This window comes from Phasianus colchicus, chromosome 1, assembly GCF_987193195.1.
Source record: "Phasianus colchicus chromosome 1, bPhaCol1.hap1.1, whole genome shotgun sequence".
Lineage (NCBI taxonomy): Eukaryota > Metazoa > Chordata > Aves > Galliformes > Phasianidae > Phasianus > Phasianus colchicus.
In genome coordinates this window covers 10,171,152-10,243,240 of record NC_143436.1, presented here as the reverse complement: position 1 = coordinate 10,243,240, position 72,089 = coordinate 10,171,152, and positions in this window count along the sequence as shown.

Below are 72,089 nucleotides of genomic sequence, written 5' to 3'. Positions count from 1 at the left end.
TTTTATAAACCAAATGCATGGTGAAATGTGTGCTTGTGTGCATATATGAAAGAATGCCTAATGAGGCTCAACACAGCAAAGTGCAGGTTTTCCACTTCAGCCGGAGGAATCCCAGGCATTTACAGAGTGGAAGGAGCGGTCCTTGAGAATAGCCCTGCAAAGAAGGACATGGGGTTCTTGATGATGAAAAGCTTAACATGAGCAAGCAGTGTGCTCTTACAGCTTGGAAAGCAAATGGTATCCTGGGCTCCCTCAGAAGAGGGATGGACAGCAGGGACAGGGAGGTGATTGTCCCTCTCTACTCTGCTGTTGTGAGGCCCCATCAGGAATACTGCGTCCAGGTATGGAGCCCTCAGTTCAAGAAAGACAGGGAGCTGTTGGAGAGGGTCCAGAGGAGAGCCACAAAGATGATCAGGGGACTGGAGCACCTCCCCTATGAAGACAGACTGAGGGAGCTTGGCTTGTTCAGCCTGGAGAAAAGAAGGCTGCAGGTGACCTCATTGCAGCCTTTCAATACCTAAAAAGAGCCTATAAACAGGAGAGGAGTCAACTCTTTGAAACGGTAGATAACAGCAGGACAAGGGGAAATGGTTTTAAGTTGAGGGAGGGGAGATTTAAGTTGGATGCCAGGGGGAAGTTCTTTACAGAGAGAGTGGTGAGGTGCTGGAACAGGCTGCCCAGAGAGTTGTGGATGCCCTGACCCTAGAGGTGTTCAAGGCCAGGTTGGATGGGGCCCTGGCCAGCCTGTCTAGTATTAAATGTGGAGGTTGGTGGCCCTGCAGGGGAGTTGCAAATTCATGATCCTTGAGGTCCCTTCCAACCTGGGCCATTCTGTGATTCTGTAATTCTGTGAAAGACATACATAACTGTGTGTATAACATAAGTGTACATATGCATTCAGTATACATACAAGCACATGAACATAAATGCAAACACTGCTGTTTTCATGGTAATATATCATAAGAATGCATGATCATACAAAAACTGCCAACTATTTTGCCTGAATTTAATGCCAAGTTCTCTGCGTTTTGTTGTTTTATTTTGTTGTGTGGGTGTTGTTTTTTTTTTTCTTATTGTACACCTGGAGACCATTTTTTCACTTGGTGCTGAAAAAATTCTCTCTGAACTTAAAGAGCCCCAGGTTATTACCTTACACTTCAAGGACACACTTTCCTTGTATTTTACTAGAAATCTTTCAACTAAAGCTTTGAGGGCTTTTATATAAACTTTTCCGGATAATCACTGAAGTTTTAATGCTTGAAAATCTGCCAGTCCTAGACCTTAGTTGAACTGTTCAAGCTGATTATAGCAACACAGAGGAAATTTTGCTTAACTTGCTTTCCGCTACCTGATTGTAAAAGCAGCAAATCAGGTGCACAAAAAAGTATCAGCTGTTTTTCAGATTATGAGAATAAGGAATTGGAATCAGGATGCAAAAGGAGTAAAGTGATTTGCTTCTTTTACCAAGGCAGCTATCCAGTAAAGCAAAACACATAGAAGGTTGCCTTTTGTATGTATATAATCTGATTTAGGTGAGTATCCTTATTAAGGACACCACTTAAGTGTAACTGCCATCCTGATGCCATACTGATGGACAGCCCCAGAGTTGAACTCAGAACTCTATACTGAACTCAGATTAACTGATGATTTTATTACAGTTATTTCAGATATTCTCAATTCAATATGAAACAAATTCAGAGTCCAGCTGTGCCGTTAAACTAGACTACACCTTTGCTTTCACAGCAAGTAAGAAGCTGCATAGTATGCTTGGGTAGCGTAGGGAAACAGCAACTCACAGAAATCACTCTGAGTCATAAATCCTCCCTTGCTTCCTCCTTGTTCCCACTAGGTTTCCATTTACTCAAAGACTTTTCCAGAAATAAATTATTATACCAGCTTCATGCCAGCTCAGCTGTTTTAGCCAGCAACTGGAAGATTTGGACCATGCTGATTCCCTGTCTGCGTCTTGTTACCTGAGCTGGGCAGGCAATAGAACCAGCCTAAGGCTCCAGGCAGCCCATGGGAATCTAATGAAGGAATACAAACCTGTTCTGATTGTCTTGGTTGTACCATTTTGTTGGAACATTCAGCCCTTTTCTTAATTTAATTGTTCTCATTCAAGTCGGAGTTAGACAGCCCCAAAGAAACTCTAAGTTACACAGGGGTTTTGATGATTCAAGAAATAAAAACATTTCTGATATTTAAATAAATATAAATAACTAGCTACTGGTAGGAGATCTCCCTGGATCCAGCATTAGAATAATAGAAATACAGTCAAAAAAAAAAAAATTTTAAGTGTTCATGCATTGTTTGATTTAATGTATTTTTCTATTGTTTTTTTTTTTTTTTTCTTACTGGTCAACAGAAGCACACTTTTTTTTCCCTTTTCCTTTTCCTTTTCCTTTTTTTTCCTTTTCCTTTTCCTTTTCCTTTTCCTTTTCCTTTTCCTTTCCCTTTCCCTTTCCCTTTCCCTTTCCCTTTCCCTTTTCCTTTTTCTTTTTTTTTTTTTATTTTCTGAATAACCAAATCCCCAATCTGAATTGGTTGGCAGATACTCATAGAATTATAGAATAGCTTAGGTTGGAAGAGAACAATTTTTTATTCACCAAATAGTGCACTCTTTCAATTGGTCTCTCTCCAATTTAGAAATAAGGATGTGGTGTGGAACCATGTCAAAGAGACCTTTAGTATTTATCAAGTCCAACCCCCTAAAAAAGATTCTCTACAATAGGTCATACAGGTAGGCATTCAGGTGAGTCTTGAATAGCTCTAGAGAAGGAGACTCCAGAACCTCTCTCAGCAGCCTGTTCCAGTGCTGCATCACTCTCACAGTAAATAAGTTCTTCTTTGAAGTCTTCCAGTTTTGTTTTATTTAGATTATAGGGGGATCAGCATTTATCTTTTTCTATTGTTATCATTTTGACTCATATTATCCAGAGATTAAGATTAAAAGATTATCCAAAAGCTTTTTTTAGTCCAGGCTTCTCATGCTTGCTAGTCCTAAGGAAGCATTCATTCATGAAAGAGAGAACACAATACAACTGAAAATTCATCCTCTAATAACATTTCCAGTAACATTTATATGTAAAATTCTTGATAAAAACTTGCACGAAGATTATATACTTTAGTTTTGAATATCTCTTTGAGACAAAAAAGGAAATTAAATCTGAAGAACTCCAAGTGAATAGTTTTAAAATTACATCTCTTAGAACTAGCCAGTGACACCATAAAATGCCTCTTTCCAATATTTTTAATGCATTTATTAAAGATGCCTTTCTAACAAAGCCTGCATAGTTTTCAAACTGGAAATGGCCCAGTTTCAATGAATTTATATCCTCTACTGGAAATATTTCTATAATAAAAAACATACAATGTTAAATAAGTAAGTCTGAGAGCTCCTGGAGCTTGGAGATATTCATGGATTGGGAGTGGTATGGGGAAAAAATTGTTGGACTGCAAAAGCTGTTTAGCTAGGAAGGGAAGAGGATAGAAATACAAGATTTTCATTTTTCATGACTCTATAAATTAACACACATCTTTTTAGTAGTCAATCATATGGGTAACTTACACTGACTGACTTTTCAAAGTTGTGTGCATGATCACGTTGCCAGTCTAACCTCTGTCTTGAAAAGGCCAATAACAAAAATATAGAAATGCAGAATGCACATGCTGGTTTTCCAAATGAGTGAAACATGCAAATGGCTGATTAAATGAACAATGCTTTTAATGAGTGTTGTACGTTGTATAAAATACTCTGAGATCTCTAAGTGAAAAGTAAAGTCAAAATAAAAATAGTTGTGATATAGAAATTAATAATGAGAAAGTCTGATTAAATTACTATTCAAATAATCAGGTCCACAACTTAGCACTATGAAGTGTCAGATTTTAGTTCTAACCATAAGAATCTGTGTCATTTGACAATATTAAATTACTTTTCAATTTTTTTTTCTTGCACAAATAAGACATCACATGTATAATTTTAAATAATCATTTTATATCTTCACTTTTCATTCTGTCTGCATTTCCATTCCAGCTAGCTTTCAACCACAGCAAACAACAAACATTTTAAATCCTTTTTTTTTTTGGTGTCAAGTATTTTTCTCTCATTTTGCTTTCTAATCGGCAATATTTCTGTCAGAGATGGGCAATGGAACTTGAGATATTTTTCATTTAATAGACAAACTTCATTCCCTTCTGTATTTTTCATGTTCCTAACTGAACAGTATTACAATGTCTTGTGAAATGAATATTTAAAATAATCCTCCTCTTATTAGTCCCACATCACCATAAAAATACAGAGCACGTTTTAGCCTTTGTGAACTGAAATACAGGAAACATTCAGAACAGTACCTAAATCTAGTTAATTGATATACCTATTTCTCTGAAGAGAGTAGTTAATATAGTAAGTGTTCAATGGATTACATAGTGGGTGTCCAAGTAAGTTCTGACAAAAAACTATGAATTCTTCTCCCTTCTTTATCTTGTTTATTTCTTTCTTCTTATCCTCTCTCATCATTGCCAATATTTAACCAGGCTTCTGTGGAAGTCAAAGGCTGAAAGTAAAATTAAAGAGAGCCTCCAGAGCTAGAAAAGATTCCTGACAGATCTGACAGAAATATGAAAAATAAGTCAGAGAAAATAACTGTCTGTGACCTTTGTATGAGAAAGTTAAAAAACTTGAACTGAGTATGTGTGCAGTGATCTGAATATACAGCCTGTTTTCCTTATAATACCAAACAATAATGAACGCACAGGAGGAGTTGTACTCACAGTTATTTATTGAAATGGTGTCAGTAGCTGGAAAACTGAAACACAGGACACCCTGAGTTGAAAGGGACCCAAAAAGATCATCAAATCCAGCTACTTTTCTACATAGGACAACTCAAAATTCAAACTTTATTTCTGAAGGCATTCTTCAGTCACTTTTTGAAGTCCAACAGTCTTAGTTCCATGACCATTACACTGGGAAACCTGTTCCAGTGCTTGACCACCTTCTTTGTAAAGAACTTTCTTATAATATACAACTGACACATCCTTAACACAACTTGATACCAGCCCCTTGGGTCCTGTTGCTGTCACCAGAGTGCAGACATCAGTGTCTGGCCCTTCCTCATAATGAAGTTGTAGGCCACCATGAGGCCTCACCTCAGTATCCTCTTCTCTACACTGAACACCAAGTGACCAGAGCCATTCCTCATATATTTTCCCCTCTAAACTCTTCATCATCCTCATAGCATTCCTTTGGACACTTTCTAATAGTTTTATGTCCTTCTTATATTGTGGCACCCAAACCTGCACCCAGTGCTTGAGGTGAGTCCACACAGTCTCTGGAGAGACACGTGGGATACAGAGGACATATCTTTCTGCAAGGTGAAAGTGACAGAATGACAGCCTGCACACTCTTCTATGTGATCTGCCAGTTTTGTTGTGCCAGTCCCTGAATGCTATGCCATGCTGTTTGCCTCTCCAGGTAATCTGGGTGACTGTGATCAACAGAAGAGAGATTAGATTTTGGCAATCTTTCCAGTGTTGGTAGAAAAAAAAAAAATAGATGAATAATTCTCTAAACAGATTTTTAATACATGTCAATTATGGAGACATCTGAATTCAGATTATATGAATCTATTTTACTTCAAGGTTAAGCTTAAATGTTCATATACAAGGGCATCACTAAAAAAAGTGGACTCCACAGGCATGGATTTAGCATATATTAAAAAAAAAAAAAAAAAATCAAGAAGTTCACAAAAAGTTCCTTCACTACTATGAACAATTCATGAACAATTCATGATTCTCATTTGTGTGATGGAAAGAAGATGGTTAATGATGCAAACAAAACCCTCAGGCTTCATTTTTGTAAGCCATTATATTATAAGCATGTTAAAAGATTAAGAGAAAAAAAAAAAAAGTGCATACTATGTATATATATACAGATCCTCTTTTCACTTTCAGAGAATGGTTCTATTTCTTTTTTTAAATTATGTTTTGTTTTTCCTTCCTTCCTTCCTTCCTTCCTTCCTTCCTTCCTTCCTTCCTTCCTTCCTTCCTTCCTTCCTTCCTTCCTTCCTTCCTTCCTTCCTTCCTTCCTTCCTTCCATGTAATTTCTATGTACTTGTAGCCTTTGCTTTACAGTTTATCACACAAATATGAAGGGAATTGGAGAGTTAAGTACAATAATATAATCAGATCAATATAGTAAGTGATGCTAAAAATGTAAGATCTTCTTTCTTTTGTGTATTTTCTAGTTCCTAAGCTAATCCATTATTCTGTTGAAAACAGGGAAATAAAACTAAAACATGAGACTTTTAATTACAAAAAGTAGTGTTTTACGTGAGAATCCAAGAGAATAAGTCAACTTCTCTTGGAATCCTTATAGTAATTATATATGTTCAAATTGAGAGATTAACCTGCTAGCTTTGCTTCCATATTATTCTAGTATCCATAGATATTCAGGTAAATAATAACAATCACCAAATGGCTTTTCCACAAAACAGTAACACCATGATTAGAGGTTTCTAAGAACACATAGAATCATAGAATCTACCCCCTTTCAAGAATCCATCTCAATAGAGTGCACAAAAAAAAATGTTTCAAAATGCTTCTAAGTAAATTGATGTGATAGGATAGAAATTTTGAAAGAATTCTCATAATCATAGAAAACAAGGAGTACTCCCTAGTAAACCATATCTACTGATGTTTAAAACTATGAAGATCAAGTTGTCTAGATTCTTTGAGGATTTTATGGCTCTGCAAGATACCTAAGGGCAAAAAGAATTAAAATTCTCAAAGCACAGTTCAGTGTACTGTATCTTCTTATCATGATCTGTATGGAAGCATGAGCAATTTAATTTGAAGGATTGTCACTAAAACCCTGTTAGTTGGCTAGAGGATGGGTTAAAATACTGTAGAATCATAGAACAGTTGAGATTAGAAAGGATTTACTACCTTGTCCTTATAGCAATGTCAATATGACAAGATACTTGAAGACAAGTATATTTCAAAGGACTACATTATATATCATTTGAGAAGTACATGGGTATTTTCAGAAATTATTCATTAAGAGAATTCAATAGTTAATGGTAGCATTTCAAATAGATTTAAGTGGATTAGATAAAAGCTTGGTCACTGAAATCCCAGTCTTCCCTGAAAATGTCAGCAAACAAACATTTCAATAAAAAAGTCACGCATACGCAGTCACTAAGTTATTCTAATTTGATTTAAAATACTCCAGCCAGATGAGAATCTGAGCATCTGAACAGAAACTTCTATAAAAATGCAAGTCACCAATAGGAGATGTGGTTTAAAGCTTAACTACAAATACAATGGAAAGTTAAAGAAAATTAAATTATAAATCCAGGTTGGAGTTTACTGAAAAGAAACATGTTAATTCAGTTTCGTTGTGGAAAATGCATCCAAGATTTTTTATGAAGTAAAAAAATTCTGTGAAAAATTCTTGAGTACTGCCATCAGCAAATCCTTTCCACAAATAATTGCAAAATCAGTTGACACTGGATTTAGTTTTTATGATGCAGAAAATCAGTAAGGGTAACTCTGCTAACAACAAGTGCAAACAGATGGAGTGGAATCTCCTGTTAAAATCTCATTTATTCTAGATATGACATGATAGCCTTAGTCTGTATCTTAAATATTACACTTTCAGTAAAGTAAGACTTTAGTTTAAAAGGAAATTGGAAATGGTGCAAAGAGCGTTATAGCATAGCTGAATGGACCCCAGAAAGTTCTTCAGTTATTATTTCAAATATCAAGTCACATTAATACTTTTACAAAAATTGAATATATGCAGAGTCCCTTGATGTATCTAAACTCCTGAAGTAATTGCTGCTTATCTAAATTTAAAACAAATTCCTTATTATTAAATATTTTTTAGTATGTTAATTAAGCACACTTACATATGTTTCTGAATATTCTTGTAGTCTCTTTTCAAAGAAAGAAACACTGCAGAAACAATTTGGTCTCTTGTCTTTAAGACAGTCTTTTAATAAAAGCAATGTGATGTGATTTTAGTTGTTAGTGTCTAGAGTTTTCCATTTCCAATGATTTTTAAAATAGTGAAACCCATTAAAGTCAGAGAAGACATTATACTATATATAACAGGGTATCCTTTTCAACCAAATTATTTTTTTCCCAAGGATGGAAAAAATATGCTGTGGTTAAACAGGAAAAAACTTCCTACAATTTCAATCTTTTTAAATTAAGGTATGCAGTAGCAGCTAAGGTGCCATATTTCATATGTTTGCTCAAAGTCCAATGAAAAGAATATGTGCCTTAGATGAAAACTAAACATTAATGATGAGAGAGTATCAGAACTGTCTGTATAAACTAAAAGTATATTGACAGTGAAACTGTACCAAGCCTGTGTATGCCTGTGCATTCAACAAAGCTGGACACAATTATGCCAAATAAGAAATGCCCCAGAAATTTGAAGGATGTAAGAGATCATTATAATAATCTGTTTTGACCATATGCAAAGTATAGCCTCTATACTATCAACAGAGACAGAAATAGATTCTTTCTTGTACTAGAAATATTCTCATAGGAAATTCGTATTAGTGGTAGTCCTAGATAAATAAATATTTGTATTTAGATATAGAAGTTTATTGAGAATTCTTTAATATTATTTAACTAATATACACTGAGCAATAATAATGAGAATCCAAACAAAGAATTATGTTCTCATACTAGCTAAGACTGACAATTTACAGCTAAATAGACGTTTCTTTCCATATGTATCAATTAGTGAGCTTGATTATCAACATATCTATTGACAGGCATGTAAAATTAGACATCAATCCCCACTTAGACAACTTGAAAACTTAGGTTATGAAATTTTTAACATATCTTCAGAAGCTGTGAAAAAAGTTTCCAGGTAGGAGGTATAAGCTCATGATTTCCAACCTGATAGACACTTCAATCTAAACTGAGAGACAGATGGTTTTACAAAATTATCTTTTCTCATTTATTTTTATTGATATTATTTTAATACTAGTTTGTTATTATTTTAATACTTGTTTGTATTAGCAGAATAAAAAGTTTATATGCACTTTATATGTACTCAACTTATTACTAAACATAGTGAACGAATAAATCACTCCCTCCTGGATGCATGGCAGAGGTCAAAGAATTGCATGGAGATAATAGTCATAGAACTGCACTTAGTGGTCTGGTTTGATGACTGCCTCAGTATAGGACAGTCTGAAAATATCAAGCAGATGTCAGCCTATAGGAAAGGTTGCTCCTGGTGAAACACAAGGTTTTTAAACTTACAGGCCAGTCTAGAGTTGCAGTACTGTATACCCACTACCTTGCTAGCTTGCAGCCCTCTGACTGGAATAAAACACTTAGCTGGACTCAAGAAAAAAAGATATTAATCCTTATTGGCTCATGTAGCCTAACTTGCTTTACTGCAGACCTTCCTGTTCATTTGTGTTCTGAAGTTAGTGACTAGAACTTTCTCTAGGAATTGAATCTGAATTGAATTAATGTGCATGGAAACATACCTCGTGGGTTCTTCTCCCAGCCGATCTTCTAAAAGTTTTATCTTCCCTAGGATAACGGACAATTTTTTAGGGACTATGATCACTTTGGTAAATGAAAATATTTGTTACACTCAGTTTCAGTTAGTAGTGATTTCAATAACTCCCTTTGAAAACAAAATGCTATGATGTTTTGGTTATATCTGGGAAATGACCTTCCACTTACGTATCATCAATCACTACACATCTGGGTAACTCAGTACATCTGTAAATCTAAGGAAACAATAGGTATATGGAATCTACACTGTTATTCACTGCAGTCAGGAATGCCTTGTCAGTTGCCATGGAAAGGTAACACAAATTGCAATGGAAATACAGTTTGAGTGCAATTTAAATTGTATTGAGAAAATGGAAGATAATCTGATTATACTTAAATCAAATATTTAAAAAAAAAAAAAGTGGCAGTAGAAAATTACGTTCATTCAGCATAAAAAGGAAAAAAAAATCATCAACTTATCATCTCAAATTTTTAAACTTTGTTCTTTTAGAAAAACGTGAAATGAAGTAAATCGAAATATTTGCTTCATGAATAGCAGTCACTTCTAGAAACAAGGTGTTTGAAATACGATGATTGAGATGCCAGGTGTACATTTGGATCATTTTACATTAGAATATTTATTAAGGAATAGAAGGATTTTCATCACCAGTCTTGATTCTTACTGTACTGCTACTGCTTTACATTGACTTATCACACAGAAGTTGTGAAACTATGTTTGTATCGATAATTAGAACAAATATGTAAGCCAGATCACAGAATTTCTCTCAGACAATTTAGGTTTCTCTGAAGTAGAAATGTTATAGAAACAGCCAGGTGTGGACAAAATTTGCTCAGGGCTTATTGTTGCACTTTTGCCCAAACAACTTTTTATAATCAATCATTTCATGGTGTGCAGGTTGAGACAAGACACATTCTTAGTGGAAAAATCACTGCTGAAAACTAGTTGTTCAATGTTCTAAGCAAATCCTTCCAATGCTAATACTGACTTTCTGCTTTGGAGGCCTCAATTTTTTATTACCTTTTTGGAGAATGCAGGCATTACAAATCCTTCTGGTAAAACACAGTTATCTAGTTCATGGAATACAGTGAGTAAGAGAAAGGAAAAGTGGACAGCCTTTTTAAACTGTGAACATCACGTTCTCTCTCAGTAAGTGCAGCTACTTATCACTGCAGGCGAACAGCAGTACTTCCTGCTGATGAAAGACATATGTTATTTCAATATATAGGGTGAAAAAATATTGCTCCTTGAGATGTGGACAGATGTGTTTTTTGGATCTGTAAGATAAGCTGTTTAAGTGATCCATAGTGAAGGAGAAAACTCCATCCTTCCTTGACTAAAATAACAGTCCAGGAAACTGGCTATAGTCCGTGGATCTATTCCCTGGTAAACTGAAACACCACGATTCTCTGCTTCTCAATTATGTGTAGTGAGCAGCAATTGTTACACTTGCTGCAAGATTTCAGTCCCACAGGCTACTCAGTTTTGAAGTTTTGAAGAGAAAATTGAATACATGAGATTTGTAGCTTAAATAATAGAGTAGTCTGCAGCATCCTTCAGAAGTTTGAATCTCCTGATGAAAGAATGACAATGCAGTTAATGGCTCTTCTTGCCACGATGAGCTACAAAAGTTGTTCAGCTATGATATATAACCTTCATATTATAACAGTCCATTTTCCACACAGTCTGATAGGTTTAAAGAAGTTGTCTTTAGGACTTCGTGTGGTATTGTAATGGCAACAAAGCCTTCATAAATTGTATGAATCTTTACTAATGACTAGTTCTGAAATAAGCCAATCAATTTCATTTTAGAGTTGTTGTTTTGTAGAATGCAGGTACTAAGGAAAATTGAAAGGTCTCATTTTCTAACAGTTGAAAAAGATGGAAGAAGCAACAAGCTTTCAGATAAGGTTGTGTTTTGTTGTTGTTGTTTTTTTTTTTTTCCACAGATCTCTCAGATGTTACATTTCCACCTCAAATAGAGAATTATGATCCCACAGAACAACAGTTAGCATTATAATCGTATTAAAATTATCCTGATGAGGATAACCCACCTGTTTTGAAAGACCTCAATTTCTTCATGATGGGAGATAATTTAAAAATACAATTAGTACAGGTTGAAATTATCTATGTGATTGCTACTGATCCATTTGGATAACACTGTTCAATCACTGTTTTCTGCCTTTCTGTTATGATGAACTGGACCCTACAAAGAATGAAAAGACTGAGGATTTTCATAGCAAGATATGAATAATATCATGATTTGAGCTGTAGCATGAAGATGGTTAATAATTCTAGGAAAGAAAGAAATGTGACACAGAGATGTAGCTTCACTCAGTCCCAACATATCTTGATCTGTACCATCTTGAACCCAAATCTAGTGGAATTTTGTGGAGGGGAGAGGGATTCTGACTTTCTTTTCTTCTGCCCCCTAAAGTTTTAAGAGAGGATGTTCATAAACTATTCATTTTCTAGTATAAAAGCAGCCATAGTCCTAAGTGCACATAACTGTTGGTATTGGTCATATGTAGGGGCTTGAAGAACCATACAGAGCCAGAAATAGGGTGTGAATTCACAAAACTACTGAAAAATTACTTAGTCATACTATTTTATGAATCAGAAGGGAATACTCTCCATGAATATGGTCAGTAACCACAAGATTCTAAACTTAGCTGTACTTCCCAAGCAGTACAAATTCATCAGCATGCTTCTAAAACCTCAGGGACGTTTATTCAGCTATAAACAAAAAGAGAGAAGTAGCATTTGAAAGGATCACATGTCTTCACTGCACTGTTAATTTGGGCTTTTACTCAGTTCTCATTCATAGACGAAACTTTAGTCTAAGTTTATAACTTCAAAGTGGAAATTCTGGCCTGGCCTGTGATATGTGAGCTAGTTCTGTCCAAATTTTTCAGTGAGGATGTAGTGAAAAAAACCTACTTGAGCTTCTCAAAGCACAAATGCCATCAAAATCTGGAAATGATCAGAAGAGACACAGCGAAATGAAGCACTGAAGTCAGAGGATACGTTCACAGAAGCTCAGAGGTTACAGTGAACATGAGCTTCACCATGCAACATATAGCTCAAATCTTGTTCAACTCTTCTTAATGCATACAAAAAAAAAAAAAAAAAAAAAAAAACATTATAAAATATGTGTAAGCAAGGAGGTCTTATTCTTTCTCTTCTCCTTTCCCTACAGTGTAAATATACAGAACTATTTGGTCATGCTGACGAGAGAAAAAACAAGTTAATCTTGAAATGACATATAATACAATGAATTATTCTTCAAATATTTACTGAATTCATTATGCACTGTTTCTTACAACTCAGAACAAATATTCTTACACCATCAGTCATCACTTTAAAGTCCTAAAAGGAATGTAAACTTTTAGCATGGAGACAGATACAAAAGGATATTCAATTAAGAAATGCGTGTCTTGGGAAAAGCAAAACATGGCACTTATTCAGTAGTCATGATCCATTATTCTGTTTGACTAGGTCACTCTCATCCTAGATTTTCCAAGGACATAAGAAAGTTTGCATTTGCTGAAAAACTCAGGATAACCTGAATAATACATCAGAATTACAGCCCATTGATAAAGCCATATAAATTTCACCTAGTAATTTACTGCACATTGAGAGATTACGTTTGTCATAAATCACCAGTTTAATAATTTTAACTGATTATTCAGTAGGTCTTTGTACATGTCTTAGAGTTAGCACACAACTGACAATGTAGAGATAAGGATATTGTGCTAGACCACATCAAAGGCCTTGCACAAATCCAGGTGGACAACATAGTTGCCCTTCCTTGGTCTACCAATGCCATCATTCCACCATATAAAACCTCCAGATTGATGAGGCATAATCTGCCCTTGATGAAGCTGTGCTGGCTGTCTTGAATCACCTCCTCATCTTGCATGTGCCTTAGCATCTCTTCAAGGAGCATCTGCTCCATGGTCTTCCCAGACACACACATTTTAATGTAAGCTAAGTTCTCAGGATCCATCTCTACCCTTGGTACTCTCAGTACACTTTTGAAATTCTGAAAACATTCCAGAAGTGGCTGAATACTATCAGCATTATTGTAATCCCCAGGAAAGCAACGGAAAAGCTCCAAAATGCTTACAGAAATGTATTATTATCCTGTTCTACTTTAATGCATTAACAACCAGGAGATCAGGATTCAGGTGAATACAATAATAGCTAAGCTCTGCTATCAGAATTATAGTTTCTGGAAGAGTACACCTTACAGAGTGAAGGACCAAAAAGTAAAACCACTGTGACAGCATTTGCACAGAAATTCACAGAAATCTGTAAAAACATACCATCTAATTGTGGACAGTTGAAGATGGAAGTCACACCACAGCAAACAGCTGTAGCAAGACTATCAGTCCAGGACCACTAGACACACAATGTATATATGTACTAGTCATATTATATATTACTAATTCAAAAAAACTCTGAGGTACGTTTTCACCATAGTTTAAAATAAATCTACTTGTGTGTATGTTAGCTTGTTATTTTCACCATTTATATTACAAAGAATGCTGAGATTTGACAACTAGCTCAGCTATTCCCTTTGGATCCCAGAAATAGTATCACGTAGAAGTACAAATCAATACTTCTGTTACCTTTCAACCTGCTATGTGAGTTAGAGCATGTCTGTGCTGTTACCACAGTACACTCTAGGAGCTATTTCACAAGAAGTTATAAACATTGGTGCTATTTTCAAATCTCCATACTAGGAGTTTTTGTTTTATTTTACTTTAAAAGTATAAGAAGTTTTCAAAAACTCAGAATTTTACAGCTCAAGGATTTTAATGGCATCACACATTATGCAGTTGAGTAAAAAAAAAAAAATCTAATCTATTAACTTGATTTTATGAAGTAATATGTTTCATTTTCTAATGAAGGGGTGGTTTCATTAAAAAAAATGACAGAGACAATAGAGCACTTGAAATATCCAGTTCACAGTTCTAAATAATAAATACATGCACATATTACAGTACTGTATAAAATCCACATAGATGCATTTTACAAAAATACTACTTTTCATACAAAAAAAAGAGCATGGAAAAATGTAAGTTTCAAGCATTTTCATAAGTGTTTTAACCAAACAACAAAACAGAAAGTTAAATTATACACATAAATCAAAATAGTCAGAGTTTAGTGTTGCTTTGTAATGCCTGGGGTACAGAAAAATAGAACAACTTTTGTTATTATTGATTTTAATCAGTTACACTACAGGACACAAAGAATCTGGGCCTTAGACTTTTATCTTGCAAACAACACCAGCTCATGTGGAGCTGGAAGCATTTGTATGATTAAAGGTACACAGATGATTAAGTATTTATGGAATCAAATTTTTAGAGTATGGTCTATAATGCCACTTTGTTTGCAGCAGAAATAAATGCTGTTGGTCCTTGCAAGAGAGTAGCTGTGCTCTGGCAGGAAACTATGAGATGTTCACCTATTTCAATGTGAGGTGTACAAGCTTAACTCAGGGTGCTCTGAAACCTACTTAACTTAAGTCAGTGAGTCTATTGTGCCCAGAAGCAGACACAGAACACATCTGAGCCAGTGGTTCAGAGAGCTGTGTTCAACAGATACCATTGTTGCTTAAGTTGCTCAAATTGCTGCTCTAGTGACTATACCTTTGTCTTCATCTTCCAGGCCATTAATAGATCAAACACACATTTATTAGGAATAATATCTTCACTTAATACTGTATCAAGACAATTGTGTTGCAGAGTGTTAATTGTAGTAAGTCACTCTCAGAAGGGTTTTATTCTCAGATGTGTAACATCCTAGACCTATCATCAAACATTCATCCCAAATCCATCTCACCTACTTTTATCTGAGTGTTATATCAGGCTTCTGGTTTAAGCTAACAATTTTATCCTTCTGTGCTCAGGACAGACAGAAGTGCATGGCTAGGATAAGTGCAATAATCAAATGAACCTCTTTCAGAAAATAAGGTCAGGAACAAGGAAAGACCCTGTCAACTCTTTAGTCACAGAAATTTGCAGGATGTTTATCATTGTCTTTAGTAACAGTGAAACGAGGTCTCCATTCTGTTTTGGTATCAGAGGCTTAGCGTAGTCAGTGGTACATTTAAAGGAAAGGATGCTACATTCAAAGCAGTTTTTGGAGAACCACTCTTTACTGTAACTGTTTTTTATTTTCTGAATGTGAGGCATTTTATCAGAAAGAATTCAAGTATTTCAGAAATAAAATAACACACTGCACTGTTTTGCTGCCACCCCCACAGAAGCAATAAGGAATCCCAATAAGGAATTCTTTGCAATCATTGTAGAACATGGGAGTATTTACAGCCTGTTCCAGAGCTACAAGTAATGCTCAACCTGCTGAATACTTTAACACCTACTCAACCGTGTGTTTAGAAACAGCTAACCCAGGTGCTTGTGTAACCTGAAAATATGCTGAAGGATGTGGCCAAGCCTAAGATGAGCAGAGAAGAGAAAATAATGACTTACTGCATGTAAACACAGAAACATAAAGACTTTTTTTTATTTATTTATTTTTTCCCCAGCAATAATTTTAAGATCTCAAAGTCAGCCTGAGTGCTTCTGGGCTCCAAGACAACACATATTTTCAAGCTTTGTATCATACCACTCTCAGTCAACTGAGATGAAATATTTAACGCATGAAGGAATGGGCTTATTTTCCTTTATTCTTGGATTTTACCACACACCCACAGGAAAGCACTTCGCTTAATCATAAATAAAGGGATGCAGGAGCTCATGGAATTAAGTGACACTTGCTAACCTTTAGCTTTCTGGCTGAAAAATGACCTTCAGTGATGACCTGAGTGAATAGTGCTATTTGGAATAATTCCTTTGCATCAAACAACCTATTATTTTACTATTATTAAGGTTTGGTAACACTGCAGGGAGAAACCATCTGTTAAAAAAGAAACAAGGTACTGACCCTTAGATCTTTGGTGACTTGTTTTCTGCAATCAGTTTAAGGTACTTTTCATTCATTTTGTACAATTTCCTTTCACCAGTCTCAGGAAGATCAGAATAAGAAAAGGCCAACATCCCTGTGTTTATTACACATCAACAAATAAAAGATATATTTACAGCTGCATTCACCATTTTACTAGGTCTATTAAACAAATGTGTTGTAAGAAGAAGCCTATGAAACAAACTTAGCAACAGTAAAAGGCCCATTGTTTGACTCCTACTGAAGCATCAATTGATTCACAGTATGAAGTCAGGAATCCTTTAGATAAAAATAAACACAGAAGAAGTAGAGGATAGATACATTAAGAGGAGTGACATCTTCTTTCTCTGAAAGGCCTGTCCTCCAACCATAGGTTACTTGGTTTAAATAATTATTTTGCAATTACTTCAGCAAAAAATCCATCGTGATGATAAAGGATCCAGTCAGGAATCTTTAAAATTTTTAAATAAATATATTTGAGGGGATTTAAAATAAAAGAAACAAAGAAGATAGAATTCACATGTTTCACTGAAAGAATGAGCTTCCTAAAACCTGGAATTCTTCAGTACTGACAAAGTAGAAATTTTAGCAAAATGATTTCACAAGGATCATAAACAATTTTTTTTTAGTTGTTGCTGCCAAATCACAGTCTAAAGAGGACTATATGTGGCCTGCCATCAAAGTTTTATAAATAATGAATGCCTTCTGCCTAGGCTAAAGGGATTTGTGAAGAAATTAGTGACTTTTTTTCCTCCTGTTTGGCTAACAGGCTTTGTTTGGATTTCTTTCTTTCTTTTTCTTTTTTTTTTCCCATTTCTTTTTTCTTCCCCCTATGAATGATTTTTTTTTTTTTTTTTTTTTTTTACCTTTTATTTCTTCTTTACTTGGATATTTAATGTTCTTAGTGATACTTTGAACTATATTGTAACAGACCACAGAAAGCACAAAAATCTAATTTCTGTCATACAACCTTCTCTGACTGAGTGGAAAGATATCCTTTGTACTTATGTTTCTGAAATGAAAGCTCATTTCAGGCAAATTTGATTAAGAACGGTAATGTGGTTTTTGAAACTAAATGTTGCATGTCTATGACAAATTAATCTTTACCATTAGACTATTCCATCATTTCCTTTGTACTAACTTTTTAATTTGCAGAAACACTGTAAGATCCAATTTTGATTAATTTCCTTGATACTGAAGACGTAAGTATTAGAAGTCAACCAATGGCAGCCACATGAGTTACAGAATGTGCTCTTGCACCGTTTTTCCATGGAGTGTAATAGGACAGAGTATCCTGGTATATTTTTACTAATCTGTGAAGTTCATAAGATAAATTAGTGACACTTCCACCAAACAAATGAGATTTCAGTTTGAAACACTGCACTCTTTCAAGGATAAGTTTTAAGTCATTTGATGTAACTGAAGACTCTTTTTGACTTTGCTAAGAATTGAGCACTCTAATTGACAGAACAGATAATAAAGCATGGCAAGTACAATATTGAGACAGAGTAGCATGACATGACAAAAGCAACTACCAATTATCTGCTTTTTCCTGAAACTAATAACAAGTAAATTGAAGATGGGATTCAACTTCTATTCCGTCAAAATTTTTTTTAGCTACATGAGTGATCCAAGTTTTGCAGCTATTGGCTACACACTGTCTGCACATCATGCCAGGGCCAGGATGTTTGGCAAGCATTTCTTTGCTGACATCTTTGTGGTTACAGACCTCCTGCTCATACTTGCATAGAAACTGTAAATTGAACCTTTTACAGTCTGTTATATTCCAGAGCACCTACAAATTACAGGTAATGTAAGAATGAGAGTAGACTTAGAAATAAAGACACATTGCTAAGATGTTATATTCACCTACAGCACTGTGGCCAAAGAGTGCATTCAGAGATGCCTGATTGCAATGTGCTTAAGTTCACAAATGCAAAGTCTAGCATCAAGAAATATCAGGAAAAAAACTGAAAAAAAAAAAAAAAAAAAAAACAGAACAAAACAAAATAAAACAAAAACCCAGAAAAATCCTTTTTTTTTTTTTTTTCATGTTTGTAATGTTGTTTCTTGCCTAGCTGATTTTCGTAAACATCATGAGGTATGAAAAAAGTTGAACAAAAATGTTACAGTTCTGCTTTACATGTTTTGAAACAAAAAATAAGACTTTAGAGAGTTATAAAACCACCTGACAAAGGGATGTACCATGGGCAAAAGCATATCTATTAGTAGCTTCATCAGAACTAGCAGAAGATGCTTAAAGGAGAAACACAGTTACAATAGTCTTCAGTTGAATCAGTTAACGAAGTGAAATATCTTTTCCAGAATCAGAGTTGTAGACTTCAGGAAGATCAGAAGAAACAAGATGATGGAAAAAGGAAGTAGGTTCAGTGTGAGATGACAAAAAAGAATAGGCTGGTAACATTCATTTTTGAAACCACTCCCTGAGAGTATCAATGTTTTTATTTGCTTTTATGTATGTAGTAAATTCAATCAGTTTCTCAAACAGAACCTTGGTGTTGACAGTTTGTAATTTTCACTAACTTAAAGATGGAATTTATTAAAAAACTACTCAAGTACTGTTTCTTCAAAGCTATTTAACATCCTTTCTTCACAAGAGTTTGGAATTAATTCTAAACTACATTACAGATTTTTTATAATACATTATTTTCATATATTTTTTTTCCTTTAACATTTTCTTTCATGTATAGTCACGAATCCTTAAATGATTATGTAAGTGCCAAACGTTAACTAACCAACACAAAACATGTAAAATAGTATACTTACATTAAGAGAGTTTTAACTGTAAAACAAAGATTATTATCTTTATCCCTACAGGGTTTGAATTTCTTTAAGAAATAAAGTTTATTTCTAATTAATGTTGACTACATCTAATTAATGTTCACTACATGTTGGCTTCATTATATCTGCCTAATTGCATGAAGAAGACCAAGACAGCAGTTCTAATAATATTTAGTATACCTATTGCAGAGTTTTGGAATATTTTTTGACCCAAAATTTCTCAAAAGGTCTCAAACAGATGCTCACCCTTTCACAGCATACTGTAAATCATACAAACAATGTTAAGCTTGTGTTCATCTAAGTAAAATAAAACACTGCTAGTGAAATAATAAGTATAATTCTCTGATGAAGAGTTTGAAATAGCAGATGGTGTTATCACTTTGAAAGCAAGGAGGTAGCTGTGTTGAAGCAGTAGCATACAGAATATTCTGGTCTTGTAGCTTCAGATGGCACTTAGTTCTTTAAAGCAAAAACAGGAAAGTGATTGATGTTACACAGCAAACAGTCTGCTTCTTACATCCCCAGTGGCAGTGCTTATCACTTTGGAGTTCTGCTAAAGTAAAACTTACAGAAGCCTTTGTCAACAAACTGCAGTTATGAAAGGAACTGTCATGATTTCTTTGCCAAAAAATTCCAGTCTTTGTGAACAAGTCAATCTAGGATTACTTGGAAACACTCCTGAACTTGCTGCCAGTCACCTCTTGGAATATGGATAAATAATAAATCTGGGGCAAGGTTTGTTGTTTGACCAAAGGGAGAAAGGGAATAAAAGCACTCCTCTCTTCCCCAAAGGTTCATCTGAGATATCTATATATCCTTCTTTAAAACATTTCTGTACTGACACTGAGTTCTCAAGAATTCGGTTAAAAAGAGACTGTGTTTCCAAACACTTGTAATATCAGCCCTTATACTTAAAGAGATTTGTATACCTTCAGATAAAATGCAAGTCTTTAGTTCCTAAGCCCTCAGAGTTATACTGTTACTTATTTCACCATAAGGAAAATCCAAACATCTATCTGTTATTTACATACACATATTTTATAGATACATATATTTATGTATACACAAATATACATATTCATACATATATATTTATACATATAGATATTTATACATTGACATACGTATTCATAAATATATACAAACAAATAACATATTTTTTTTTAATAGAGACTTCTCTGGACTACAGGTAAGCGCCGATAATCCAGGTCCTTATTTTGATAGATTCACATTGATTTATATACAGTATAAATGAATATCTTAATCACATTTTAACATTTCTTGGTAGGAGAGCTAGTCTTTCATAATAATTTCAAACCAAAATTCTACTACCATGAAGACTATTAAAACAGAAAAAAAAATTACACATGAAACTGAATCAGCCATGATTCAGTTATCAGTTATGCGGTTAGTTATTAATTAGCCATGTTTTCTGTGGACAGGTGATGACTAACTGAAAATACTATATATGCATTTAATGTATTTACCTACTTCAGCATCCACAAATGCTTGTCTAAATTTTTTCTAAATTTTTATTATTCATATTTTTCATTAGTCCCTGGATAAATTTTGCTGCCACCTAGCTAGAGAATTGACACAGTAAAAAATCCTGAAGATGTATACTTATAAGACCAGAGTAATGAATAGCAAGACATTGCTATAATAATTTCCAAACCAGTTTCTGAAATCAAATTTCTTTTTGCAAGTCTATGACTAGATAAACTAAATTACAACCAATAAAATTTGCAGAAATATCTTAATCTAGTTTAAGTATAGTGAAGTAAAAATGACTATTATCACGAAAGTTAAAGTAGGCACATTGAAAGTCCAGCTCCTGCAAATGGCAACGAAATATTTTCCCTCTGCAGCAGACCTCAGCAGTCCTCAAAGACTATTTGCCAGGCCTAACAAACCATAATTCTTATAGATGGCTTCATGTCACGCATCCTATATTTTAAAATCTGTATATGAACACAGAAAGTATCACTTCTGCAAAATTTTATCTGTCCCTTCAGTCTCTTCTTCTTCTACCTTTTTGAAATGTTTTATCTTCAGAATAAAATTTCTAAGTCCAGATTCTTCCCTTCTCAGTTCAGTCTGATCCTTCTGCCTGTTGCAACTTCACTACCTCAAGTAGCAAGCACTGCTCACAGCAAGCAAGGTGGAGATGTTAGGACTGGAAATGCTACTTAATCACACCCTTTCCAGGAAAGAACAGTGTCCAGTGCACAGCTACACAACCTGAACTTGGACAATGCCAAAATGCCTCAAGTCATTCAAGAGCAGTATAAACAGGTAAAATAGGTAAAATTTCTCAATATCTGCACAGAGCCCACTTTATCATATCCTATTCCTGGTACAAAATTGTGGAGACACCACAACAGCTCAACAACTCACTTTCATACTGTTACCTTTGCTCTTTAACCTATCCACAAACCAGAAAAGAACACTTAGGAACATACTGCATACCATGTGTAGGGCTTGAATTATACAATTACGTCCTTCATGGGCTCTTCAGGCCTACATGCTTTTAATCTAGTTCTACTAGGCTTATATAAATGTATCCCTCCTGCTCTCTGGAAAGAAACCAAATCCATTTCAACCTGTAATGTAAATAGTTTCTTTTCTTCACACGTCTTCACACGTACAGCGTGTGCTGATTTCACCTTAATTATATATTTCCCATTGTGAGAACTCAAACTGTGGGACACTGGAAAAGAATGTAACCCACAGCCTATAAAGCATGGGGGCTGAATCTTGGCCTCCATTAACACCTCATTAAGAAATGCCTGTACTGTACTTAAAATCAGCTAATGATTTTTAAATGTATTTATCAACCTACAACTTAATAATGTAGAAACAATATTTTTCTCTAATACTGAATGAGCAATAATACATTTTAATCTCCACAAATCAACATGAAACATTAGAGGTACATTATTATCTCAAGCAAAATCTCTGCTGGTCATTGTCAAATGCAACCTTCAACATGACCATACCACTAATACCACAAATGGTGTTAATTGCAATATAAATTTTCTTACGAGCAAAAGCTGATGGACTGAGGAAAACACCTTCAATTCCTGGGCTTGTATACAGTTCAAGTTACTAAGTTAAAACCATAAAATTAATTCAACCCCAAATAAAGGAATGGCAAAATTCTCACGTTTGAGTTTAATGTGAGTGAAGACAATCCTCTGTGTTACCAAAAAACACCATTGCAGCTTACACTGAACTGACAGGTTTAACAGTAGTTCAGGAATGCAGGATTTTGATTAAGTCCCACTGAAGCTGAGTAAATGGCCATAGCATCAAACAGAGGTTTCACAGTATATCCTTTAATTGGCAAGGGGATTGTGGTATTCCTATCCATCAGGCGACCCTTCTGGGCAAGGGTTAGGACTTGAGCTTGTTGCAGTGAGTTGGGAAGCATGTGTGCTCTGCAGGTGAAGCCTGGTTTGTAGAGAGCAAAAAGCTCTCATTCATTCTCAGTTCACTTTACTTTCACTGAACATCACTTTTGAAGGAGAAAAAGGAAAGGAAAATTTGTAAAAATCAGTGCATCTAATTTGTGGATGCCTTCTCCTAGCTCTGTAAGGTAATAAGCTTTTAAAGTAGATTAGGTATAAATACTCCTCCCATTGAAAAAAAAAATCTCATGTCCTTAAAGCTCATCATACTCATCACAGAAGTTTTTACTTATCTGTCAGTACTAGCCTAGCGTGCAGTGGCCTAAATGCTAATTAACCTCCAACATTCCCAGTTGCAAAGGGAGGCATTAAGTAGGTATGTCTGCTTTCATGTTTCAGGATATCTGTGATTAAAGTTATTGCTGAATTTACAACTGAAAATATACGCAAATGGATTTCACTGCCTGTACTAAAATGGTCCAACCACCACTTGGTAACTGCCTATGCCCAGCTGGTACCCATAGCAGCATCCCTCTGGAGTAAGTGCAATTCAAATGAGGGGATCTTCCTGCTGTTGCTGTTTGATTAGTGAATGCAGCAACATTTACTCATGGACTTCATACTTGGATGCTAAATTCTTTTGGATGGGAGAGTTGTGAGTGCTGTTCCCAGGGTGCTACAAGGGATGCCACGTACAACCTTTGACTTTGGTTATGTAGTCAGGCATTCACTGACTGCAACACAGTTTGCAAAATCAGTCACATTTCATAAGTGTGGCAGGTTACTCTATGAGGTGAAATATAAGATGGAGATATGTGTGCTAATGGTAGAGAATTTGCTTGGAAAAGATCTTTCTGTGTCATTGGATCTGGGAAAACTGACATCAGGCAGGGGAGGTTTGGCCCTCAGTGAGAAACGGATGTTTTAAAATTTCCTTGAAAATATCAGTGCCCAAATTACTGGCTCCCTGCTGAAAGTGAAAGTAGTATGCAGTGAAATGTACAGTGATTCCTACCAGCGGAAAAACAATTACTCCTACAAGTGAGCACAGAAGCAGTTAGTAGTTGCAGAACCATAGTGGGGAGCTTGCCAAAACTGGCAGCTAAACCCTGAACCAACATAACAGTAGGTCTACTTGTCTCATTTACTCTGCTTTTCTCATCTCCCTAACTCCATTGCAAGCAAATAAAGATCAATAATAACAATAGCCTTAGTGATTACACCTAGAAATAAATCAACAGTAAAATACATTTTCAACAAAGGAGATGTGAGGGAATTATATAATCAGCATTTATCACTCATTTCTACTGATTTACATATTGAAAGGAATTTATTGCATTGATAGCAATCAATCGTTTACTTACAAGAAAGCTTTTCATGACAAGTCTCTCTTTCTAAAACATGCTTCATTGCCATAATAAAAACAAAACTGACTTCATAGAGCTTCCTAGCAAGGTATACAGACCAATTATCCTATTCAGATTCTTTCTTTATAATTGTTAATTTAGCTTGCTACATAAAACATAATTAAACCTTGTTTAGACTGAAGCTATGTGGAGTTCTAGCTGATGCTAGATTTTAAATCCTAGCCATACTTAAAATACATATTTTAATATACTTCACACTGATGCTGCATAGTTATCACTTCCATAGCCACAGAAATGTACTTCAGTAAATTAGCATTTTCTCACTCCCAACTATGTCAGCAAAAAGGTATTTTCTTTTCATCTTTGCACAAAAGGTAATATCTAAACATAGCTGATTGGCTTAACATCAATTTACCTTGCACGCTTGCATATTTTTTCCATCTCCACTAATAACTGGAGGCTAATAATAACTTATAAGGCTAATAACTGCCTGACATATATGTATGACATCTACAAATGTATATACTACTACAGAGGACTGAAACGTCATGGCTGTGTACAGGTACCTATAGATATACATAGGATGAGAACCGAACCATAAGGAAGAGTTTAAATCACATGCAATCTAGAACAAGGGGGCACTTTGAAGGAGCTAAGGGAGAAGGGGTTAGGTTTCTGGGAGACTAAAACTGAAGAAAAAAGTTGTAAGTAATGTACACAAATATGAGAGAAAGTAATATTTTTCTTTGAGTAGCAACTAAACTGGAAGCAGACTTACATTGGCAGTTAGTCATTTTAATTACAGTGTGATGACACTTGCTAGTTTAGAAAATGAATCATATGGTTACACAGGAATGCAGCCTTTTTGCCTTAGCTATATTTGTAGATAAATAAAATTCTAAAAGTGAAACAGACATTCAATTGCTTAAGGGTTACTTTATGTATGAGCATATTTATTCAGTAGTAATTTCAGGGTATCTTCTCATGACTTTCCTTATTATTAAAGATCAGACATCCTTCTTACATCACAGAGGACAACACAGAATGACAAGAAAACCTAATGCTCTTTCAGGTATAAGAATATTGAAACAGCCTAAAATCAATCACTACAAGTTCCTGAAATTATTCTAATCACAGATACAGTTTAGTACAAGGACATAATTTACAGCATTTCTGAAGAGGAATATTTTACTCTGTCAAAAGACCGCAGTTTAACCCCACTGCAACACTTTCAGTGAAGTCAATGAACTTGCATTAGCATAAAGGCTTTAAAAACCTGACACACTGACCTACCTTTATGTGACAGACGTAACCTTGGCTGTCTCGTATCTGTTGCATGACATCCAGCCGGTAACTCTAGTAACAAGCCACATAGTGCCACAATTAAAAGGTCCTGGGCAGATGCCATCATGCCCAACATCGAAATCTTGCTCTCTTCACTTAACTGCTGCTCTTTGTTTGTTATTTTTTTAAGGCTCCAAGTTCCACTTCTACTTTTCCAGTACAGTCAGATATCTCTCTTTGGTCAGTTTGTGGGGTATCTCTATGTGAAAAATCAATGTTCGTCAGAAGAGCACACAGCCTCAGCTTGCCATTTGTCAAGCTGTGCAAATGTCATGTAAAAATATTCCCTCCCCAGTACAATTGTTTATAAAGTGCGAGGACATTCCAAGGCGTTACTCTGCAGTGTTGTGTCTTGAGCTCTCTAGTAACTCTGCCCGTGGATTCAGGAAGAAGCTGTATTTTCAGTCCCTCCTGCAAGGCAATTCATTAAACGAAGGAGGGAAAAAAAGAAAAATAAAAAAAAAATAAAAAAGAAAGCACCCTCCTCCTTGGTGCTCTTCGGAACTCAGCCCCTTGCTCTGACTTGCTAAACAGCCAGTTTTAATTCACCTTTCACCTTTCCTAATTAAAAACAAGAAGTGCCATTCCCTCCTGGAGTTGCAGGATCCACCCAGCGGGGAAGCCGGGCTGTCAGGCTGCCGTATTTACTGAGAAAGTTCAGCGAGGGTTGAGGCGATGTACAGTACGAGCTGCTTCTAGGAAGCGATTTAATCCACGTGCTGTGCGCTGATTCCTCAATTGCTTCATGCTTTCACGTTGTAAAGCATCAGGAGAAGGGTCAGAATTCTTCCTGCCCCTCCCTTCTGAAAAGTCATTTCAGGTTTTTTTTCCCAGCTCCATGTTAGAAGAGGATTAACCCTTGAATTAACAGTTTAAGTGCATTATCACTTAGAGTCATTAAACAGCATGCTACTAAGTGGATCAGCAGTCTGTTTTAAAAAGGGTTTGGTTTTATGATGTTGTTTTTGGTTGGTTTTTTTTTTTTTTTGGGGGGGGGGGGGGTTGTTTGTTATTTTAGTTTGTTTTTTCCAAATGTGGTTCTACACACATCTTAATGAGAGCATGATAAACAGCATCAGATTTACTAGTGTCAAGCAGCTACTTCTTACACTGCAACTAACAAATACCAAATAACTCCATTCTTTTTTTTTTAATTATTTCTAATTAAACATCATTAAAATTCACATCATTAAAATTCTACCTGTGGCAAAAATTTTTATTTAAAAAGTCTATAGGTTCATGTCTGAAATACAGAAATGTAGGATTAAAATGCTCTGTAGCTCAGATCTCATGCATATTTTAGCATTTTGTGAGGTGCATTTTAGTTGTTAACAATTGTAGGGTTTTTTAAATTTGTTTTTGTGTTTGTTAATGAAGGTGTTAATATCATCTCAGGTCTTTGCAAAAATGAAACACGAAAACTAATATACTCATACAGAGATAATGCACTCAAACACATCTGGCAGCCTACAAAAGAGAATGATATCTGGAGAGAAAAAATTAATAAGAAATTTCTGTATGCCAGCAAACTGAAAAGAACCTAGCACAATAACATTGTGAAATGCTAAGAATTGTAATGACAGGATAAATAGATGGGAGAAGACAGATCTGCAGATCTGTTCAAGGAGAATGAAAAATACGAATTACTAGGATGGAAAAAAAGAAAAAAAAAAACAGGGAGCAACTTTGGGAGAAAAGACAAAAGTAAATCAATGAGGGTGCCCAAGGACTCCTGGCTGTATAATTAGAAGTGAGGAGGTCATGTCTACCTGTTAGTTCTCCAACAGCAGGTCACGTACACATACCTGGGCTAACCTTAAATCAGTTGGAAACTGTGCCATCAGCAGTCAAACCACAGGAGCAAAGCTGAGCAAGAGCTAAATCACATAGCTCTTTGTTCCATTTCGTGCACACACATTGCAGGTTGCACTGAATTGTATATTGATGCAGGGCTGTGGGGCCAGCTGTCTGGCAGTCACTCAGTATGTGTGCTAGAGACATTGTCTGTGAAAACAATACTGGCTCTGCCTCAAAGAACTGATCTCAGCACAGACAAGTTTATCATCTACCTGATGGAGATTTTATTATTGGCACCTTTCTGTCGTACTAGGCGTATCAATGTGCTGCATTTGATCACTCAAAGCTGCTGTAAAGAGCACGATCTGTTGAGGCCTCCCTGAAAATTTACATTTGTCTTTCGATGCGATTCTGTGAGCTCTTATTGAAATATTCACATTTTATTCCTAAATAAAGATAGAATTAATAGAATTCTAGAAGACTCATTCTTTCTTAAATGTAAACCTTAAAAATTTAAACAATTCAGTTTCTGAAGTAACCCAAATGTTCTTTTTGCTTTTAAGAATCTTGATATAGAAAATTCAATAGCCTTTCTAATTTAACCTATACATTTTCAAAAAGGCTACAGAAATCCAAATGCAAGCTCAAGTATGAATACTGAAAAAATATTTAGTGAGTAAACCGAACATTGATGCAAACCCTCAAATTCTGCCCCTCTCTGGAGCTGTTATTCAAACTACAGTAGGAGGTTAGTTGTTGATATTCTCAGGATGCAGCTAATTCCATAGATGCTGAACCTAATTAGTTAAGACTTTGGGTATCCTGAGGTGGTACTACCACAATAGTGTAACAAGCTTAAGACGGTTTCCCCAGCTTTAAATTCCTTAAATTCTAGTTTCATTTTCCTGGAAGGTGAGAGAGAAGGGAGCTGCTGGAAACAATGGGCCTTATTTTGTTCTTAGGTAAGAGAAAAGGTGCAGCACATCTACTCAGACAAGCTCTGTGTAAAAATAAGGGCAACTCCCTTCTGATGAGAGCTTACCTGCACACTCAGTCGCATTTCAAAAACCCATGCATCCCCAGCCATTACGTAGCTCTTGGCTCCCTACAAACACAACGTGACCCAGAGCAGGGGCTTCAGTAGTGTCAGAAATACCCAGGAAGCTGATTTTCATATTTGTGCCCAAGGACAAAGTTTTTCTGTCTGAAATCTGATTCTTGAGTTAAGTGGGCCGTGTGGATGCCTCAGGCTACTTCCCGGGCCTGCCAAAGAGCAGGGCTCCAGAAGCTGGAGTTGCTGTTGGATGGGGAGGCTTCAGCTGAAAGCAAGAGATGCTGGCATGCACATGCAGGGAATGGCTGCTGAACACGAAGAAAGATGGCTGCACTGGAAAGAGGTCCAACAAGATGGAAGGGAAAGGGAAAATGCACATATTGGTGTAAGCAGGAGACTCACTTCTTTCCTAGAAGAAAAAAAAAAAAAAGAATGTTCTTAACAGATATATCCTTGCTTCATTTTTTCTCAAATCGTTGTGTAAGATATATAAGCCTTACAGCACCTTACCAAAATAAATAAATAAATAAATAAATGAAAATAAAAATTGATGAAAAGTGAGTAGTGGAAAGGTACACACAATTTCAAGGCAGAAATGTGTGGCCTCCGGCAAGGCAGACAAGCTCTTTGCCTCAGCAACTTTTCAATTAAACAGACATGTGGTCTTGCCTCAAGGGGTGTTTTGAGAGACTTGTTCCTGAAGGATTTTAAACAGTACGTACAAGGATAGCAACTAAGATGTTCAAATATTAGGATTCTGTCTTAGATGAGTATAAACACAGATGCCAAGGGCTGCAGAGCCCACATGCAATACCTTGCTGGGTTTCTGAAGAGTAAACATGGTGGGCTTACTGTATATTTTCTGTTAATAAGGCAAATAGAACAGATCTCTGTTGAACCTGAATTTTTTTCAGTAGCAAAATGTCTGTTTAAGTGAATGCTGACAGGTAAGTAGAAATTCATACCTAGAAGTCTTCAGGTATTTAAAATTGAAATGCAAACCTGGTATTTGACTGCTGGGATAAAGTTTATATAATTGCTCTCAGCTAAAAAATACTAGAGGTTTTCTTAATAGAAAAGATAAAAATAAAGATGCTGTGTACACTTGCATTCTGTATGCATAGTAAAAAAACTAGTAAAAGAACTCCAAATTAATTGTGAATTGCTTTGTAAAGTCTGTAAGTCACGGTTTGATCTGCTGCAGCAACTGTTGCACAGATGCACAGCAGTTCTAATGAAGCCAGTGAGCCTGTAAATCTAAACACTCTAACATAAAATGCTTCTGACATACTGTGTGAACTCGTTTAACTGAGAGAGTAAATGTAAATGTAGGAGCATGATATAAATAAGGAGATCTGCTATTAGCTACTAGCAGCAGTAACAAATTCTAAACATTATAACTATAAAGCAAAATGAAGTGTTTAGAAATGTTAAAGCTAGGGTGGTCCAAAGATTGCTATAACCATGACTCAAAACCAGTTTGAAAGTTACAAGACTGCCTCCTTGTAAAGACAATACACTGAGCCATGGCAGAAAATCTCTTTCAGACTGTTTGCAGATCAAAAGAAGGTGTGCAGTCCAAGGAAGAGCTGTGTGGCCTTCAATGAAAGTTAATGATGCCTGCATCTTCATTAGTCCTGTAACCTGTGGTAAGTGTATTGTAACGGTAATCAGAACTTCATTTATTTAACAGACAAATCTTTAAACAAAACTTAAATGAATCTTTCTCTTAAAGTATTTTACTTGCAAAGCTTTCATTTGTCACTATTTATCCAGTGAACATTGCAATTAGTATTGACATTTCAGCTTTCAAATACTATTATAGAGAACTACTTAGAGTAGATAGGGGAGATGAAGGAAAAGCTTGTATTACATGTATATCTTTGCCTTTGAGGTGGGAATTCATGCCTGCTCCAGCCTCTGTTAGGAACTGGTAACTGGCTCTTGCTTCAGCCCTACAGAAAAATGCTTGTCATTGCAGTGGTGCAATGATGCAGCCTCTTAACTCCTAATCAACCAACAAAAATTCTGTGGACACACTAAGCAAGAGTTCTGACAAGACACAACAAGAACATGGAAAAATAGATCCAACAGGTGAGTAAATTGCTCAATAGTATCTTCTTAGATCTCTCCAAGAAAGGAGCAGAAAACCACTTGAATGACCCCACTGACCCTAGGGAGGATGTGTTAACTGATAGCAAAAGAATGCTGCCAGATCCTGTTTGATAAAAGGTAATAACAAGAAATTATAACAAAACTTAGTCATCATATAGAATTTTCAGTCTATAGATGATTCTCACAATTGCTTTTGTCTGCTGGAGTTGGATCCTAGTCCTGTGTGAAAGCTGATGTGTTTATATACAATGTCTTAGGACAGAGAAATGTTATTTCTCTTGTTTCATACACAGTATATTCTCTCTTTGATCCAAGATCAAATTTGGACAATATTCATTAAGCAAAAGAGTTTGACTGAACATGAGCTTGCACTTCAAGCTCGCCGCAAAATTATCCCATAAATTAGTGCTCCGGAGGAAAAAATAATTCTCAACTAAATTACTTTTCTCTTGATTTCAGAGAGACTGGGTTTTGTCAGGTAAATATTGAAACTCACTGTCCTTGGGACATTGTTGTTTGCAGTAGTGTCACTTCTATGACTAATTATAGGTGAATGTCAATACTACTTGGGCCATAGATCACATAGTTTCGTTAACCTATATACAACAGGTGGAGTAAATGCTTCTTTCTTCAAATGCAGTTCTCTTCAGTGTATCTTTATGAGTTGCACTAAAAAAAATAGAGTATCAGTATCTTAGCTCTGAAATCAAGTACATGAGCTTGACATACGATTAGCACATGGGTCACAGCAATCTGTATGGTTAGTTATGGATGAAAATCAAATTACTGATTTCTCTAGAGGAATGTATTTTTGATGATATTTTTCCTACTAAATAATTGCAGAAGTCTGTCTAAACAAAAGTAAAAATGGAACAGCTTGACTTTTGTTGATGATTAAATATGGCATGTTGTATTTTCCATTGATCACTGAGAAGAAGATAAAAATGTATTCAGAAGTCTAGTATTAAGTAATTATGGGTATCAGACATTTCCTATTAATTCATAATGAGAATTATTTTTTTTAACTCGATGTTCTTTGTAGTACTAGATGAATAATATGAACACTGTAATTCTCTCTTTAAAAGATCTTACAATTGATCGTTTGTTAATTCTTCATTATGTTTAAAAAAATGCACACTAATTATATAAAAACACAATCTTACACCTTAAAGGTGTAATTTGTTGTTTCAGTTCATAGGTGTCAATCTGCTACATAATGAAGTGTTTTGGTCATTGACAGAGACAGCTTTAAACAATGTTTACTTTTCTTAATCAGACACATGAAGATATAACCTACAAATTTTCTGTTTGAAGCCTACAGCCACCTTCTAATATAATTATTTCTCAAAGGTGAAATGGAAAGTGTAAACTGAAAAGCATTTTGACCACAAATCAATTGTAGGTTTTAGAGATGCAAATGTATTTTGATGCAAAATATTTGAAAATGAATTCCAGTTTTATTGACTGATAATAGTTTCCACACATCTGCTTTAGCAAGGTGATGTCATCATCAGGATGGACGTGTATCCTGAACAAAATTTAGTTCATATTTTTACTTACACTTATTACTGGAAGTCATATATGATGACAGATCCCAAAAGCAAAGAGCAAATTGGTATATGCTCTGATTTGCCTCGGCAGTATATAATCTACTTCCAGAATGAATTAGATTTCTTATGACAGCATCATAGTCCAAAATCCTTTCCTTTGAAAGACAAAGGAAATCTAAAGAATCAGTTTCAAACATTTAATAGGGAACATGCTGGGTAGAGAGTTGACAATATTTGACTGCAATACAGAAAGAAGCTTAGTTGAGATGCTTTTGGGTCATAGTGTTAAAGCATTAAGTCCCTCCATGGTTTATTGAGATTCAGAGGTGTATATACTTCTATGAATCTCTTCACAAGTGTCACTGAACTAACATTTAGGTATTGAAATGCTGAGTACTGAAGCAGACAAATCTCTGGTATTTTATGTCACCCCTTAGTACATAGTGGCTGTTCTCTCTGCAGCCACAGACAGCTTTGCAGATGTGAGAGGTGTCGAACCTTTATGATTCTGGACTGAATATGTAATAGGAATTGAAAAATGTATATCCTTAAGGGCTTTTGAAATCACAGCATTAATAAGATCATTATTTTCACAAAAACAAAACAAAACAAAAAATCCATTACTACCTTTTAACTGCTACGACACACAGATACACCCATGCTTTCTCTTAGCCAAGAATAAATCCATGTGAGACAGCATCTTGACTGACTGAATTGCTGTCCTTTTCTGTGCACTAGTTGAAACAAAGACTTTGTCTTTGTGTGGTGACTTGGGTGTGCCTTACACCATTAGCATTTCTTTTTTTGCCATCTGCTGTATTATTATGAAGAAAGTCATTATCATTGGATTTCACTTTTGACATCAGTCTAGACAGACATTTAATTGAAACACGAACATACACTTAAAGAACAAAACAAAACAAAACAAAAAAAAAACGAGAGGCTTTAACACATTTTCTTTATTGAAGAGCCAACAACTTCAGCTTTTAAGTCTCTGGAAAAGGTATCAAACAGCACTGAATTAATCCTTAAATTGCAATCTTGAGGAAATGGAAGAGCAGTGACAGTCTATTTTTCAACTAGATATGTGATTACCTTATCTCAGGGAAATCTGTTGTCTGTTTGCCAAGATCATTTATATCATTTTAAAGTGTGGATGAAATTGTATTACTGTCATCTACTAAGACCACAGAATCACAGAGCTGAAGGGTCCAGATGGATCTCCATAGAAATTGACTCCAAAACCTCTCTGGGCAGCCTGTTCCAGTGCTCAGTCACTCTGACAATAAAGAATTTCTTCCTTATGTTAGTATGGAACTTCCTGTGTTCCAGTTTCTCTTATCTATACACTGTCTTAATAGTTATTCAGCAGTATTCCAGTGTATAACATCAGTTGTTAGTTATTAGAATAACTAGTCAGCAATCCAGTATTACAGCTGTGCAAAAAAAGTACAGTAGTATTGTCAAATGTGAGAAAAATATTAACAATTAAAAATTATGACAGTGCCGGATAATACAGAAATGTAATATACACTAATTTCTCCAGTTTCTAAATCAAGCATAGAGATAGAAACATTAACAGAAAGCAAGTGATTGTATCAATATGGAAGGCTCTCCTTTGGGCAAGGGAGGGTCACTCTCCCAACCATAGCTAAGCTGAATTGAAAGTGAGAGGCTGGAGATCTGTGAAGGAGAATATGAAGAAAAATTTTTAAAAAAAGTGCTGTGGCAGTAGGATGAGCTAGACAGCAAACTAGCTGGCTCGGGATGTGGTTAAAACCATGTTATTTGGGTCATTTTTAACTAGACTACTCTATCCTTCAGGGGAGGTGTACCGGATGATGTATTACTTGTTTTCCACCCCTAGATGTTATGATCTTATGAATGTTGTGGCTCAGAACTATGTCTATTTTGAATTAACAAAACCAGTTTGTATGTAATGGGCAAGGCAAGGATTAGGGAGTTGCTTAAATAAACAGTACAAGACTATTTATATGGTGACTTCATGAAGGTACAGTGAAAACCACACTTCTCTGGCTAATCCCTCTGTAGGGATTCTCTGAGTCATAATTTGTTTTTATACAAGTGACCATCTTCCTCCAACAATAAAGGAAGGAATGACCCAAAAGAAAAAGTCATTACAGACTGTAGTTTAGTCTTGTGTGTCTTCCCTGCTCAAACACCAAGTACATGTGTATTCTCAAAAATAGAAAAGTTAAAGTAGGCAAAACCAGAAGAGCATAAAAATTATGACTGTCTGAGGGAAGACCTGATTTATAGTATGACAAGTAATATGGTCTGGTGTTGCTGTGCTATCTGGTGCTCAGCATAATTGCTTTAGCAGGTAATGTGATATAGCTTTAATAATGATAACAATTAAAATATTATGTAATTGTTAAATCATCTGCAATCCAGAGTGGGGTGTAAAATGCAGAACTTTCTCATTTTTGTCCCCATGTGTCACTTCTGCAGTCTGTGTACTTCTTCAGTTATATTTTCAGAGCCAAATTCTTGCATCACCAAAACTGCCGGAAAATAGATGACCTCATTTACTGGTTGTGTAAAATGATTTGATTCAATTTCTATTAATAAAGATAGCTAAGAGTACCAAATATTCTGAAATTATAAATTTATTCTTGAGAAATGGGAATTTGCTAAAAAAGCTCATTCAATAAAATCTGTTTTATGGGTTAAATTTCTCTAACTGGATTTTTTAATCTTACAACAATTTAGTTGCAGCACTATTCACAAGAACTGATTATACAAAACAAAACAAAAACAAAAATAAAAAAGGGATTCCAGGTAATCCTTCAGACTTATCCTTCAGACTACAAGCACTGATTTCAAAACAGATATTCATAGACTCATAGAATCACAAGGTTGGAAACGACCTATAAGATCATCTAGTCCAACCATCTTCATGTTCCTAAGCATGCAGTTACAAGATTTATTGGGTCAGGTTTCAAAATCCTGATTTTTCAGCAAGAGAAATCTAGGAAATACAAAACAAACAAACAAACAAAAACAAACAAACAAACAAAAATACATCCTGGAGACAATGTTAGAAAATAACTATTCCTTTGCTTTATATTTGCTTTGCCTTCTCAGTAATTCTCTCAAAACAAATAAATATTTGTGTGAAACAGATTCAAGATAGAGATCTCTATTTGGAGAGAGGCTTGTGGGGTTTTCTAAGGATGGAAAACCTATTGAAATAGTACTGGACAATTGGGTCAGACTACTTAGGTGGACTCCCTGGATTGGATTATCTCTTGGGCTGGAGAAAGCTGATTGGAACAATACTAAAATGAGTTAGGGAGCAAATGAGATATTAATGAGTCCTGTGATATCTCAATGAAAGGATATTGAGGCTTACTTCAAGAGATTTTAGAGGGTCTGGAATGAAGGCAAGGACCTTCCTCTTTGTTTTTTCTTTTCTCCTCTAGGACGAGAGCCATTTCTTCCTCCCCTTATTTGCAGATACCTCTGCCTTCCCTGATGTACCTTCTGGCTACAGCACTGTGCTTTCACTGGAGGGCAAACACTCTTTCCTGTGTTCTTACTACTGACATGTTTCCTATACATTTTTCTCCATATCTTGGGCTGACATGAAGATGGAGCTGCTTTTAAATGAAACAAAGATAGATCATCTTCCTTCTCTTTCTAAGGTCAGGATCAGCAGAGTCCAGAAAACTATGCTGAGTAAAAAGTGTTCCTGCCTCTCCCAGCTTATGCACGGATAGATAAAATTAAAACTCTGAGGCTGCAAGAGTCATCTGCTTAGCTTTACACAGAGGGACCTCTCTTTTGTCTCTTTCAGGAGGCACTCGTAGACAACTGCCTATCTATGTTTATGTTGTGCAAGTTGTGCAAGTTTTTATCATTCAGATTATAACTAATGCCTATTAGTTGTTCCACTTTATTATAAGTAATTATTTAGGAGGCTAGGGTAGTAACTTCTTCCATTACACAGATTAGGATATTCTTCAGTCTCTGAACAAATCTTTGTAATCTGTATAGTTTCTTTGAAGTTTCTTGAATATTTTGTGTTCAATCAACTTTTCCATACTTTCTCCAAATGTGGCAATGGAAACAGAACACCTTTTTCTATTTGAAATTACTGCTTTCTTCTTCGCTGAAGTTTGGGACTTATTTGATCCACTTCTTATTTGTGCTCAGTATCATAATAGGCATTCACTGTAGGTCATTTCTGTTCTCAACGCCAAAGGATGCTCAAGTTTAAGAAGAAGCAGGATAAGCCTGCTAGAAAGAAATTGTTATAAATCCAAAGAAAAAAGAGTGTCACAAATGACTTGTTATAGAAGAAAAGAAAGCAAACAGTGCAACCTGAAGAATTTACACTGTTTCGATTGTGCTAACACTTTGCCTGGTAAGTGACAGAATAATAGACAAATGTTACCTCTGTCTACATGAGCACTTCTCTTAGATCCAACTAATGTTGAACTGAATGTTCTGACACACACACTACACTTCGGCTAGCATTAGAGAGTAATGAGAGGATGTAAATTGGATTCTTTTGTAATGAATCTAAACTGGAAGATGCATTCCAGGACTGGACTCAACATGTTCCTACTGTTATTGGGCACCTGTCCAAGGAATCAGACTAGAACTAATCCAAAATAAAATTCCTGGAATTCATACAGCATAAATGTCTGGTCTTGTTAATGGTATGTGAACTGATGAAAATGACTAAATGATCTCCTGGAAGTTCAAGTTCATAGAATCATAGAACCATAGAATCACAGAATAGTTTGGATTTGAAGAAATGTTAAGAATAATCTAGTTCCAAACTTCCTGCCATGGTCAGTGATGCTTCCTATTAAATCAGGTTTCTTTTTTTAATGAGGCAACATTGAAGTGTGGTCCTGTATTTCTGCATGTCCACCTCAAGCTAGAAGGCTATTTGACATAGACCTACTTGAACCTTCATTCTGTATGTAATTTTTCACTGAATAGATAAAGATTTTTCATGCAGAAAAATAATTTCACATTTTATTCAGCCTGAAACTTTTAAAGTTCTGAAATACAGTTATTCACAAAGCACTGTTCACAGGACCTCGAGAGATCTTGCACTTATTTCCCATGTTCAGTTCATCAGACTGAAACACTCAGCAGAATGGAAACCTGTCTGAGAAAGATTACTATTACTTGTCATTTTTGTGGAAATTTGCCATTTTCTTCTATAAAAGGGATGTTTGATCAAGAAAGCCTGCCAACTCAAAGTATATATTTATAAAAACATAAATCTTGATCGACCATAGCTGGGAGATTATTACTTTGTGAGCTGAACACCCAACACATGACCAATTGATTTGACTGTTTGAATAGCTGTAAGATGGGAGGAATTATTTTGTACTGAGGTTATTTTTTATTTATTTCAGTTGAAGAGGCAGTAATTTTCCACAGCTAATATCCTGTTTTTAAAATATCTTTAAATGATCCTCCTAAAAATAAAATCACATACTCACACGTCTTTCACTGACACTTAAGTTTTGGAAAGACTTAGTTCTAAACTTGCATCATTACATTTCTTTCCACAAATGTTCTCAGGAATTTGCCTTTGGATAAAGACTTCTTTGAATATTTTGCATAGCATGCTTTCAGAATCTAAAGTTATTCTCTTATAAATTCTATAGATGAGTAACAATCTCAACTTAAAAAAAAAAAAACAAACAAACTCAGAAATATAGCAATTGGCTGTATTTTCTATATTCAGTAAATTCAGAATTTTAATGGACAATTATCTACCGGCATCACCATTATTTTTGTGTGAAATTAATATTTATGAAAAGTGCTATCTTGTTTAAATGAAATAAGAAATACAAATAAAGCACACCAGAAATTAATCTTTTTTTTTTTTTTTTTTTTTCTTTTTTAATACGACAGAGGAAACTAGTGAACCTTTCCACTAAAAACTGTATGTCAAAAGGTTACAAATGCAAAGTGCTGAAGAATGATGCATAGTGAAATTGAGAAATATAATTTCAGATTATTGTGTTTTTAGGATAGGATGTGAGAAAAGTGAAAGCAAAAGTATAGAAGGAGGCTTCAAAGTAGCCAGAAAGAACATGGAAACTGCCATATTGAAATAGGAAGGTGCTAATGACTATGCCTATGGAAATGATGGCTGATGTTTAGACACAATTCCAACTTTACATCCACAGTCACATCTGAAGCGGAAATAATTAGTTTATGAAGTAGTCTGTCCATCATCTGTTGAGCCTAAGGATCTTCATTTAGCTCTAGAATTGACATTACACTGAAAGGCACCTGTATGTTTTGGTGATCAAGTTTATCTCAGTATTAATGAGAGGAAAAACAAACTATCAGTCCTATTCATACCAAGCAATTTTACACAATAATATATATATTTTTTTCCTGCTGATACTGCCAAGAGATTATCACAAATGTTAAACCTAGCTGAAAAGAGGACTCAGCCCAAATATTTTACACTGAGCACCGGACAATATAATTATAAATTAGCCTACTGGAGCTGTTAATGTTCTGGACTGGATTTGGCCTGGAACAAATTTTTGAACTGCTGACATTTTGCAAGTTGTGGATATGAATCCCAATTTTTATTTTGTAAACTATAGTAATTCTGGAACTATATTCTTCATGAATTTATAGTTTTTCTCTCCGCTATTTGGAACACAGACAATAAAAGATATTTCTGAAGAATAAAAAATAATGATCAGCAGCAGTTTTGAGAACTATTTTCAATTTGGATCTTGTCAGCTCAGGCTGCCCTTTATCCCCGTGGAATTTCCACAGACATCCACATCTAATTGACTCCTTGGTAGCAAAAAGATAATTTAATTTTCTTGATCTTTTGTCTACTGCAAAAGCTCATAGAAGCATTTGCAATGCTCAAAATGATCAAAATACTACTAAAATACAACTTCTTTTCTGACTGATATTCCTTATATCTTTTCACCTCATAAGTAACATATAACATTTTTGTCTGAATTCTTTCTACTATAGAAAAAAAATTATTAACACCAGATAGTGAAAAAATTATTTCAGCTGCCACTGGATATTTTGGATTAAAAATCCTTAACTGTTTGGATTAAGTAATTATCCGTTAGATCTTCTCCTTCATTTTCTTCCCTTTATCTGAACTTTATTTGTATAGCTTTTTATTATTATTATTATTATTTTTTAAGATTTTTTCTAAAAAAGATATTTTCTGTTTTGGAGAACTGCCTTAGGCTTATGATTTTCAGTCTTTGGTGTGGAGATGCTGCAATATTGATGCCAAACAAAACAACAACATGAACTGCTTTTAAATTTTACAGGAGCTGGTATAAAAACACTGGGTACATCCAGAAACTTGGTGAAATTATATAAGAACAAAGTTCTTATGCACTATTATATAGTCCACAAAGAGTTAATTTTCCCAACAAAAAAAGGTTTTGCAAACCTTGTTTAGCAAATAATGTTATTTTTTTACACAGGGAATAACAGAACACACTTAGATATGGAGAGTGACAATATTATCCATAACTATAGCTGCTCTACAGTTTCTGTGGAGATGTAGTTCTATTTAAAATAACAACTTCTTTGACGTAATGCATGCAAATGAAGTTATCTCTCAGATCTATTCATTTGTCCTTTCCATTTTTCACCTCTTTTCTCAACTCAGTGACATCTCTCTTTAGTGGGTTTCTTTCCTCTCTGGATTTCTTGGAATGTATCTGATCTCTTGGTCATGAGGCTTTAAGCAGGCCTTCCGTGAATCTGAGTTAGGTTCTGTTCACCCTAATATTAGTCATCTGTTAGTGTTCAGTCTCAAAAGCCTGTCTTAGGAGACACTGAAGGTATATCTCTTTGTTAACAGAAGAGGAAGTTTAAATATCTGCGCTTTATAGTATAGTTTAAAAGTATATACATACTTAAAGTAATAAACTTAAGTGAGACAGACCTGAGTTACTCTGGTTTACAGAGAATGCCATTGCTCTCCCTAAAATATTGACAATATATATTGCATTTGTTACAAAAAATTGCATTTCCTAATGCAATTTCTTCCAGTTTGCAGTCAATAGTTAGCATGATGAACTCTTTTTTCTTATTTGATCAGCAGTCTATATAAGTTAGTTTCAAAGTCCAGAAGGATGTAATTTACTTGAATAAAACTATACACTTACTTGTTTTCACAATTGATGAGGTGAATATACAGCTTTTTGCTGCTTTCTAAACCACACAATTGCTTTATTGAGAGATAAAAAAGCAAGTTCAGGGTGACAAATCAAAGATGCATATAATTTCTCTCCTAAATGCTAATTCAGCAATTAAATTACTTTAAAAAACACTCAGGAGATGTCAAGTATTTGTTTTTGCAAATTTGTTCAGGTGCCTTCATTTTCACTTCATTTCTTTGAGACTCAGTTTCTCCAAGAAAAAAAGAACAAAGATATCGCTGTGTCATGTCAAAGGTATGCAGAAAAGATATTTCTTTGAATATTTATGTGGTCTGCAAATATAAAGCCCAAAATACAAATACCTCCTAGGAAGGCAATCATCTTAAAATAATTGATAAGTTTAACTTCAAAATATTTTACACATTGTACCGTAAGGCTTATTCTTCCTATTAATTCATTTCCTACTTAAATAATAGCAACACAGAACTAAAATGTTTAAAATTTTCCCTGGGAGTCATATGCAAACTGGACAATTTGGGTTTAAGTAACATTGTTTGCCATGTAAGGGAGGCAGATGTTATTAATCATCATAGGAAAGATGGTGCTCACACTGCACTAAAGCATAAAAATCATAGTAGAACTATAAGTGAGCAATAAAACCATAATGTATTAGTTTTGTTAGAGGTAATAAAACTCAATAAGAAGGAATGTGGGTTTTCATCTGAAAGGAAATAATACAGGAGAAATCTCTATACAGCTTCATATGTCAGTTGATCTGAAAGTCTTTTTCTTTTGCATTGTCTTCTTTTACAGTGGTACAAAACCAATGAAGTTTCCACTGGAACAGTGTGATTGATTGTGGTCTAGTCCAAAAAATCAGTGAGCTATAGTTCTGCTCCAGTGGCCTCTTCTGTGAATTTTGAAGTCTTTTTGATTTTTTCTTTTTCCTTCCTCCTCTTTCTCAGTTTTTAACTGTTTGACAGAACATCTTTCATGGCACACCTGAGTGTAGACTAGTATTATGGGCCCCAATCTCAAACACTGGAATATAAATTGATAGAAACTACTTTTTCTTGCTTTCTGTTTGTTTTCTTGCTTTTCTGTTTGCAGAATTGCCTACAGGAATATGATGTATTGAAATCAAATTGTGTGTTCAAATTGTCTCCTATTTCTGAGACCAGCCTGTATTCCTTTACCCTTACAGTCCTTTACACATTATGTAATAAATTTGACTTCAAATATGTTTTTCTATCAATGGTTTTTAGTACAGTGGTGCTACAAGGTTTAAATTACTGTAGATAGAATAATAGTTATAACAAATTTTAAATTTCAGAGTAGTGTAGTTTTTCTTTATTAATTTTTATGGAAATACAAATAATTTCCATATACAGAAACCACAAAAGCAGCTAAATACTAGAGCATTAATCAAATTAATACAACTTCTTATTGCTGATAGTGTCATTGATTTGTAACAGAATTCACTTTCCAAAATTGTCAATTTTCACTTTTTAGCTGAGAATTACTCATATTAGGAATAACAGCATATGTTTTAGTTTTTCCCAATCATTCTCTCAAACTGCTACTTATATTTTTTTCTACAAATTCAAAGCTGATCTTCAGTATTTGATATTAAAGAGTGAAATTAAAGTTACTGTATGAGAAATTGCTTTATTCCGAAAGTTTAGATTTCAAAAATTATCTATTCAAATGTTTTACTGAAGTTAGACATTACTATTAATTAGAAATCACTGAAGTAATGTGGAGACAGAATACAGATTCAGAATATAATAATCCCATCAAATTCTGGGGGTACATTGGTAAAATTGCAAAGGTTTCAAACACATTACTCAAAATATAAAAAAAAAAAAAAAAAAAACACTTTTCACCATTTATGTTTTCTCCACAGATATGAAACTTTCCTTTTCACGGTTACATAGATAGACCAATGTTCTTTGTAATTGCATTAAACATAACATGAAGCATTAAAATCACATTAAAAAATATATCTGAAATAACATTTTATTTGTGATTCTCCAAAGATATATAAATGTTGATTATTCTTAAATACTCCTTTTACAGGAAACAGTAGCATGAAAAGGAGAAAATCTTTACCGTACCAAGAATAATTAACTATGTAGGGACAAATCTATCTGAATTGTCTTGTACTGGGCTCTTCTCTCATGGAAGTCATTCAGCCTGCTAAAACTGGTGGCTGCCTAAGTAGGGCTTATGGGGACCTGAATAATTTTAAAGTGCTTCTGAAAGTTTCTTTGCTATGGAGATTATAGTGTGTTATCAGTGTGTCTTGCGGTGCTTCAACCAGCAATATCCCTGTTTGTCAAAACTGCTGTCTCTTTGTCATAAACTGTCTGTAGTGTGCAGACTGACATGTGACAAACTTGTTTCCATAAAAGTCTTGTGCATTATCTTTCCTTATACTGTGCCAAAGTAGATATCCTTCTACCTAGGGAGAAAGCATGAAATCACCGAAAAAAGACAAATTAAAACAAACAGAAAAAAAAAAAAAAAACACCCTATGAATCAAGTAAAAAAAAAAATAGGTTTTCCTTGATTATGGACAAGTGTTGAGTACAGTAAGCAAATAAACATGCTTCTTTTATTTCTGTTCATTTTCATACTTAGAAAGCTGAAAACACAAGTTCTAAGCAGGCAAAAGAATTTCCACGTGCTCAGTTGAGATTTCTCAGCATTCATGTCCATGCGTCTAAAAACAGAATCCTTTGTTTCATTTGTGTCTCTCAGTACTCTATCCCAGATAGACTCCAGATTTTGGTCTATGTGTGCTAACTCTTTTGCTAACTCATTTATGTGAAACTCAAGTCCAATATTTTTTTAGACTACTGTAATACATTAAACAAAATGTTTTTTGGCTTATGTTCAATATTTAATTCTTGTACTTTTACATAAATGGCACTGTGCTCTTTATTCAACATAACATTTCAGTTTCTGAGTTCTGCTTCATCAGCATCATTTAATCACTTGGAATGTTTCAGTTTCTATACAATGTAAATCACTAACAGCAATGCCCTGTTGCCTTCCCTACATCAGCTTGTGGTAGCAATTTAATCAATAACATAGAAGAAGGGTTGTTTCATGAAGTACTTGCCAATGGAGAGGGATGTTTCATTTGAAAAACAGATACCCTTGCCTTCTCAATCACCTCTCTGAGAAACTATGAAGAGCTGATATGTATGCAAGAGAGTGAAGCATAAAGAAGAATGTCTATTTGTTGCTGGTACTTACTGGGCAATTAGAGGCAATAGAGTTTTGATTTGCCAAAATCTTCCACTCCATCTTAGTAAATAAGCAATTATTAATTTAGAAGCTACAGTCTAGCAGCTAGACATTATAGAAAATTGCTCAGAAAGAAAGAGCTGAGATTTTGTGAAGTTAATGTACTGAGTATTATAATGAATCTAAGTATTAAGTAAGAACCTGTATACCATACCCAACCTCTGACACTTGTTAGATATTTAGAAAATAAATATTCAGTTTTTAAATTATTTTTAATAACATAAAATACGCTCAATGTATGGCTGGGTACCTTGGACATTCAGGACAGGCCAATCTTCTGTTTTAGGTAAAGAAGAAGATAAATTTTAAAGAAAGACTAGAACAGACTCAGAATCACACACAGTAAAGGTGTCCCTTGAGGACACAGTGATGAGATTCTTGTCCTTCTGAATTACAGGTAATTTTTGATGAAATGATTGTGTAGATTCCTCAACTTACATGGGAATAAATACATATGGAAGAGCATAACTATGTAAGAACATGAACATTTTTATTTTCAATGACAAATGTACTTCCTAAAGAATGTTTATTATAGTGAATCACATTTAACAGATGTAGAAGACTTTTATCTACTGGGGGGGAAGGCAGATAATTCTGAGAAAGGTACAAGAAAAGTAGTGTGAAATATGGAGTAACTTTTCAGAGAACTAAATTCTTGGAACCTTAGGGGATGAGAGTTACTAGGCAGAATAAAAAGATACTTGAAATCTATATTCTCATATTAATAGGGAAAATCAGTCAGAAAGTAATGGTCTTTTCTATGTTACTTATAACCAAAAGATTAAAATTTCTTTTGCCTTACAGTGCATTGTCTGATAGCTCAAATCCACTAAAATCTCCTTATTCTACCAAGATCTGAAAAGAAACATCTCAGAGTGCAGAGGAAAACTGAATTAATTGCTGACAAGAAAGATCTTTTCAGCTGTTTTAATTATAATTGTGATTTTACTTGACCATGAGTTTACATTCCTGGGCAGAATTCATGCCTGTTGATCAGTCTTAAAAAAGACTGTGCAATCTTTGGAAGATGACAGAGAGAACTTTTTAAACTTCCCTGAAAACAGTCCAGAAATATACTGCCTGCTAAAACTGGAAGAGTAAGTATCAAGCTCTTACCTCATGCTGCCCTGAATTAGATCCTTAGTTCACAAGTAGTCTCCTTTATTTCCCCTACACTATTTTGGGACACAGGTGAAATTCAGTCTAATTAAAGGCATTATCATTTTTCAGAAAATCTGTATAGAGTTTGAAATGGTATCTTATGCCTGAAAACAGATCCTGAAAAGAGTGCTGTTGACTCCTTCAGTTCTTACACTTGTACAGGAGACGCTGATTCAAGTGCTGTTAATGCTAAGAGATTTGCTCTGATACTGCCAAAGTTAGGGTGTTGGTGAAGATTATGTATTTCGGTAACACCATCATAGGTAACAAGTGGAAACAAGTCAACAGATTCACATAAGTTAAGAGTGTTTATCAGTAGGATTTCCAGTGTTATTAATAAGCTTTGGCATAATGAGAACAAAAATATCAAAAATGCTTCAATCTTGTGAAAAATACAGTGATAATCCATGAAAATAGATTTGACAGACACACTTAAACATAACTAAGGTCCTTATTCTTAACACAATTATGTTACAAATTAAGAGGACATTTTGTACTCCCCATATATAAATCCTCAAAAAACAAACAAACAAACTATGTTTTGGAAGCTAAACTTTAGTTACGTGGAGTTATTATATACCATATAAGGAAACTACATTGATATTGAATTACATCTGAATTGTATAGATTCTGAATTATGCAGGTCATTCTATATAAGTTAATGACATTTAAGGAGTTTATGAATGACATTCTCATCAGAGAACTGTAACACAGTCTGACATAGCATATGCTTGCTCTCTTCTAAGATATCAATACTTACCAAGCTGGAGGCAGAGCTTTATGAATAGATGTTGATCTCAGACCTTCTGGCATTTTCCAGAAAGTTAAATCTCTGTGATGATGCCTATGAGATACAAATCAAATATAAAATTCTTATATTTTTTTCCTTAATTACCACTGAGGATTTCAGCTAAGACTCTGCTGTGACCATTATGCAGTGCGGCATTCCTGATGTTTGCTATGACAGCTGACTTTGACTTGTCTAACATAGTCTTTCATTGTTATAGCTACTTTCCAGTATACTTGGGTGCACTTGGCAAGCGTTGTGCATTATAACTGTGAGATCCCATAGAAACATTTGTAGAGGCACTGGGGACAGGCTGGCACTTCCTTATGTGTGACTGGGAAAAGCTGTTTGTTGCCTAATGGATAACATACCCCAGTACAGAGTACAGCTATAATGGCTTTTTTAATAAGACTGATTTATGTAAGAACTGATTTATGTAACAGCCAGTCATCCTTCTGAGAAACTTAACTTCCAAAGGGATTGTGGAATACAAAGCCATTCTTTGGCTTTAAGGTTGCCACCAGCAACATGTAAGAATAGACTGTAAGTCAGATGGAAATTAGGGAAAAAAATGATTTCATACACAAGGCAAATCTCTACTTCAGACAAAAGTTTTTTCTTTCTTTCTTTCTTTTATTCTCTTCTCTCTCTTTCTTTTTGTGCTAAAGATCCTAATTGACATTAATCCAAATGATTTTAAAACTATGAATCGTGTTATAATTGTAAACTGAGAACAAACACACTGTATTAGGACCTAAAAACACAAAATGTACAGCAGTGTATAACCAAACAGACAGCATTCAAAATGTTCATTGATTTATTTTTAGGACTATGCATACTGAATATCAATCACAAAGTTGCCAGTGTTGTGGCAGTTGAAAGCCAGATTTTTTTCCCCTTGTAAGTACACTGGTATATCAGATTTTTCTTACTTGCTTCCTCAAGCTGCTGTAGTACATTTCAGTAGTTTCTGTAAAAGCTTTCTCGAAGTCTAGAAATAAAAACCTTTTGTGACTCTTGCAATTTGATGTAAGTCCAATCAAACCAGTGCATAACCGTTTTCTGTGGAAGTCTCCCCAGTGTCCCTGTTCAGTGTCAGTTAGATTGCTTTCAATATGGAAAAAGTTTTGGTAGGAAAGCATTAAAACAACATTCTAAAGAGTGCCATGCAGCCTTTTCCTCTTTTGTTTATACGACTTGGTTTTGTTCAGTTCAAAGTCTCTGTTAAAAGAATTAAGTGAAATCTTTATGCACTAATGCTAGCTCAAAAATGAGAGCCAAATAATGAGTTGTGTACTAGTACAATAACCAAGTTAAAGCTATGATTACATCGTCAAGGCTACTTATGCTAGTAAACAGTTGAAAACATTTTGCTCAGTATTTAACAAAATAAATCTTTGGTCTAAGAATACAAGCTTAGCATTAAGACTGTGATTTACTGATTGGGTTCATTCAAGTTATTCTTGGCTGTTGAAATTAGTTAAGAACTGGCTAAAGTTCTTGGCATGGGAAGATATTAGCTGTGTTGCAGTATAATCTTTCAATGAAAAAAAAAAAAAAGAATGAAGGGAATTAGAGTACCAAGATCCATAAATATTATATAATAAAGCCTGTTCATTTATACTTTGTAAAACTGTTACAAAATAATTAAGCTCTGGATCTGGGAAAGAAATGCTGCATCACACAATAAATGTGCCCTTTGTTTCCACTTAATCTGGACTCCCTTATTATTTTAGAGCATTGACTTCTGCTTGTCAGTGTTAATTCCCAATTGTTCCTATCTTAAAAGCTATCTGATTAAACTTCTTTCTCTATCAAACTCAAACTCTGGATTGATTCAATACATTCATCCAAAGAAGACGAGAGAGGCCATGATTTGAGGACAAATCACAGATGTTTTTCCTTTTATTTCAGAAAGACACAGCAAGTAAGGTTTGTTGGATAACTTTTCTACATCATAGTAATAGGATTTGCAAAGCATTAGAAAACCAACTGCCATCATTTGCATTTGACAGTTTTAGATGTGACTGCATTTCTGCAGGAAATTTATAACAGGTGAAGAGCTCCAACAGGAATTTTTATACCTAGACTGAAAGCATTTTTGTTAGAAAGTCCATTAATTATTCACATTACTGTAAAATATTCCTATTGATCAGTGCAAGAAGGACAGAAAATGCCATAAAGCTCCTCCAGTAGCCCTGCCTGTTCTTGATAAATTGATATGGTTAAAAAATTGCCCTTGAATATTTTTGGTAGCAAGAACAATCTAAAGCAGGCTTAGTGCTGATATCCATTTTTTTGCACATGCCCCAGAAGATAAGAGGGTACTATGGACTCAACAACAGAGTTTGATTTTCATACCTTAAAATGTAAAAGTTCATAAATTCAGCTACAGTATTAAATTTTTTCTTTGTAACTTTTATTAAATAATTAAATGCAATTATCATAACAGTATCTATCAAAATAGTCAGCATTGTAGCACTCTTCCCAACTGCCAGAACTGAATCTTTAATTTGTTATAGGAAGAATTCAATAGGAATTACTACAACCACGTTAATTTTTATTAAAAAGAGAAATCCAGACATAATCTTAAGTTTCTCAAATATTAGTAAAAAACTACATCACTATGAAAATATGGTTATCTGCTCTGTGAATATTTAAAACACAGTATGAATTGCTTTAAAGGGAGTAGCAGAGGAATGAGAGCAAAGCAGGAGTGAGGGATTAAGCAGTACAGAATAAAGCATTTTCTCTTTTAAAGCTAGAGCATCTTTTTTATCTCATCATGTTGGTGGTTGTGACTGTACTGCAAAAGCTCAATTAGACATGAAGATTCTTCCTGCACTTATATTAAACTGAGATGGAGTTCTCTTCCATATAAATCTATTTCACTTTAGAATTTAATATGGATAAAGAAACTTTTATAAACCTTCCAACTGAAGAAACTTAATAAGATTCTGACAACTTTATAAGTGATTCTCACTTCAATCAATTTATAAATTTATAAATTGATTTTCCTTCTCTTGCCTTATAGAATAAAGATGTAGCTGAGAAAATGTTTTGAATGAGCTCCATAATGGTGTATAAGATTACAAATATAGGCTATTTTCTTGATATCATTAACAACTGTACTACCAACACAAATGTATTCCTTCTTATATTATATGCTCTGCATATATTTACATATATTGAGCCTGTAATAACTGAAATTTACAAAAACAATGAAAGGAGGAAAATGCCTCAAGTTTTGAATTTGCCTCTTTTACTTTTTTTTATAGGTTGAACTTGCATGGAGAAAGATAAAGCAGGAGACCTGGAGAGGATTTAATAGAGAAATAGTAGCACTGTGAAAACAGAATCTAGAGATGAGTTTTGTCTTGGCTATTTCTTTACTTGTTAAAGACAGACTTTTATTCTGAAATCTCAGTGCCTCTGTTGAGCAATGACAAAATTCATCAAGGATAGCTCAGACAATCCACACTTCGAGTCAGTATTTCTTCTTCTTTTAAGTTCTAAAATATTTTTAGCAATTAGTATTTCTAATTATTAATGGAATTTAGTTCTGTTACCTAACAGTATCAAAAGTTCAAAATATATAATTTTGATTTTTTTATAGATTTTGAATTTTTTTTTGGCACAAACTATTATGAAGTGACTTGTTCATAGTATTTTAAAATATGTTTTACAGAACTCATTCCTAAAATGGCTCAAATTATCTTCCAATGTGGGCAAAAAGCAGTGTTTAAAAGTCTGTGTGAGTTCTAGAACAAAGGACCAGTGAAATAGCTGCAGAATCGCAAATAATAATATTTAAGCTTTGCTCACTTGAAAACTGCAGTTGAAAACTAGAAGCTTTCATTCAACCCTTCTTATCTCTTCATTTTCATGAGTGAAACAAATTGCATCAAAGTCAAAACTGGTGTTAGTTTTGATTAGTTTGTAATTAACTAGTTTGTTATTAGTAGTTCCCTGTCTTGAGTAAGCACATTGAATCCAGGCATAGCAATTGCAGATCTGGAGAAAGTGCTATTAAGCTGGAGTATGACTGGTATGTTATGCCATTTGTATACAAAACAGAAGTACGGGGTGATATGTTGATTTTCAGGTGTTTTTTTTTTTTTTTACATTTCAGCCTTTTTCTTAAGGCTTATGATATTGTAGATGCTCACAGTCAAACCAGGGATTATTTGAAGGTATACTCCAGATCCTCTATTCTCATATAAAATAATTGTGCTTCTAGGCTTCAAGCACCAGAACTGTTTCTTTGGGGTGGCAAGTGTTAAAATCTGTGTTAATGTCTGAAAATGTACCAGTTCTAAAATTCTTTTTCCTTTTCTATAAAAACAATTACATAATCAGAACTGTGTGTTTTTCCATATCCTTACAGACACAAGTACTTGTTCATAATGTTGGTAAAAATCTAAGTATTTGTTGCCTTGAAAAGCTCTTTTTGTTGAAGATCCAGTACAGTTCAAAGAATTTTCTTTCTCGGTCAAATAGAACAGGCTATACTGGTCTAAGTGTTTATTACCACCTCCTTTCACTCATGCCAATTAGCACCTACTAGGGAACACAAAGACAGATGGTGATTGTCAGTGAGGGCTTTATGTCAAGAATTTCCCTTTCCTAAGTAGGAGAGGTGGGGAGAGTGGGGGGAAAGGGAAGGAAAGTTGTATAAAACCTGCTTTGTGTTTTTACACAGAGGGACTCAACAAGAAATTTTATCATGTTATCATAGCTATTCCTAAAATAAGAATTCTATTTAAGCAGTATAAGGGTTACATTCTTCACCTCATTTTAAAAATTTTGCATAATATGAACCTAAATAGATTTAGCTCAGGTACCTTGGCAAAAATAAAAAAAAATCTACAGTATTGTGTCTGACTGCCTTCCAATTACAGGCAGTTCTGACATGTACAAAAAATTCCTGATTTCTAGATTTAGTAATGAAACTATTATTCCCACAAAAACTTCATAAATCAATGCACTGCAAGTACGCTCTAGCCCACTCATGTCATGGTAATGACTGTAATGGGATCAGGAATTTATCTGCAGTAATTAATTATTGTTAATTATAATGAATAGGAACAAAAAGTATATTATACTAAATAGATTTACAACGTCATCTTACAGAAACTCTAAGAGATTATCAAATGGATAAGATGTAAGCATAATAAAGCTAAATTTAAGTGACACAGATTCATAATTCCTATATCTTGACTAAACTTCACTTAACAAATTGCTCCTATGTCTATATTTCACTGTTATGAGGATGCCTTAGTACTTTCCTATCTTCTGTTTCATCTTGATGTTTGTCCACTATTCTTTCTCCATCTGCAACTGAATTTCACTTATGAATACAGTGATATAAGCTGTAAAATGTAAGTGTTTTTAGGTCTTTGGATAAGAGTTGATATATGAAGAAATATCATTGAAATAAAACATCTCTCACTGCACTCTACATCTCAGCATTTTTTTCTTCTAAATATCGTGTCTTGCTATATTTACCTTATCTGCAAACACAGATAGTTTGTCAGAAAATAGTTGTATGAATTACAAATTAAACCCTGCTAGAATTATTAAAAAAAAATGCCTCTAAATAATTTGATAGGGGCACAAAATAAAGATAATATGGATGGAGGGAATTAATCTTTAGCATGTATACAGTTAGAAAAGTCAATGTTGAAAAGAAGCTGAGCTATTCAAGATGGAAGAGAAGGAGTGTTCATTACTATTTGTATTTGAGAAGACATCTATGTGTAGTGCAAATATTTTGAGGAACCTAAATTATGTACTGATTACTTGTAAAGTAGAGCCTTGTAATTTGCTACTGAGTGGATTTTTTTTTTTTTTTTTTTTTTTTGCTGTGCCACCGAAGAATTCTTTAGAGTTAAAATAGTAGTATATAATTCTTAGTGTATGTATGTATAAATAACCCATAGTTAGAAATGAGATTTAAAATACATAACAGTGCCTCAAAAGTATGTGCCCCAGTTTAAAGAGTGACCTTTAGTGAGAATCTGGGTTGGGAGATTGTGTCTTAAAATTAGGAACCAGACCAATGAAAGATAACTGGTGGTTGGAGTCTACTACAGGTTGCCTGACCAGAAGGAGTCTGTGGAAGAGTCCTTCTTGCTTCAAAAGCAGGAACTATCACGCTTGCAGGCTCTCATCTTGATCAGGGATTTCAGCCACCCAGATGTCTGCTGGGAAAGCAACATGAGTTGCAAGCTATGCCAGGGACTCCTCATGTGCACTGAGAATAACTTCCTGGTCCAGGTATTGTGCAGACTGACCAGAGGTGAAACACTACTGGACCTGGTGCTCACCAAAGTGGAAGAGGTCATTAAAGAGGTTAAGACAGGAAGCAGTCTGGACTGTAGCAACCATGCTAAAAAATGGCTATCTTGGATTTCCAGAGGGCAGACTTTGGACTGTATAGGACGTTGGCTGGAAGAATTCTTTGGGAGGCAATCCTCCCACTGTAAGAGCAGAGCTGATCAGAAACTGTCTCATGAGACTGAATGTGTACTTGAGAAAAGTCCTGCAGAGAAGGATTTGGGGATCCTGGAGGATAAAAAGCTGACCATGAGCAAGAAGTGAATGCATGCAGCCCAGAAGACCAACTGTTATATCCCGGGCTGCATGAAAAGGCAGGTGGTTAGCAGGGCAAGGGAGGTGCATTCTTGAGACCCCATCTGGAGTACTGTGTCCATGCCTTGGCCACTCAGCATAATAAAGACATGAAGCTGTAGATCCAGAGGAGGCACACAAAGGTGCTCAGAGGACTGAAGCACCCCTTCAGTGAAGAAAAGTTGAGGGAGCTGGGCTCGTTTAGCCTGGAGAAGGCTCAACTAATTAAAGAAAGCTTATAAAAAGGAGGGAAACATACTTTGTCTGGGAGTGATAAGACAAGGGAGATTGGCTGCAAAATAAAAGTGAGGAGATTTAGGTTAGATGTTAGGTGAAAATTCTTTACTCAGAGGATGGTGAGGCACTGGAACAGGTTGCCCAGAGAAGCTGTACATGCCCCCATCTGTGTAGACATTCAAGGCCAGGTTGGATAGGGCTCTGGGAAGTATGAGTAGTAACCCTGGCCATGGCTGGGGGGTTGGAACTAGATGATTTTTAAGGTCTTTTCCAATCTAAGATATTATCTACGAGAATTCCTAAGGACTTCCAGGGAAATCTTCACTAAGATAAAAGCATAAACTGCAAAAATGAAAATGTTTTATTGTAGATATTTCACTGTCACAAGGCTATAGGGAAGTTGATACTAACAGCAGGGTTATGGTAATGTTGTTAGGTAGCAGCTGTTTTGATCCTGTCATGTCTTGCTGCAAGTCCTTAATTACGTTTCTTTCTTTACACAGTGAGATGAGGCACACATTCAGTTCAGAAAATATTTTTCCTTTGAGGAAAGAATTTCGTATTCTTGTAAGGTAAAAGTTGTGCATAAATATCCATTGCAAATCAGTCTTGATTGAGCTGTGTGTTGTTTCTAAACACTGCCACATAAATGCTTCTGGAAGAACACAGCATACTTGTGTATTTACCATTTTATTCCCATTTGTAGAGTGTAAAAGACAGAAATTCTTTTAGTTTAGTTTAGTTTGTATTCCTTCCCTTGTCATTATTTTATGCCTTTTTTTTACCCTCTCCATTTTTTAAAGGCTTCTTAGAGAGCTTCTGGTCCTTCAGTGAAATATTCCAGCCTTAGAAATTTGACCTTTTATGTGTACTCTGCAGAAAAAAAGTAGATTCATAGCTTTTAAGGCCAGAAGGGACCATTCGATCATCAAACCTGACCTCCTGTATTACACAAGCAAAAGAATTTCCCCTCTATTGTGTCCAATAATTTGTCTGCAAACCATCCAGTAACAGGATGTTATATTTTATGAGTACTTTAGAACTATGCAGGTCTCATTTTAATTTTTCACCAGTGGTTTCAGTTTATCGTCCAAATAATATTTACAACAGAAAATATCTATATGAATATTGGCTGTGCTTTATGTAGAATGTTTACTGAATCTGAGTTTAGCTTATTAATCCACTGGTGAAGCATATGTTACTTTACATTTGAGGGGTTACAAATCTGAGTCTTAAAGTTCTCCATATCACAGACTGTGCTGCCATTAAGCTAAATCATTTAATCTGTCTTACAGGCACTCAGTTGCACACACATAATTTATCAAGTTGAAATTCAAGGCTGACTTGTTAGTTGTGAACACTAAATTTTCTGCCAGATTCAGTTTTCATAGTCCCATATAGCAAGGAAAAATGAAAAGGCAATATTAAATCACCTGTTCATATCTATTTACATCAGAAATAACTTTTATCTCTACTATAATTAGCTTTGATATTTCAGCTGCTTAAAAGCGGATAGGAAAACATATACAATGCAAAAGCTGAGAGATATGCTATGGAAGTAACAATCTCAACATAGAAAATCGGGAATTAGAACAGTGCAGAAAATAAAGAGTTTTTAAAATGTGTGAGGGCGCACCAAATGCTCTACTAAGTCATGCTGCAAAATGACTTCCAAGAAAAGAGCAGGAATAACAACTCTCACTGAAGCTTCCAGATAAGTCAAACCTTAACGTTAACGTTAGCCAGTAAAAAGTTGTGAAAGAAAAATGCAATTCCCTACAGCTATTATCTAATGACAGGATATTATATTTTACAGGATGTTCCATTTTCAATGAAATGAATAATACCTACTCAGACTCACCTACTAGTAAATGAGTGCTAGAGCACAGGATGTGGAGACTTATGGAACCACTTATTTTCAACACATACCACAATTGCAGGAGAGTTCAATAACAAAAACTATCTTGAAAAAAAAATGTAAGAGATATAATAGATGTTAACAGAAAGACCCAAATCAGACTCTTCAAAGCTGTTAATCACGCATAGTTAATCACTCATCCTGTGGTTTTCTGAATGAGATATGAACCAGGTAGTCACCTATGGACATACTTCCAATCTTAAGTCAGGAAGTCATGATTTGCTGCTTTATCAGTGCTGGTTAAGAAACTTAAAATTTGTCAAGATGTAACAGATATGTGTGCAATCTAAATTCTGGTGAAAGACTAGATATTGCCTAGAAGCTAACCACTATTTTATTAATACTCAAATGCATTTGGAGTCAAAGTTTCAAAACAAAGCGAATTGTGAATATGTTAGACAGTAATATTAAGAGAATTTGCTGAGAGGCTGGACAGTCTTCCATGAAATTGTAGTATCAATTTGACCTCAGAAATTTAGCATATGGCTTCTTGTAACTAAGGACAAGACAATCACATCTCCTTGTTGCAGCAATTAATGTAGAATAGTAATTATTCCTACTCGTTTTCAACTAACTCAAGGTACAGAATCTGAAACCTGAATTCTTATCTCATCATTTAAATCTTATTATTTAAATTTCATCTGCATAGAATCAGGCTTTAATATACAGGCTTCATGCTTCTCTGTATTATAAATGCTCAAGAGAATGGGGAAGATTAAGAAATATGACAAAGTTTCATGGAGCTTTGCAAAGTTTAATGATGACAAGGTCAAATGAGAGGAGATTAGACACTATGACAATCAGCAGGATGGAAAGGGGTAATTAACATGGAGAATGGATCATCTGAGACAACACAAGAAACCACAGCTGTGATAATTCAAAAAGTGTTGGACAAGCACTTTGAAGCAATGAAAAATTAGCAATGTGTTACTGGGAATGACTGCAGTGGACTGCATGGCCTCCTTCTGTCCTGAAGCATTATTGTAAAGAATTACAGTCTAATACTAAAAGAAAAAAGGGGGAAAAAAAATAGGAATGCCATGATGTTAGCACCATAGGCTCTAGTAATAGAAAATACATACGAGAGCGCTTGATAAGTACTTACATTTGTAGTATTTGAAGGAAGGACAGTGAGAAACTGACCCAAACACAGTCTGGGAAGAAGGAATTTTCAAGGATAATCTTGTCTTTCCCAGAAAATTATGATCTAGCTTGGAGAGAAATCTCTATTTCTTTGACTCCTTTTCTTTCACCTGTAAAAATTAGAAAATAATGTTTGTCTTGACTTCAGGATGAAGAAATTAGAGGTGGCAGTTAAATACTTTGGAAAAGTAAAGTCTCCACTCGAAGGTACTCCTCCTATGTTATATTTTATTTTTATTAACTATTTTATTAACTAGTCCTTGATTGGACCTAATAGGCAATTTTCAAACACAAAACATTCATTTTCTGAGATGTACTATGATTTGCTAGCCTGTCACCAAGGCAATACAGAGGCAGAGTATCCCTGACAGTAAAACAATATAATAATGTAACCAAATTTTAAAAGGCCTTTGAGATCTTCTTATGCAAGTCAATACATAAAAGCCTAGGCTGTCATCATAAATTGCATATTGAAATCAATCTCTTGGATTTTGAGGCTTTTTTTGGGACTTTTGGATTAATAAAGCCTTCAAATTAAAAGAACATGTAGCAGATTTTTAGTAACATTTATATTCTGATTTTCTTGCTTGGTACCTTACAATAACTCTATGCAGCTCAACACCTGCTTTTTTGATAATGTTTTCTTTGAGGATCAAAGAATTGTTATTAATGATGTAGGAATTCAGGTTTATAATGCCTATGAATGTGTGTAAATTGCATACATAACTCTCCAAGAGTGGCTTTCTTTGCACCTCCAGCCTCTGTATTATTTTGAAAGCCAGGTACTGGGGTATGTTTATGTATAGGGAGTGGGAGTTGCATTCCCAATCTCTAATCTTCTTGATGTAAAGTTAAGATTCTGTCTAGTTTGTTAAGCCTTCCTTCATGTATTCTCCAACAAATTGGGTTTGTACCACAGGGGCATAGAAATGTTGCCATAAAATAATGAAAAAAACGAAAAAAAGTAATGGGAATTTGTTGAATAAAATATGCCTGAGCAGTTGTCTTCACAGAAAAGTTTTTGTGTTTGAATATACAAATTTCTGGCATGCTACCTTATTGCAGATCTGGGCCATTAGCATTTTGAGTTTATATGTAACTAGTGTTCTGTAAAATTGCATTCTACCTTACAGTATGCTAACTTCCTCTTTTAGACAAGCCTGGAAAGTTTGAGATTTACTCATAAAAAGGGTTTTGGAAATTCAGTTCCGTCTGACTTTCTTGAGAAAAGTAAATATAACCTGCTATACAATTCACACTGACTTGTTCTTGGCAATTCCTTTTACAATAAATGAATTACTAACAAGACTGGGTGCTGGTATCTTGTCTGCAGAGATTTCTATTTTTATGTTTTGCTAAGCATAGTTTGATTCTTGGCTTTGTAATTAAAAAGAAGGTGACATTCTGAGCTCAGTTTTCACAGAATCAGCAGGCATTGCAGGCAGCTGGTAAAACAAGGGAAAATTTATTTTACCTTTCTTTATAACACTATATGACTTTGAGGCAGATCTTTGCACCCATGCAGAGCCCCAAAGTTGACAGAGCTCTTTACAGTCATAAAAAGCTCACTGCAGAAACACTGTCCCTATTCTATTTTTATTATTCTTTGTGAGTAATCTCCATTCCTGTTGCTCTTTGTTTAACTGTGGGACAAGCATGCTCTGTGGTGAGTCACCAAGTTGTGCCCATTTGTGAATGTGTTGTAATGAGAGTTGGTTTCTTCCCTTCCTTTCCTTTGAAAAGAAGCCCAGAAGTGCAGAGGTTCTGAGCCAAGGAAGTACTTGGGACCATTCAGGATGAGACTTGGGAGCAAAGATCAAAGCACTCCTACCCTTTAATATAAGCTCATCCAGAGATTGCTGCGTGTAGCTGTATTTAATTTCTGTTCCCATAAAGCAACTGTCACTCTAGGGAAGGATGTCACAAGGTCTTTGCAAAGCCTACTAAAAGTTGAGGAGCATATTGTTGTAATTTCTTCTATAATTATGATAGTGACTATGATTCATAAACCACCTGAGTGGGTAGGAAATACTCTAAGTTTCTAAGGTATGGAACAATGATGATTTCTGCAGAGAATCTGTGCAGTTATGTTAGGATAAGTTCCAAGTGGATCTCTGCTTTTTTTTTTTTTTTAGTATAACCAAAGAAGAACAGCCTTTCAGATGGTTTTTCTCTGAAACTACTAAGTTCCTGTATAACCAAAATACTTTGCTAGATTGGTTTTGTCATAAGTCAGCACTCCCTTGGCTCACTAGGTATTCATAAGAATGTCTATTTTCTGTTAAAACTCATGTGTTTCTTGGAAGTGCATGTATTGATTTTTGGTCTTGAGAAATTGACATGACTTTCAGAATTGTGTCTGATGAAATCCAGGTATGGAATGGTTTCCAGTGTGACTAGCTCATCTAATCCATAAACCAAAACATCCACATCAAATTTTGATACTGAAGATATTAGGATTTACATTGGATTTCTTTGTGCTAAAATGTCTTTGGGGAGGGAGGGAAGGGAAATGGAGATAGAGGATCTAGAAATAGGGAAATTCCATTTTGTTTCGTTGAACGGGAAATAAGAAAATTTCCCTTATATCCTAAAGGCTTAAATATATTACATGCATTTTTCTCACTCAATAGCCAAAAAAATGTGCTAAGTAATCAGTCTCACATATATCATACCTATGCATATATATCACACAGTCCAGATGGTCATCTCACAGGTTATCAAAAATATCTAAATTACATTAATATCCACTCTAGGTGAATTAATTGTTTTATAAACATTATTTTATAATTTCAATAGCAGTAGATAGAAATATGCAGTATATATTTCCCAAACTAAACAATATCTTTAGAAAATACTAAAGTCAGTGTATTTAAACTTACGCAGACTGATTCCCAGCTGTGCAACAGTAAAGTAAAAGGATACCAAATTAAACAAATAAGAAGCTGAACTAAAATTTAGGATGAAAGATACTCAAGACATAAGGCAGTTGAGACCTTTAGTTTGCATCACCTGTGTCCAGATAAAACAAACAGCCCACTGACTTTGCTTTTCTTTCAAATTCGGGACAACTGAGAAATGCATATGCTTACATGTATTTTAACATGAAAATATTCAGAGTTTATTCCATATTAAGCTAGTTGTGTGTAATGAAAAGTTGTCTCTATATGTATGTTTTTCTTTGTTATTATGTTACTAAGCACACTATACTTAGTTTTAGAAGATAAACAAGTACACTTATTTTTTTCTTTCTGTTTTGGCTTTAGGAATCATTACTCAGCTGGCAGTGATCAAAGACTGATAACTGGCCTATTCCTAAAATACATCATGAGTCATTGGCTCATGTGGATGTAAAAGAAAGCATCTTAGCCTCTCTGTTTTCATACAAAGAAATGTATTGTTTTGCTGACACTAAAAATGTGAACTGCAAGCAAGATGTATATAATCTCTTATAGTGGAATCGCAACAATGCTTGTTTATAAAAACAAATATCAAATGATTTCTGCAGGACTGTCTTCTCCATAGAAAAGTTGGACACTGGCACAATAGTCACTGGATATAGACTAAACTCTATGAATACTAAGCTCACTAAATTATGTACTTTCCTGCCAGGGAAGCAAGAAACACAAAGAACCAGTATTTTCTTCTCATTCACACAAACTCCATCAAATACACAGCGTAAACAGTGTAATTAATGTTGTTCTGTTTCTGTCATCAATTGTAGCTAAATATGTGCAGAATGTTATGATGAATGAACTGTTATACTTTATACTGAAAATATTCTTTGTACAGTTAATCACAGTTCTAGCAGGTTGTACTCCAGACCTGGTTGTAGGATTTCTATTAAGTCAAGTCTCTACACGAAACATCAGCCTCTGACTGCAGCTTAAAATGAGCCAAATAGTTTTGTAGAATGGGACACCTGTGCTTATGGAAAACTATTAATACTTGAACTCCATGAGAAATAGAATTGATTTTTTCCAGTTTCTTTTTTACTGTACAAGATAGAGATGTCTTAAAAATTCAAATCCATTGAAGTTGAAACTTTGTATTAGACATGCTGTAATGTCATAAAAGCTGACCAAAATGAAGGTATTTTAATTCTAGGACAATTCAGAAGTCAAAAGTCACTTCTCTAAAAACAGATCAAAGAATGTAAAGCTTTGGTAATCTCACAATTTCCAGTTTAAAGAAAAAAAGAAAAAAGAAAAAAAAGAAAAAAAAAAGCTTTTATGAATAGAACAAACCTTCTATTTTGATGTAAAAGCAAAATTCCTGTCCAGACTTGAGATATTCTTAAAGACTTTCACCAACATATGTAAGTGAAAATGAATTACAATAAAGCCATATAAAATTTTTTGTAATTTGATTGAAAACATATACTAAAACTTTTATTCTTTTAATACAATCATTTGATGGAATACTAATATTGGATTTTTTTTTTTCCCCAAAATGGTTTTAGCTTGAAGAAATAATATGTGCATTGACATTTTACGGTACTGTACTGGCTATATTTTATATTGAAAACTGTATTCTAGAAATATACAACTGACACAGAAAAGGAGATTAAGGGTCATTTGAAAAAGGACCACTTCCCAGTAGGAAATCTTATAAATCTCTTGTAAAATTGTATTTATACTGTCCTGCCTGATACTAGCAAGACATAATGAGTAGAATTTCTGAAAGAGCTATTGTAGTCTATCTGCCAAGTGGAAAACTGTACCTCCAAAGCACTAATTAGACTGTTATCATAACTTAGACAAACTATGAATCCAAACTGAAGGAATCCACTGGGACTAGTAGATTGCTCCTGATCTCCTGTTCACATAAATCTGACCCTAATGACTATTTAACAGTGCTCATTTGCTGAAATGCAGGTCCACACCACATGTGCAATTTAACTTCAGAAGGTGCCTCCAAAAGCAGGAGTGAAATGTTGAGAGGGGAATTCTTTTCATTGCAATTGGGATCAATTAAACAGCTTGGCCAAATCAATCAGTGTGTTGCACATTTACATGTGAAAAGTGTTCTTCAAGAATATTTTGTAAATAATATAATTAAATGAAGCTTTCTAAGTAACTTTCTATTGAAGTAGGAAATTGAGGTTCTTAAGAATGCAAGTAACTTCATGCAGGTTTATATACATATATATGTGTATATATCATGCACACAAACATTTATTTGCATTTGTAGGAGATAAATATTTATGCATGCAGGAAGAAAAGAGGTAGAGAAACGTGGTGGTGCACAGACTTCAGATGAGAAACATTTCTTTGAAAAATATTGATTGGAGCCCAAGTTAACTGTTACTTTGAAGTAGACCCAGCTAGACCTTTCCCATTTAATGAGCTCCCTGAAGAAGATCACAAGGCTTTTAAAATCAATAAATGCTTTATTTTTATAAGAAAAAAACTAAAATGTATTAGTTCTTTTTGTACAAAGGAATACTTTAGAATTCTTTTTATCCAAGAAATGCAGAAATGTATATTTGTTTTATATTTTATATTATATTTTAATACAAAATTGACAGTTGATGGCCTCTTGATCCTGAGCCCCAGAATTGTAATTGATTACTCTGGTGGTCTGACCCAGCAGTAGCTTACCAGCATTTCAATCCCATAATTTATGGGGAAGAAAACAGCAACAAAAAACATTTTTTCCAACAAGTATAAAGTAGATGGGAGTATCATACTAAAATTCAGCAGCTTCTGCAGAGGCATTGCTAGAATGTTTCTCTTGTCCTTAAGATACTTTATTAGGTGGAATCATAATCTCTTCAGTAAAACATTATTGTTTGGAATAGTACCATGTTAATACTAATGAATAGTAATGGAGAACTTGCTAGCCTCCAAAGGAAAGTCATGGTATTGTGATGATTTACCTGATATAACTGATATGCAGCAATATTTATCTTCAGTCTCTTATCGTGTGACAAGTGTGTGGTGATTTACATTTCTTTGGTCCTCAACAAATATGTGATGGAAGAAGATAAGGATTATTTGAACTACTTCACATTTGCCACAAACCAAGAGAACACAAATGAAAAGTTACAACATGTTGATTGTTATTCAGTAATTTGATATCTCCATGGGAACTTTTGCATGTGCCTAAGCCTGTAATTCCCTACTTCTTGAAATGAGATTAGTTCTTCTCTCACCTTTCCTCTTCATTTTAGATGACTGTGTATTCATCAGGCCTGAGGGTATCTCATATTAAGTGACTTATTTGCTGAAACTGTTTATCCTATGTTGATAAAGGAAGTTCAATTAATGATGTCTACTTGTCTTGGTTTACTCATTCAGATAAAAATACAGAACTGTTGCCAGCTAAAAATGTTTCAGTTGCCAAATATTACCATGTGATAAATCACACACTAAACATGGGGTACACTGTCTGCAGTACTTGACTCTCACAGTTTGACCATTCAACATTTTGAATTTTTGTTTAAAGCTCTAAATTCTTCAGGCTCTCCTTTATGAAAAAAATAAAATGTAGAAATGGAAACTAGGAAATAGATCGATTTTTCAGATAATTCTCTGTGCATAATGGTGCCCTGTTATGTTCTAGGAGTACATAAAGCTATAGCCATATTTTGAGAAGACTTCATTTGTTTCCTGAATTCTTTTAAAAGCAAAATAATTTTTGCAAATTACTAAAACAGTTTCACACTTCATGTATTTAATTATTAAATATATCTAGAGAACTCTGGAAAAACTAGTGCACATTTTTTGTGCATAAAACAGCTATTTATGCTATTTTTGTAAGACTTGGTTGCTAATAAACCATTCAGAATTGAACAAATTTTTCGGATTTAAGTCAGTGAAAGGAAATTGGCACCAAGACAAAAGACAGCTCATGAGCAGACACTTTCTGTGGTAGCCTCTTCCATCAGTTCAAAAAAAGTGCAAAAGCAATGAGACCAGACAGGAAGCTTGCCACATACCATGTGCTATTCTTGGTGGAAAAATACCTTCCTGGCCTTGGCATCAAATTCTCACAGCAGTAAATCTCCATCTGTGTGTGGCCAGAGAGTCCTGGATGTTTTAGGAAGTCAGGTGAAAGGCAAAATGCATGCTAGAAGCCAGTTTCACTACCAAGAAAGCATAAGTAGACAGAATAATCTGAGAGCAGATATACTTTACAACTACTTCAAGAAGTATACTTCCAAACCTTAAATATAATTCATATTTCACACATGGAGATTGTGTATTACTAACTGTTAAGAACAGCCAGTGATTTCCACCATTAGAGTTAAATTCAGTTGTTTACAATTTTGACAGAACTAACATTTTAGGGTGAACTTCCACAGGTCTGCCATAGGTTGCACATTTTCTCTGAAGGTTTCAGCCACACCAAAATGTCCATGTTAACAAAATAAAACCAAACCTTCTAACATCCTGACAGTTCATTTCTGAGTCTGAGAATATGTGTGTTAAATTCTAGTCATCTCTCTCATTGAGAACCTTGAAAAAATTGCAATATAGCTTTTTTTGTGAGTGAATATTCATACAATTATAGACATGTGTTGTGAGTTAACCCAGCAGGCAGCAAAGTACCACATAGATGTTCCCTCACCATCCCTTCAGTGGGATGAAGGAAAGAATTGAAAAAAAAAGAAGTGGAAGTCACGGGTTGAGATAAAAGTCTATTTACTAAGACAGACAAGGAGAAGAAAGGGAAAATAATAATAGTAATGACAATAATAAATATTTCCAAAATAAGCAATGTGCAATGCAATTTATCAACACTTGCCAACTGATTCCCAGCCAATCCCTGAGCAGCGTCTGCCCCCCTCTCCCCCCCAAATCTCCCATCCTTACAAGATATCATATGGTATAGAATATCCCTTTGGCCAGATTAGGTCAGTTGTCCTAATTCTTTTCTCTCCCAGCTCCCTCCTTGTGCTCCCTCAGCCCCACATGCTGGCAGGACAGTACAAGAAGTTGAAACATCTTTGTCTCTGTGCAGCCACTGCTCAGCAACTAAAACATCAGTGTGTTATCAGCATTACTTTTCTCCCAAAGCCAAAATACAGCCATACCAGAAACTATGAAGGGGAAATCAACTCTGTCTCAGATGAAACCAGGATACTATGTTATAAAAATGTTAAATACTGATCAGTTAAACCTTGTTGAAGTTTAAGAAAAAATTGCCAACTGAATGAGCAGCATGTGTCTGGCCCCTATGCGGACAGAATGCACCATTCCTTCCAAAATGAATTAGCACATTTCAGACTAAAACTAGAGGAAAAATGAAATTTCCCTTTGAAGATCTACCCACGCTTGAAGTTGAACACATGGCCTGTAAACAGGGGGCACATCTCTCCAGCACTGCCAAATGTGCAGTGGAAATCTAAATGAAACAGGAGTCAGGGTGGCCTCTGATAAGATGAAAAACTGAAAGAAGGCAAAATGGAATGAGCAGGATGTGAAAGTCAACACTTGAACCTTGATGAGCTAAGAGGGTTGAACTAATATTGAGGAGCATGGTTTCAGCTCTGTATCTGTAATTTGCTATCTTCTGCTGTGCGACTCAGTGGCAAAATATATGAGTGTTCTTGAATCTTATCCATTCTAACCATAACAACCCGTGACTGCACTCAGTTAATAGGTGGTTACCTATGGTGGTAGATGCCACTAGAATAAAGCTAGTTCAAACTTGTTAACAACTGAGAAAATTGTCATATAATGGAGGTGTTGTAATCGTTCTGCTTCTTGAAATGTTGACACTACACATCCAAAAAAACATGTAAATTGTGAATTTTCAATAATTATGAAATAGGAATGATCCTTTTTCATTTTAAATATGATGTGATCTTTAAATATAAAACTACTGTGCGCCAAGGGACATATCATATACATGTGCAAGATATTAACTTTACACAAGTAAACTGAGCATTAATATTTCCGGAACTACCAAGGTTTATTGTTTTAATAATCTTATTTTAACACATATTTTTTATGTTTAGTAAACACACAGTGCAGAAATTACCATTATTATCTTTGCTATAGATTGATTTGGATTTTCTGTTTTTCATGTGATAACATTTCTTGATGAGAAGTCTCTAAAGCTACAGTTAGAAAAGAGTGTCAATGTCATCTTTCCACAAGTGCAAAACAGCTGCTGTGTTTTCACAGACAGTGTTTCATGCTGAATCCAGCAAACAGCCCTGCTTACTACTTACACTAGATCTTCTGGTGAACTATTCCATCGTTACACCCAGCAGAGTGCAGAAAAGCAAGTTATATTTTTGCCTTACACAGAACCTTATGTTACAGATAGTTCAGTAAATGATTAAAGGTAAGAAAAATCTCACTGAACTTTATTTACTGATTTTTCCTCAGATAGCAGAGGAAGTGAGGACAGCTGAGCTTAGATGCTGAATGATGCTCAATCCAGTGCTGTAAGTCCAGTGGTGTTCAGTATATGAGTGCACTGCCCAAGTCATTTACTGGCATCCAAATGGACTCCCATTACCACTCTTAAGAGCTCAGGCAGCACCCAGACTAAGAACTATTACAACTAGGTTAGTAAAGAGTGCACTTTATTAAAAAAAAATACCACAATTATGGATTCACAAATAACACACTGTCAAATTCATCTAGCAGAGTCCAAATGGGCTCTCATGACCACTCTTAAAGGGTTTGCTCAGTGCCCAGATTAAGAACTCTCATGGCTAGGCTGATGAATAGTGCTTATTAAAGGAATAGATTGGAGTTTCTTTTGGATTGCTGGTGATAAATACAATGTCTGTAAAGCACGTAAGTTTAATAAAAAATGTGAACAATATAGCTGACTACAAATGCATTAACTTATAAACAACTGTATTGAGGTTTCTGAATTTCCTGGGAAAGCACTCAGTGTAATCAGGTGTGCAAAAGTCTTACCCAGTAGACATTTCTATGGGTAGAAAAGAGGCTTAGCCAGTTGACTGGTCCCAGAAGTCAGAGGTAGTCTGTGTCTGACATCCAATGGTATCCTTCCTCTCTTACATCATTCCTCTCTTAAGCCATTTTAATACTATTTTCTATTTTTCAAGCAGAGCTTTAGTGATGGTAGTCACACATACCTTTGTTTATGATTGATGTAAAATTATCTCACCTTGCTTTTAAAGACATAATAAAAATTCAGAACACAGACTTAGTGAGGGATGGTTGCACGTTGGAGGCAGGTAGCTTTTGAGATTGAGGTATGTTTCAGTGTTATGAGTGTATAATGAATGTATAGTAACCAAAGTACACCCGATGGACCATACTTTGTCAAGAAAAGGCAGACTGTTGACCCAGGGTAGCAAATATATAGCTTATCAGTTCCATAGTACCATCAAGTTCTCATCTATCACAGAGTGTGGCTACAGTGTCTTCACTCTGCTCCACTCTCTTTGCTATTCCTCTTAGAGTTATCACATCAAACTCCTCTGATGTTGCCAAAACCTAAGGTAGCCTAGGGAATTTCTGTGGAATGGATACCTTGCATATCAGCTACACTCTGCTCTTACGTCCCTGTGAACAATGCTGAACCTTAATTTCCAAGTCACCTGTAGCAATTATCCCACATAAGTCCTTTGTGAGGCCTATTTTCCTTGTGTAACAGTGACACAGCAGAAAATCAACAGGACACAAGGCATTCAGCATATATTGAAATTTAAACTACTCTTAAATGTTGAAGCATATCTCCTGAGTAACAGTCTGTCAAGGGTATACCAAATCTGTTCTTTACTTTTCTGTCATTCTAACAGACTTTCAAATAGTTTTCTTGGGCTCAGTCATTTTTATGACATTTAACACTGTCAGTTTAATTAGTTTAAAAGATCATTTAGCGATAGATGATTAATATGTTGGCAAAACTTTCATTATTCAAACAAAAAATAAAGGATTTTCTCATTGTATCATTAGGTTTTATCAATGTCTAAAGCTGATATTAAAGAGGAAATCCTATAGGACATAGAAGTCACCATTATACTATTTTTTACATCAAATACAAGTTTTTTTTTCCTCTTTAAAATAAGGATATTGCAGCATATCTGTGTGTAAGATGATATAAACAGTACTGAAACTCTATTGATAATAGAGAATAGAAATAAAAACAATACATTAGACTAGAACAATGTGCTGTTTGATATGAGGGCTGCAATTACAGATCACACACCCTGACAAGGCAAGCCATCAAACTGCCTGTGACAAAATGTGTGTTTACATTCTGCTGTTGACCATGAAGGGCAATTATTACTTTATAAATTCAATTACGTGCAATATCAGAGAAAAAATACTTGAAAATACATATTAGATTTTATGATTAAAGTCTTATCACCATAAATAAAAGTGCCCAGTGAGATGAAAAAGAATGACAACTCATAAGCCCCAGTAACTTTGTGTGAACAGGGAGCCCTGAGCCCCCTCATCCTGGGGTTGCCCATGGAAAATTGTGACTATTACTCCTGGGGGGGAGTTTATCCACAGCCAAGAACACTCTTTTGCAGTGCACACTGTAGATTGGGGTTACATGAATGGGGTTACAGGGCTTGTTATGGAATGTTGGGTGAAGCATATTTTGAGATTGTGTAAAATTTAATGTGGGATGTTTGAATGGAATTATGTGAATGTGTGGAAAATTGTGGAATATTTTGGAAAAGGACCAAAGATATGAAAAAGAATGCACTGAGGTGGTTTGAGAATCACTGAGGAGAAAGGGGAAAAATAAAGTCAGAGAACTGAAAATAAATGACTGAGCTCTGCACCTAATCAATCCTGTTTAGGCTGCCCAGAGAGGTTGTGGATGCCCCGTCCCTGGAAGTGTTCAGGGCCAGATTGGATGGGGCCCTGGGCAGCCTGGTCTAGCATTAGGTGGGATGGTTGGTGGCCCTGCATGTGGCAGGGGTGTTGGAGTTTCATGATCCTTGAGATCTCTTCCAACCCTGGCCATTCTGTGATTCTGTGATTCTGTGATTCTGTGATTCTGTCTGCAGTTATCTATTTTGTGATCTATTGTGCACACTGTTCTGAGTGGGCATGTGTAAAAGCTAGTGAATTTCAAGCTGGACCAGTGACAAATATGATAATCAGCCAGAGCGGAACAACAAACCTCTAGCATTTGTATATCTGAATTACCAGGAAATGGGGATTCTATTGGTCATCTCCATCATTTGGAGAAGAGAAGGCTTCAGGAATATCTCATTCTGGCCTTCCAATACTTGAAGGGAGAATATAAACCGGAGGGGGAACGGCTGTTTACCAGAGTGGATAGTGATAGGACAAGGGGGAATGGTTTTAAACTGAGGTGGGTGGTTTAGTTTAGATATTATCTCTGTTTTTCACAAAGAGGATGGCAACACACTGGAACAGGTTGCCCAAGGAGGTTGTGGATGCTCCATCCCTGGATGCATTCAAGGCCAGGCTGGCTGTGTCTCTGGGCAGCCTGGTCTGGTGGTTAGTGACCCTGCCTGTGGCAGGGAGATTGAAACTAGAGGTTTCTAGTTCTAGATCTTTATGGTACTTTTCAATCCAGGCCATTCTATGATTCTATGATCTACTGGATGAGCCATCTAAGACTGCTGTGGAATAATCTGTATTTCATAGCCATGTGTGTGGAGTTGTCTATTGAGAATTCATGTTCAACTGAACCCTAGGACATGAAGCTACAGAAATTTCACATTCATTGAACTAGTGGATTTAGCAGTCTCTAACATTTAAAATTATTTTTAAACCTTTACAGCTTGAAATAATGACTCACTAGCACAGTATGTTTCTAGCAGACACCCACATTCAGAATCATATGCTCCATTTTAAAATCCTCACCCTCCCTCTCCACCCACATGATATAGTTAGAGGAATCCCTTGGAAGTCCTCTCTACAAAATTATGACACGTCTTCTACCAGAAGACTTTAATTTTATTTTGCAAAACTGCCCAAAAAGGATGTAAAAGTTTGCATGCTGTATACTTGAATAGAAATTTTGAAGAGAGAATCAGGAGTGTCTCTACCATAACAAACCAGTTGTGTATTGTATTGGCTGTCATCCATGAAAATTGTTGAGAGGATAAAGTGTTTTTCAATTGCAAAATATGAAAGAGTAATGAATATATTAATTTCCTTCTTTTTTCTTTTTTTCTTCTTTCTTCTGCTATATTCCTGTGATAGTGTGTTGACTTGTGATCATCACTATCAAACTGTACAAGTGAAGTGGTGTTTCACTTTGCTCATGTCTTTGAGTGTACTCTGGAATTTTCAGAAACTGTTCCTATGTAAACACTGAACTCTATTTTCATAGTTCTATTAAAATTTTGAGACATTGATGCCATTTTACCTGAAGTTGATGACACATTTACTGTCTTTTTAGACTTTCAGCAGAAAAGTGGGAAAATCTCTAATTATACGTACTAGACATACCACAGTTTCTTACTAAATTATGACAGATGTAGTCAGATGCAAATTATGACCTCATTTCTTACAATTCATTTTGGGATGAATTAACTACATTCAGCCCAAAATCCAAGCAAAACAATTATGCAACTATCCACAAATGTACCCTAAAACATATGCCTACTGACAGCAGCTCACTCAATGGTCAGGAGCTCCCAAAAGATAACACATACCTCACCTCATAGCCTGGAGAGAAATGAGTGCAACAGCATTCCATGGATTTGCCAGCATAGATAACCCTTCAGCTTTAGGCAATGTAAGAGCTAATTTTATTACTAGAACTTCATGATATGCTTAAACATTGAGAATCAAAATCTCTTTTTATGCAAATGATAATCACTAATCATTCAATTAACAAAAATTAATCACTGTTGAAAATATTTAACTATATTTTTTAGTCTATTTAAGTTTGGAAATAATTAGTTGTGTGGGTAATGAAATGATTTAATATTTTATTTTAGTCAGACTAAAATTATTAGATTTTGCAGTGTTTAAGCTAGCTGATATAGGAGTGACTCCTAAATCTAAATGTGAAAGTATTAATTCTAACATGTATTTGGATTATGTTCTGAGCATTTTCATATTTAATTTCTTGAGACTTACTTGTAAATGAATTGCAAAAATCTAGCTTAATCCAACATCATGTTTGGAAGTATTGAGCTGGAATTGCAGGAAATTCTCTTTATATCCAGCTTTTACACTGTATGAATATAGAAAATTAATACTGTGTCTGATAAAGTACTAAATATGCATTTCAGATGAAACTACTGTTGTGGCAGGAATTATGAATTCCTGATTATGTGTTTGCAAAAACCTAAGTAGCAGTATATGATCTCCATTTTGAAAAGTTTCAGATTAGATTTATTGTGACAACCATGGAGTCCCTTAAAGACTCACCTACTGAATCTTAGTGGAAAGTATTCAAGCACTCATAGAAAAACAAGACTCCAAGACAGACTTTAGTAGACAGGAAACGCCATTGTGTGTTAATGTTAGTAGTACTTTATAAACTCATCAGATATATTGCAATAACTAAGAGAAATTGGATCAAGTTAATGACTTATAACAAAATCCAGACTTTCTTTTCCTTTTTAAGTTTCAGAGCTAGAGCATCTTTTCACTCTGGATGTACGCTGCAGGATCTGTCAAAAAGAGATTCTACTAGCCATGGAAAAATGTCAAAAAGGGAAAAACTGCCTCCCAAAATAGTAATCTATATGAAAATGCAATACTGTAAGTCTACATTGGTGAAAAAAATATGTGTAGTTTTCATGTAAAGTCTTTTTTATTCTTACAGTAACAGCTCAAGACTGAGTGAAAGCAGGAACTGATTCACAGTAAACATATAAAGAAATTTGCAAGCTTAAGCTGTCACAGGATAGTGAAGTTTTACTTTTCCTTGTATTTTGTTTAATGTAATGCAGTACTCTTCACATCAACCTCTGTTCTCTCTACATGCAGTAAAACAATAGCATTTTAGGTGTTATTAAACATAGCACTATATCAAAACATTTATAGCAATATCAAGTCAAAATTATTTACTAAAACCTCTCAGAAAACAGCACTGAAAGTTGTAAACCTGTAAAGTACCATAAGTGAAGTCATAAAGTGACAATCACAATTGCTGGATCTTCTGACAATGTAGCACTAGAACTGCAGTTGTTTATTTGAGAAACCATGAGAACTAAAGGAAAGCTCTGAGATGTTTCTGTCCTTAGACTGTTTGTTTACAGTTTTAGAAGTGACAACATAAAAAAGAAGCAAAGAATGCAACACATTTTTCTAGTTTCCAATCTAAGTGTTTCTGCTCAGTTCTTGAAGATAAGGATAAAACCAGAAGACAGCAAATCTCAATTTCAGTGCTAAACTAATACCAAATTACAAAAAAAAAAAAAAAAAAAAAAAAAAAAAGCTCTGCAATTTATAGGTATATAAAATAAAATTTTGGCACCTTCTAAGATTTTTAATGGAAAGATGGAGAATGCTCTGGTATTAAATAAATAAATAAATAAATACATTTGCCTTAATCTGTTACTATTTAATGCAATGTTTATGTTTACATTCATTTATGCACTCACTCTTAAAATCTAGAAAAGTCAACAGAAAAGTTTGGCTGACGTGTCTGTCACTATGGAAAAAAACTAAATGCAATCTGAGATTCACAAAGGATTCACAAAGAATTACTGATAGTTTGATAGTTCTGATAGCTTTCTATATGCAAATTATGTCTACTAGATTCTGACATATATTATGATGCAGAATCCATGTATACTGACTATTTTCACATCACTAAGAGGTGCATTATTACTATCTCCTCTTATTAGCCAGAATTTTGCATAAAGTTGGATCTGAGTGAGACTTCAGTATTATAAAGCTTTTGTTTCCGATTATACTTGAAGTGATGTTGTTAAATGTAACATGACTGAATGGATCCATGTGAGAGAAAACCGAGACACCTGGATAGTGCTAGAAATTTACAAAACATTTAGATCAACTGCAATAACAGTTAATGTAGCCACCTCTGGAGGACATAGAAGTTGAAAAACAAAAATGGATGACAAAAAGTGTGTATCAACAATTTAGAATGTCTTAGCTTTTGATAAATACAGTGTATTTCATTAAATATTCATCAAATATAAAAATATCTTTAAACTCCAGCTGTAAATGTACTCTTTGCAAATTTTGGCAATGACTTGAGGTAGTCTAGGATCTAGACCTAACAATTTTGTGAACAGGAATGTGAAAATTGAATAAAATGACTCTTCTAGGAAACCTTTATAAGTTTTTGAATTGCTCATATATATTTAACAAAATAGAAGTTTAAATATAATTTTAGAGTTGTACGTGACAGAAGGTACAGTACTTGATTAGATCTATGCTCCAGAATTACATTTCCTATTTTGAAAAGAGAAAACACTACATTTATTTGAAACAGCAAGTACTGAAACAGATGTGCCCAAAGTTAATAATAATAATAAAATAATAATAGTTGTAATTATAAAAACATCTATCTATCAATGGTTTGGAAACAAGTTCAGAAAAAAGCAGAACATAGTTCTGCAGCTGGGGAGGAGCAACTCTACTGGATGAACTGATCTTCCAGTGCCAGAGGACAACTCTTTTGCACAGGACATCAGCTGTCACCAGTGCCTTCACAGCACAGGGCAGCAGAAGGTCTAAAGTCATCCCCCCTTCCTATGTGTACCCATTACTACATGTATAAAAACAGCCCAAGAACTGTGGCCTTCAATTACAGAGTCTTGTCCAAGTATACTTCTTGCTTTTAACTAATTGGTTTTGGTCAGTCGATGATGTGAGAAGATTGAGAGGATTTGAAGTATTGCTTTCCCCAGAAAA